Source organism: Pseudophryne corroboree, chromosome 2 (assembly GCF_028390025.1).
Source record: "Pseudophryne corroboree isolate aPseCor3 chromosome 2, aPseCor3.hap2, whole genome shotgun sequence".
Classification (NCBI taxonomy): Eukaryota; Metazoa; Chordata; class Amphibia; order Anura; family Myobatrachidae; genus Pseudophryne; species Pseudophryne corroboree.
This window is the reverse complement of record NC_086445.1, coordinates 232,360,245-232,432,333: the sequence shown is the minus strand read 5'-3', so window position 1 is coordinate 232,432,333 and position 72,089 is coordinate 232,360,245. Positions and strand designations below refer to the sequence as shown.

The following is a 72,089-nucleotide window of genomic DNA, read 5'->3' as shown; positions in this document are numbered from 1 at the left end:
GGCTTGATGAGGTGATACATTAATAGTACATTCTTTAAAAGTTATTGTTTGTGGATCCTGATCTATCTCCTGTTTCCCTGGTGTTCTGTGACTGAAACCCCTCTGCTCCTGCAGTGTGAATTTGGGGATCCTCTGTGCCAAGAGTCCTAACTTACTGGCTGGTGAAGTCTGTGACTGGATCCTGAGGCAGACTGCTGTCAGTGTGGCTGTTGCTCCTGCTGCAGCTCTGGCCTCACTCAGCTGCTGGGGCCAGTGTACTCTGCAGAGGTTTTGGTGACAGTATCCTGTGGATTTCTGTGCCCTGTCTCCAGCTTTGTCATAATGTGCGAAATCTACCACAACTCTGTAGCTGGTGAGCAGGGTGGCTTTGCTTCTATGTACTTTTATCCTGATTCAGTGCAGCAGCTCTCAGGGCCCCTTAGTGAGACTTTATCTGCACCACTTACTATTACACTACAGCAGGTGCTTACTGCTGTGGGTTCTTCCGAGCAATGAATTACTAATAGACTGGAGGAGCTGAGGGATGACCTTACGCATATTCACCGTGAACTACAGCTGGTGATGGCGCGTGTGGATCCTCCAGCGGTCTCTGTTTCTTTAGTGGTGATTCCATGGTCCCGCGTGAAGATTCAATCTGCAGTCACACAGAGTCACTTATCCAATGAAGAGGGAGAATGGCGACGTAACGTCCTCCAGTTTGCTGGCAGTCCGAGAGAGGGAATGGCTTTCCGCTCTAATATTTATTTGGAACAGTGGTTCGGTGTAACCCGCGGATGGAGGTTTTTGTCCCTAATCCGGTTTTCTTCAGCTGCCACTTGTCCCTATACATTTATTTTGACACAGCTGTGTGTGACGGCTGATGGCCCAGTTTATCCTTCTGCCCACTCTCGAGGGACTGTCATTTGGCTGGATTACTTTGTTCCAGGGTGGACTCATCCTCTGGACTGATTTTGCTCACCTTGGGACTGGGAACCATTTCACTGGCCGCTGAGACCCTTACTGTGCTCTGTTCTGTATACTGATTCTCGTTAGCTACTGCGTAAATTCATATTGTTTGCACATCCTTTCAAAGCTCCAGTTGTGTTATACTGCTATTCTTGTCTCATTCTAAATAATTATTTGCATACAACTAATTATTTTCCAGGACAATTCTGCTCTAATTATTAAGGCCATTTATTTAGTGCTATTGTCTCTTATATAGATATTCGTCTGTTTTCCAGCTCAGTGTATCTAAACCTACTGTATGTGCATTTTTCACTATTTTGCAGGAGCAACTTCCCATAGATAGGTTGTGGTCATTTATTTTAATGCTGCAGCCACTTCTATTTATATTATGTCTGTTCTTTACACTCAGTTATCTTGGTATTTGCATAATACTTTACTATTCTATGGGTATAACCTGCTCTATTTAGTTTATGGTCTTTTATTTAATTGCCCCTTTCATTTACAGTAAATCGTGTGCTTATCCTGTAGCTACAGTTTTGTTGTTCTGCCATCCTCGTGCTCATTATAGCTAAATATTTCCGTGCAACACTTACTTTCCGAGAGAATCCTGTTCTAATTGGTGTATGGCCCTTTATATAGTGTTACATCAGTATTATGTCTGTTTTCCAGCTCCTTGTATCTAAGAACTTGTGCACTTTTTACCATTTTGTCGGAGAAGCTTGACATAATTAGTCTGTGGTCGCTTGTTTTAGTTCCACAGCCATTTATATTTATATTCTGTCTTTAAGCTCAGCTTACTCAGTATTTGCATACTACTTTACTATTCTGCGGGTATAACCTGCTCCACTTAGTTTATGGCCATTTATTTTAGCTGCCCCTGTCAATTATACGATATACTTATCCTGTGTTATGGGGGTGGAGGGATGTTAGGCATTTAGGTGTAGTGTAGTTAGGGATAGGGTTCTTATGGGGATCCAGGTATGCCTAGGTTGAGGTTAGGTTATACAGGGTGGGGGGTTCTTGGGAGGTTTGCTTTGGGTGTCTATTTTATTTTGTGTATTTGTTTTGTTTGTAGGTTAGGGTATATGGGGTGGGGGGGGGGGAAATGTGAGGCTTTTTGTTTTGATATTCTGATGGATGTGAGTTATTTATATTTTCATTTATGGTATGTCACTTATGCCCCATTATAAATCTGGTTCTCTCATGTACACCCGAATGGCGCCTTCGGGTGGCGATTACGTTATCAGTGTTTGATGTGGGGTATTCTGTATGTCATTGTTTTTACTATATCCTGCTATTGTTCCATTTCTCATGTCCGATGGCTTGGTGGCTAATCTTTATTTTGTCATTTATACACTGTTTATGCCCTCCTGTATTATTCCTCATGTTTGCCTTACAATTCTTATGCCTCTTTAATGTCTGGGTGTAACTTTTTAAATTTCCAATAAAAATTACACAATTAAAAAAAAGTTAGTGGTTGTGCACTTTAGATGTAAAGTTTGAGATTACTCCTCAGCTTAATGAGGTACATACTGCTCACCACTGTATGATCACATTGCTTTAATCAGATTTTAAATCCTAAATACAGAATACTAAATCACACGGGGATTACCAATCTGGTGACTTTGGCAGGATAAGGAGGCTGCTTGAGACACTATTTCCTGTCTCGGATTTTTAGGATGACGGACTAAGCAACCTAGAAATTAAAAGAGAGTTGTAGGAATGGATGTCCTAAATACAGTTACATGGGCTGCACCAAAAAGCAGAGTGGGATACCGAACGGTGCTTTAACCCCCTTTTGTGCTTTGCAAAGTGCATAAAATACAAACAATGAAGCAGTATAAAGTGTGTCAATAAAAGAGGAATAACTGGAGACGCTGTAAAAATATTATATATACTTTTTTTGCAATTTTTTTTATTCTAAATTAAAACTCACATGGTGTTATACAAAAAGAAAAATCACAATCTAAAAATGTTTACAAATATACAAAACTTTACAGTGATCAATAAATGTTTATTAATATTATTATTATTATTAACAAGTCAATGTCTACAGTAACCATTAAAAAAAGTTAGAGGTAATCTAAATTCCCTAAAATGTCAGTTCACTGCATACAATCAGTTGGACACACACACAATTCTAATAATGTTATGTTAACATATTACTTTTAAATGATAAAAAAAAAAGTCAACAGAAATTATGAGGAATTGTGCATCTTAAAATCTGCAAGTTTTCGTAAAAATATCATCTATGACAATTGTGACCTCTAGTGGCCATAACAGATACAGGTTTTGTGTCACGTAAATTCAACAGATGTAGAAAACATCCAGTTCTGGCACTCTTTTTAGCTACAGTATAAATAACCTGCTTAGCCATGCTTTTTATTTTCACATTTGTCTGGATAATTCATGAAAATGCAATTGCAGCTCTGAGTAAAAAGTATTATTACAAGGGTGTCGGATTCTTCCCTACATGAGGGGCTCAATGGAAAAGTGGCACATGCCACGAAATTACTTTTTTTTAACTTTTCACCTACTGTAGCAAGTCTTGAAATTTAACACCAGGGATTTGTATTTTCCTGCTGGTGAGAAACAGGCACATGCCAACAAGGGGGTAATTCAGAGTTGATCGCAGAGGCAAATTTGTTAGCGGTTGGGCAAAACCATGTGCACTGCAGGGGGGGGGGGGGGGGGGGGGTGCAGATATAACATGTTCAGAGAGGTAGATTTGGGTGGGTTATATTGTTTCTGTGCAGGGTAAAATACTGGTTGTTTTATTTTTACACTGCAATTAAGATTTCAGTTTGAAGACACCCCACCCAAATCGAACGCTCTCTGCACATGTTATATCAGCCCCCCCCCCCCCCCTGCAGTACACATGGTTTTGCCCAACTACTAACAAATTTGCTGCTGCGATCAACTCTGAATTAGGCCCTAAGTTAGAAGCTAGTGGAATAGACGCTAGATGACAGAGGTTACTTGATGGCAGCAAAAATTCAAGAGTCCATGTACAGTAGATGTGGCATGTGCCTCTTTTCCACTGAGCCAATCATAAAACATGTGGATAGTATTTTGAGCAAATTAGCATTGGAAAATGACAGAACATTATTATTACGCACTCACGGGCATCTAATATAGTTTAAGGCACAGACCCTGCCAAGAGAGTTGCCCATGGGTTTAGCACTGTTGTGCAACTTCATCTAAATTACATTGTATCAAACCGCTTTGTTCACTCGTCACATTAAGCTAAGAGAACCACTAAAAAGGCATTTATTAAGCAAGTGATCTATCAATTTCAAATTCACTATACATTAACATGTAGAACTAGGTGGTCTCAAAAGTGTTCAACCAAGGAAGACAGTAGTAGGGACACTGGCAAATAGAGAACTATAGGTAACTTGCGGAAAATGTGCTAACTATGGTGAAAGCAGGAGGTAGTCCACAGAAACGATAGTACAGTATATTGTGATATTAACCATATGTAGAAATGTGTCAAATCACACAAATATTTCATAATTGTTGTTTAGAGCATCTTTTATCTACTTTAAATATGACAACCATTGGTAAAACATTTCACTGGTAAAGGAGATCCAGGGGTACATCTACTAAAGTTTCTAAAAATATAAAGTGGTGGTATCGCCCATCTATCATCTCTCTGTTGCATTTTGGAAAATAGACAGAATGGGGTTGGTTGCTATGGGCAACACCTCCACTTGTCTATTATAGAAGCTGTAGTAGATCTAACCCTCAGTCTGGCACTGTAGGGTAAATGTATGAAGCAGTGATAAGAATGGAGAAGTGAGCCTGTGGAGAAGTTGCCCATGGCAACCAATCAGCTGCTCCGTACAGTTGTATAGTATGCAAATTATAAATGTTACTTCAATGCTGATTGGTTGCCATGGGCAACTTCTCCACACTTATCACTGCTTCATACATTTATCCAGTAAGTTTTTTGTTTTGCCCAGAGGTAAAAGAAAAACACACTTTCAATCAATGTATTGCTAAGAGTACCACAGCACAAACAGGTAGTAACAGGGACAAGGTAACAAATGGAATAGTTGAAAGAGAGGCACAATGGCTTATGCTTGTAAGATGTACTGTGTCTGGGCTGAGAATAAAGGGCATTAGATCAAGTGTTTACCTGAAAGTTAGTCATAATATTAGATCATGGCCTGTTCATTTAGCAGTGAGTAACATTGGGGGTCATTCCTATCTGATCGCACGCTGCCGTTTTTCGCAGCTATCCGGTCACTACTGTGCAATCGTATGCACCACAATCCACAGGCGCGTTGTACGTGTACAAAGCGGATCATTGCTGGGCGATGGAAGTTAACGAAGAATCCATTCGCACAGCCGATCGCAAGAAGATTGACAGGAAGAAGGCGTTTATGGGTGTCAACTGACCGGTTTCAGGGAGTGGTTGGAAAAACACAGGCATGTCCAAGCGTTTGCAGGGCGGGTGTCTGACGTAAATTCCGGGACCGGACAGTCTGAAGTGATCGCAGCGCCTGAATAAGTTCAGACCTACTCAGAAACTGCACAAACTGTTTTTGTACTGCTTGGCTGCACAGGCGTTCACACACTTGCAAAGCTAAAATACACTCCCCTATGGGCGGCGACTATCTGATCGCAGCGCTGAAAAAAGTAGCTAGCGAATGATCAACTCGGAATGACCCCCATAATCTACAACCTACTGTGATCCTGCTTCCTAAACAGCTTAATTTTATGCTATCAATGTAGTGTGGAATGCAAGAGTACACTTCTAGGTTTTTTGATTTTTATTTAGTAGGAGTGGTGGGATACTTTATCACCACCAAAAATTATGCTAGTGTTAAAAAACTTAAATGAAGTATATGCAAGTTATAGTAACTGGAAAGCTAATTCAAATTGTACTATGGACCCTACTCAGTATGGATCAGAGATGCAATCGCATACTGACGATTTTCAGGCCAGTGCGCATGCGCAGTATTCGTTCTGCATGTGCGTGGCCCAGGAGATACATTTGCATTTCAGTGATGCAAATGCCACTGCATGATAGGGAGAGGCGTTCGTCGGGCAGAGACACGGCACTGCGGGGGCAGGTCTGGGCCATTTTCAGGGTGGTAGTGCGATATCACGCAGGGCCGCTGCTTTAGGAAACATGGAGGCTCTGCGTCAGCCCTAACTCAGCGCTGCGATTGCATCGCTGGCAGCCATTTGCATACTGGGCCGCCTTGCCCTTGGCAAGCAGTTGCAATTTTGCTAATTTAGCAAAACTGCAGCTGTTGCTGAATAAGGTCCTATATTTATATGTAGAAGATTGACAGCTGAATGAAGACATGTGCAAATAAGATGGATACTTCCAATAGTTGCTCATTAGAGGCAGTCTGTCAGAAATAAACTGATACGTAATGCAGTTATGGTGAAGCTACTGCAGCACTAATATTTTCAAACTTCATCTCAAACAACTTTAGCCCCCAGTATTAAGACCATTACACATACAATATTGTTTCGGGGGGTGGGGGGGGGGGGATCGCTGGGCGCAGTTGAATTATATTTTTTTACTGATTGCGCCCAGCCAGACCGGGTTTAGTGGCGTAAAATGGCTAAACCCAACCAAAGTGCTGGACGTGACATGTAAAGAAGTGGTGTTTGGGGGTACAAAGGGTCACTTTCCGCTCATTTCAGCTCGCTAGCACGGGTGGGGGAAGGCGTGGCTGCAAGCTGAAATATCGACACTGGCAGCTGTTTGTGCCCGAATGAAGCTACAATTGAATTGCTCCATTGGGTGCCATCTAGTGGCTGCCTGAGCATAAACAATTAAATTCCCATCTTGGAGTCAAAGCTACAGGCAGTAAACGTTCAAGTTAAACACAATACTTTATTCTCATGTAAAACATTAACCCATTTATTTATTTATTATTATGTAATCCACTTTCAAAAGATGGCCTACAGTATACTGTAGCATATAGAATGAGACTCCAGACTTTCTGCCCTGTGTGACCAGTAACTGTAGCATTAATTACACATCTCATGTTTACTCTGGAGGACTATAATATGGTTATTTAATGTGCAAGGCCAGATTTGTTACTTTTTTTTTTTTTTTTAACTACACTCCACAAGTCAGTTGCGTCTAGTCATACAGCAAAAAGCACCTACTAAAAAGGACTCATAATTGCCTATCATGTAAAATGCAGTCACTATGTAGCCTTTTTTTTAATTTATAAATAACACTTTTTGGGGCTAAATTAGAGGTGGACGCTAATGGCACAGCTGCTGCATCTTTGAACACATCAGCTGTGCAAAATTATGCAAACGCTGCAGGAGTTGCCTTAAGTAAAAAGAAGCCCAATGCAGGCTCCTGTGACCCACTGCTGTGTCCGAAGACACAGCATCAGATCAACTGCATGAACACCAGACATCTAAGTAACCCTCAGGTTACACTGTCACACTGCCAGGGCCATTGAAGCTGCAGCCAACGACTTTGACCGCCCTCCAAACACCAGCAGTATGTCAGTAATGCTGTGGCTTTTAGGGCACTGGTGACTTTGTAGGGACAGATTTGCTCATGCACAGTGCAGCTCTCAACTACAGTAGATCAAAAACATTGAAAATGTAAGTACATTTATGGATAAGCCCCCCTGTCCACTGCTTAAGGCAACATTCTTCATATCTGTCTGGATTTATCTAATGGAAATATTAACACAATTAGCAAGGACAGACTGATCGGACAATACAAACTACGCTGTATCATAGTATTAAAGGTGACCAACATCATAAAAGTAGTATTGATGGCCCAGTGGATGTGTAGGTTAAACTAAAAAAAAAAAAAAAGGGTTCTGTAATTGGTAAAATTAATCGAAAAGTGATGTTTCCACCTATTATTACAAGATAATTTCATGATTCCAAACAGTAATAACCCTGTTACACAGAGATTTTGACCCAGGCCTCCGTGAAAGGGTTCACCCGGGTCAAAAATGCCCAGGCTTCAAGCAGCCCTGGGTTGAGGACCCGGACTGACTCTTTCATACAAAGACCCAAGTTAATCTAGCTTGCCCCGAGAATTTCATCTCTTATGTGAAAGGGTGTACTGAGCTGGGACCAGGATCCAACCAGAGTTCCAAAAGCCGGGTTGAAGCTCTGGCTTCTGCATGAAGGCCATGTAAGTGGGTCTGAGAATGCACACATATCGCTATACCTAAAGAAAACTAATACTCTGTCTTAGAGTACTAGTTTTCTTTAGGTATAGCAATAGGTCTGCATATAATATAGCAGCTATTTTTATCTTCTCAATTGCATAAAATATTTGATAGATTCTAAATGGAACAATTGTCACATTTCATGTATTAAACAAATGAAGGTGCATTTTTGTATCTTATGAAGCCAAAAGGGGAGTTGTAAATTTCTGTTTTGTTTTAAATAACAAAGGAGGAATTCAATTTGGCACAATATACCACAAGGCAGTGCTGTATTGCCCCACTGCATGCATATTGGCCGATTAGGACAGTGCCAACATTGCAAAATTTGCTAGCGTAAACTTGCAATGCTGGCAGGATGTGATGTCGAGAATCCTCCAAAAGTGATGTACAGAAACTACACCAAATATTGACAAAAAAAAGAAAGGAGCCTGAATGCATGATTGGACATATGGACAAAACAATAACTGTGTAAAGACATTCAGATGATAAATACATGCTTGCTGTGGTTCATATTTGCCACGGGGCAATGAGTAATGAGTTGCTTTTTAATGAATAATGAGTTGGCCAAGTGAGAGTGTGTGAGGAATATAAATATAAAATTTTATTTATTTTTAAACTTGTGAGAAAAAAAAACAAATAAAACCCCAATCACGAGACTCAGTCTAGATCCCACTGTGGATATTCAATTGTTTTTTTGGTGGCCGCAACTCCCGTCTAAAGTGATGGTAGCTATTCAAATGTTTGTGCCACAGGCGTTCCTAACTTATACTGGATTGTGTGCCCAAATGTACCACAATTATCTACATAAAGTGGCTAAACCATGCAAACTACAGGGTGCGCTGCTGTTTGCGCGCCCAAAAGCCAAACTTTAGACAGATATCTGCTCGCACTCCAGAAGGCTGCAAGCAAAAATCTGCGACAGCAGGCACCCGCAAAAAAACACAACTGAAAATTGAATTCCATCCTATGAACGAATACAGCAAAGACCACAGTAAGGTTAAAGTAATCCATATAGAGCTCTACACTCTTTGCTAGTTGGTATTCATGAAATAATCTTTGGCTGAAGTTGGATACAAATACTCTGCAAGTTTCCAGCTTGCATTACAGACTTGTTAAACAGTTAATTATCCAATATATTCAGAACGACAATCCTTTCTCTCTCTTACACAGGGTTGGCTGGTTTAAACCAAATGGTTTTAAAAGGAAAAAAAAAAAACACACCACCTTGTTATATAGGGTGGGTGGAAGTTTAAACCAGAACAGAGGTATTAAATCTGCCTAGCATCAGCTAAGACTCCACAAACTTCTCCCCTACCAATCCTATAGGACAAGAGAAAACCAGAACTGACATTCTCAATCTTAAAGGGTAAACAACTCTCACACATTAAATAGGTAATACACAAAAAAACCTAATGGTTTTTATCTCCTTCATGTTTATTTAAACTCAAAATCCTCAGTCCCATGACTCTGAGTACTTTGTATGCTTTTAATATGTTGAGGATATCCACAGGGTGATTCAAAAGTCGCAGTACACCCTTCTGTTTCAAAAACTGTGCAGGAAATGGGAAAACTGAATACTCCAGTAAGGTATGGGAGAGGTGGGCTATCTTTGAGGGTATGTACCGAACATGGGCGCCATCTTGAATATAAGCAAGTTTTTTCAAATGGAAAGGGGGTCGTTTAACATGTCAAACATCTGAATTTGCTGAAAAGTTTATTGCTGCAAACAGATTTGAAATAGCAGTTATGGTTCAAATATTACAACGCTTTTTTTGTTGCAGGTAACTGAAGATGGCTTTCACAAAAGAGGAGAGAATTGAGGTCATTTTGATGTCTGGAGAACAAAGTTTCCGTGCCATAGCTGCAGATTTCAACAACCGGCACACAGAAAGACCAGTAGCACTTTTTGGATGTCCACTATGTGACTTGTCAGTGACAGTCCCAGTTTCTCAGAATTTGGAAATTAGGCACCTGACAGTGTTATGTAAAATTGGAGGTCTTTCTGGGTGCTGGTTGTTAAAATCTACAGCTATGACACATAAACTTTATTCTCCAGACATCAAAATGACCTCAAGTCTCTCCTCTTCTGTCAAAGCCATCTTCAGTTACCTGCAACAAAAGAAAAAGTGTTATAACTTTTGAACCATAACTGCTATTTCAAATCTGTTTGCAGCAATAAACTTTTCAGCAAATTCTGATGTTGTTTGACATGACCCCCTTTCCATTTGAAAAAACGTGACTTAGAGTCAAGATGGCTGATTTCAAGATGCCCATGTTCGGTACATACCCTAAAAGATAGCCCACCTCACCCATACCTTACTCCCATACCTTACTGGAGTATTCAGTTTTCCCATTTCCTGCACAGTTTTTGAAACAAAAGGGTGTACTGCGACTTTTGAATCACCTTGTACATATAATCAGATATAATAGGAATAATAAGCAGTAAAAAATTGGTTTTACTGAAAGATGTAATATATGAAAGCTTAATAACTTTGGATTGTTAATGTTAGAAAACATTAAAACATGGTTGATCAAGGTTTCTAATAAATAGTAAATGTTTCACAGTATTAATATAATAAGCAGGAGTAAAAAAAAAAATCTAATTCCTCCAACCCTTTCACATATATACAAATATGTGCATAAGATTATTATTATGCCATTATTACTTTTAGTAATGTCATTTACTCCTACACTAGCATGGACTACATAATTGTAACATTTGTAATTCAAAACACACGTGTACCTGGCAAATTGTGTTTGAAAAAAAATACTTCACATAAAATTTCAACATGAAAAAAAAACAAACTAACATGCTACATATCTCAAAAGCCAAGTGTTTGAGACTTGTCACAGTTGGCCAATGTAGTACGGTATTTCATACATGGAATCCGGAATATCAGACCTGTGGGCGGACCAGGTGGGCAGGGGTATCATCACTGGCACATGCCCCATCTTTTTTGCTGCCATTTGCAACATAACAGATCTATGCAGAGCCGCAATGGTGCTATTTATCACTGTCATCACTGCCTTGCCCATTTCATGGGGGAAATCACCCAAATTCAGGAGTCTCCCAGAAATGAGCAACTACGTTGTGCTTGCTGCCAATCTCCAAAATTCCCTATTCAGCCACTGTATGGTAGTAGTCAGCATCCACTATGAAAAAAAAAAAAAAGGTTTAGATGCTATCTACTGAAAAAGGTCACACATATTGACCTGAAACGCTCATTGAAGTGGCTGAAAGTGGTTACTATTTTTTATTTTTTTAAATCTGTTTTGCACATATTGCTATTAAATGACCTTTAGAAGGATATGCCCATCTGAACCTATAAAAACCCAGTTAGTGTACTTACCCATTGCCGTAAGATTTGTATGCCCAGCTTCAACAGCACATACTGGGATGTATAGTTCCACAGCATCTGGAGTGCCAAGAAACGGACTGGTTGGCACCTGACACCTAACCACAATGCCCAGCCACCACTAGACAACAGTGTCTAGTGGTGGCTGGGCACTGTAGAGATAAAAGACAGTAGTCACTCCAGTACGGAGAGTGTAAAACTAAACAATACACAGTGCATACGTTTACCAACAAAATAACAATGTTTTCAGTAGTTAGATAGTTTTAAGGCCCATACACACTGGGCGATTGAGCTGAAAGCAGCTCACTTTTGGTGTTTTGAGCTGCATTCAGCTCAAAACCGCCAGTGTATATGCCCCGGCGATGAGCGCTGATGTGCGCCCCCGGCCGCCGTTCATCTGCCGGTATTACCAGCAGATGAAAGGCGGGGTGGACATTAAAAAAAAAAAAAAATTATATTATATTTATATATATAATATATATATATATATATATATATATATATATATATATATATATATATATATATATATATATATAAATAACTGTATATATATATAATTTTAATTACCTATCGGTGAATAGTTTTCTCGTAGTCCATAGAGGATACGGTGGTTCCATTTAGTACCAGACGGGTCCACTAAGAGCCATGGGCACTTTCAGAATTTTACAGTGTGGGCTGGCTCCTCCCTCTATGCCCCTCCTACCAGACTCAGTCTAGGAAACTGTGCCCTGTGCCCGAGGAGACGGACATACTTTGAGAGTAGGATAGATAAAGATAGTGGTGAGATTCCGAAACAGCACACAAAAAACAGAGGAAAGCTAAGCTAACCCAACTTTAAACAAGAACAGCAACAGCTGAACCAACAATACTTAACCAAGTAACAGTGCAGGAAGAACGAAGCACCGGGCGGGTGCCCAGTATCCTCTACGGACTACGAGAAAAGGGTTTACCGGTAGGTAATTAAAATCCTATTTTCTCTTACGTCCTAGAAGATACTGGGGTTCCATTTAGTACCATGGGGATGTACCAACGCTCCCAAACCGGGTGGGAGAGTGCTGAGGTTCCTGCAGAACTGATTGACCAAACTGAAGGTCCTCAGAGGCCAAAGTCTCGAAATTGTAGAACTTAGCAAACGTGTTCGAACCTGACCAAGTAGCTGTTCGGCAGAGCTGTAAAGCCGGGACAACCCTGGGCAGCTGCCCAGGAAGAACCCACCAACCTAGTAGATTAGGCCTGTGCAGATTTTGGAACCAGCAAGCCTGTCACAGAATAAGCATGCTGGATAGTGAGCCTGATCCAGGGTGCAATTGTCTGCTTTGAAGCAAGACACCCAACTTTATTGGGATCATATTGGACGAACAGCGAGTCGGACTTTCTGTGACGAGCTGTCCTCTTTACGTATACCTTCAAAGCCCTCACAACATCCTAAGACTTTGAAGTAGCGGAAGTGTCGGTGATAACCGGAACCACAATAGGTTGGTTGATGTGAAACGCAGACACCACTTTAGGAAGAAATTGCTGACGAGCTCAGAGTTCCGCTCTGTCCTCATGGAAAATTAAATAGGGGTTCGCGAGACAAAGCCCCCAGCTCCGACACACATCTTGCTGAAGCCAAGGCCAAAAGTGTGACGGTCTTCCACGTAAGATATTTGACGTCCACCTCCTGTAATGGTTCAGACCAGTCCGATTGCAGGAACTGCAGCACCAAATTGAGATCCCAAGGTGCCGTGGGAGGCACAAAAGGGAGATTGGATGCGCAGAACACCTTTCAAAAACGTCTGGACCTCAGGGAGAGAAGCCAATTGTTTTTGAAAGAAAATGCACAAGGCCGAAATCTGGACTTTTATGGAGCCCAGGCGTAGGTCCACATCCACACCTGTCTGCAGATAAAGCAGGAAACGCCCCAGGTGGAATTCCACCGCAGAACAAGATCTGCTCTCACACCAGAGACGTATTTCTTCCAAATACGGTGGGAATGTTTAGATGTTACCCCTTCCTGCCTTAACTTTATTAGGGATCACTCTTCTGGCTAGAATCAGCCATTCAACTTCCATGTCGTCAAATGTAGCCGCAGTAAAGTCCTGATAGACGAACGGGCCCTGTTGCAGAAGATCCTTGCAAAGAGGTAGAGGCCACAGATCCTCGAGGAGCATCTCCAGGAGGTCCGCATACCAGGCCCTTCTTGGCCAGTCCGGAGCAATGAGTATTGCTTGAACCTTTTCCCTTTTTATTCTTTTGAGAATTCTTTGGATCAGAGGAAGTGGAGGAAACACGTACACCATCTGATAGACCCATGGAGACGTCAGAGCGTCTTTCGCCAGCGCTGTGGGTCTCTCGATCTGGAACAATACCGCTTGAGCTTCTTGTTGAGAAGAGAGGCCAACATGTCGAATTGTGGATATCCACACCGACGTGTCAAGCACCTGAACACTTCCGCGTGAAGGCCCCACTCCCACGGGTTCAGGTTGTGTCTGCTGAGGAAGTCTGCTTCCCAGTTGTCTACTCCCGGAATGAAGACCGCTGACAACGCCACTGCGTTTTTTTTTTCTGCCCAGAGGAGAATTCTTGACACCTCTGACATTGCTGCTCTGCTTTTCATTTCGCCCTGTCGGTTTATGTACGTGACAGTCAACACATTGTCTGACTGGACTTGAATGGCTCAATCCTGAAGATGGTAAGAGGCCTGCAGATGGGCGTTGTATATGGCCACGAGTTCCAGAATGTTGATTGAAAGGATGACTTCCTGACTTGACCATTGCACCTCCTGGATGACCTCTCCCCAACCTCGGAGGCTTGCGTCCGTGAACAGGATCCAGTCCTGAATGCCAAATCTTCGACCCTCGACAAGGTGTGAGGTCTGTAGCCACAACATAAGGGAGATCCTTGCTTTTGGCGACAGACGAATCCTCTGGTGCATGTGAGGATGCGATCCGGACCATTTGTCCAACAGATCGAGCTGGAAGGGTCTTGCGTAAAACCTTCCGTATTGAAGCGCCTCGTAAGAGGCCACCATTTTCCCCAGAAGGCGAATGCATAGATGCACCGATATCCGGGTTGGCTTCAGGACATCCCGAACCATTGACTGGATTACCAATGCCTTTTCCAACGGAAGGAACACTTTCTGCGACTCCGTGTTCAGTACCATTCCCAGGAATGGGAGCCTCCATGTTGGCTCTAGGTGAGATTTCGGAAGGTTCAGAATCCACCCGTGTCCCTGGAGAAGTTTGGTTGAGAGGCCAATGCTGTCCAGCAACCTCTCCCTGGACAGTGCCTTTATCAGAAGATCGTCCAGGTACGGAATTATGTTCACTCCCTGCTTGCAGAGTATAAACATCATCTCTGCCATCACTTTGGTGAACACCCTCGGTGCCGTGGAGAGACCAAATGGCAGGGCCTGGAACTGGTAGTGACAGTCCTGTAGTACAAACCGTAGATAAGCCTGATGAGGCGGCCAGGTCGGAATGTGAAGGTACGCATCCTTGATATCCAGATATCCACTAGGAATTCCCCTTCCTCCAGACATGAGATTACCGCTCTCAGAGACTCCATCTTGAACTTGAACACTCTTAAGAACGAACGGGTTCATGGACTTGAGGTTCAGAATTGGTCGTACCGAACCGTCCGGTTTCGGTACTACAAACAAGTTGGAATAGTACCCCTTGTTGTGTAGATGAGGTGGAACTGGAACAATGACTTGAGTCTGTACCAGTTTTTGGATGGTCTGCTGTAAAGTTTTACTTGCCTCTTGTGAAGCTGGTAAGCCTGATTTGAAGTATCTGTGAGGTGGTCTGTAGCCCTGGGACATGAGATCTATTACCCAGGTATCCCGGCACGAACTTAACCAGATGTGACTTAAGAACTGAAGTCCGGCTCCCACCTGATAGACCTCCAGGCCTCGCGGTCCACCGTCACGCTGAAGGCTTTGAGGAAGCAGAGCTTGATCTCTGTTCCTGAACACCTGCAGTTGCTGGTTTGCGTGGTTTACCTCTTGCGCCTCTGGAGGCCGTAGAAGCACCACTGGATTTTCCCTCAAACTTGGCTGTCCGAAAGGACTGTTGAAGCTGAATAAGCTTTCTTGGCTGGGGCAGCTGCGGAAGGAAGATATGTAGACTTACCTGCAGTAGCTTTGGAGAACCATTTGTCTAGTTCGTCTCCAAACAAGGCCTCTCCTGTGAATGGTAGGCCTTGCACTCCTTTCCTGGAGTCCGCATCAGCAGCCCACTGGCGTAGCCACAAGCCCCAGCATGCTGACACAGCCATAGCGGTGGTGCGTGCATTAAGCATACCAATCTCTTTTACGGCTTCCACCATAAAGTTCGCAGAGTCCTGTATATGCTGCAGGAGTAAAACAACATCACCCCTAGACAAGGAATCTAACCCCTCAATTAGGTTACCTGACTATTTAGCAATGGCTTTTGTGATCCACGCACATGCAATAGTGGGTCTCTGGACCACCCCAGCAGCTGTGTACAATGATTTGAGTGTAGTCTCAATTTTACGATCAGCTGTATCTTTTAGGGAGGCTGCACCAGGAACAGGCAATACAATTTTTCTTGACAGCCTAGAAACTGATGCATCCACTATCGGTGGATTTTCCCATTTTTTCCCATCATCCAGAGCAGAGATTTTCAACCTTTTAAAACTCGTGGCACACTGAACAAGATTCAAATATTGCCAAGACACACTAAAATATAATGGTGATGCATGGTGCAGTTGCGTGTCCTAGGATGTCATGTCGCATCTTCTCCATATGTAACGCCTGAGCCATATCTGAGAAAGCCAGAAGAGCCCAACACTGTCCACTAAACCCACCAGTATTGATCGTTCCAGGGACTCAGCAGCGGCAAAACACTGACGGGCCTGGCTCTGCTTCTATGGCGGCACACCTGGAGACTGCTCAGGGCACACTAGTGTGCCACGACACATTGGTTGAAAAACACTGCTCCAGAGGAAAAAAGATGAGAGCAACCTTTTAGGGATTTGAAATTTCTTATCAGGATTAACCCACGGTTCTTCAAACAGGGTATTCAATTCCTTTGACGCAGGAAAAGTGACTGAGGATTTCTTTTTCACATTAAAACAAGATTCCTCACACTCCTCTGACACCTTATCAGAAATATGCAGAACATCTCTGATAGCCTCTGTAAGAGCCTCTATTCCCTGTGACAGAGTAGCATCCCCACCACTCCAAATCCATCTCACCCTCCTCCATGTCTGACCCGTCAGAGTCAGACTGCAGGATATGGTCCAGAGATCGTTTTTACGGACAAATTGGAGGGGATTGAGACGCTGGTTTGTAGACCGAGTCTCTATTCATAAACTCCTCCACAGTCTGTCTTAAGTATTGCGTCTCTTTCTCATTGCGGGATAGTTTTGTAGAAATATTTGAGATCATTCCCTTAATGGAATTAACCCATTCTGGTTCAGCTTCGCTATTCTGGGAAGGTGCACTGCCCTGAGTACCCAGTAGTGAGCCCCCCCTGGTTAAGAGGAACACTCTGCTGTACAAGAAACACACTCTTTGCCTGACATAATGTAAATGTGACAACACACACACACACACACACACACACACAGGAAAAGGTTAAGCACAATTAACCCACAAAGAGCCCTTCAGTGAGACAGAGACAGCCCCCACCGCGCCCTTATCGCTAATGCCATAATGCCGGGTCGCAGACTTAGTACCCTGATAGGGGACTTGGTACACTAATAATCGCTCCCCCCCTGCTATGATCCCCTTGTACCGCTGAGGTAATCTGGAGTCACAGCGGAGGAGCTGCGCGTCCCTGTCAGCCACCGTCTGTGTCCACTGCAGAGGGAAAATGGTGCTGGTGAGCTGCTGTATCCTCTCATAGTGAAGCCCCGCCCCTTCAATGGCATGCAGTGTTCCCGCTTTTTTTATACTAGCTGAGGTAATCTGTTGCTTAAAATGAGAGAAAACCGTTTTAAGACCGTTTTTGCCAGTGTGGGTACTGGGTACTGTGTACAGTGTACCGAGATGCAGCTGTGTACTGTGTCTGGAGATGCATTCTGTCCCGGTTAAAAGCCGTGCGTCTCCGTACCCCTAATGGCCGGCGACCCGCTAGTTGGGACGTCGGCTTAGTACTCCCCACTCTTCATTCTTCTGGCTCTGTTAGGGGTGGCGGCGCACTGCGGGAATGTACGTTTGCGGTGGTGGGGCTTGAGAATAGTTCCCTCAGGAGTTCAGTGACCTATCAATGGGGAACGGGACCATTACCCCCCCCACCACCACCCCCCAAGTCCCACGAAGCAGACAGGCTGGTGCCAACCAGCCCTGCCTGAAAATATCAAACATAAAATAAATGCAGAAAACTCTTCAGGGGTTTCCACAAGCGCGACCGGCTCCTCCGGGCGCATTTTCTAAACGGAGTCTGGTAGGAGGGGCATAGAGGGAGGAGCCAGCCCACACTATCCAATTCTTAAAAGTGCCCATGGCTCCTAGTGGACCCGTCTATACCCTACGGTACTAAATGGAACCCCAGTATCCTCTAGGACGCAAGAGAAAAAACAAACAAAAACAAACGCCCGGTGTGTATTACCTTTAGTTCTAGGTGGACATTATTTTTCAGGGGTCATCAGTCTATAAGAAAAGATCCTAAAGTGGTAACATCAGCGACAGACCCAAAAGGAGAAAAACCTTTATACATCCTTTGTGAGGACGTACAGCAAACATTTGTAGCAAACTAAAGAGTACTGTACATATAGATATGTTAAGGTTTTATACCGCAGACAACAATCAAACCATGAGATATTATAATGGAAATGCAGAGAACAGCACTCCTTTATATTAACTTTTAGAAGCTACAACCAACAAGAATGAAGACCACCACTGTATCCACAAGAAATGCAAATTTTACACTATTAGTAAATGGGCAATTCAATTATGGCATTTAATTCAGAGAAACCTACGTCCATTGCAATGTGAAATCAGGCAGGTCTGTTAACTACATATGTTTAAAATAAATAAAAGTGTCAATAATTTCAACAATTTGAGGGGGCGTCATAAAGCACTTTATACTAACACTTTTCCAGCTAGAAACAGACTAGCTTTCTAAATGCTTAAATAGTTGGTGCAGCTACATCCAAAAGAATGGGAAATGCTCAACTCATTAAAATAGAGCAAAATTTAAGAAAAACGTCATGCATGGCCCGATTCAGAGTTGCATGCAAATCTGTTAGCAAATGTGCATGCGTGCGAGACAGAAGTCGGCATCTCAGTTGTGGCTGGATGGCCAATCACATGTACGTAACATTAATCGGCAAAGTTGCAGACTACACAAAGATGTACATACGAAGAGATAGGTTTGATTCCAAATGGATCTCTAGCGCCAGGTATAGCATGGTGAAAATGCACTACTTCCTTAAGTGGATTGATTAGGGCATTGAAGTCGCATAGATAATTTCCAGCTCTAATTATAACAGAAAATACATTTATTTCCAAAACCGCTATGTGAAACACTGGAGTCCAAGAATGATACAGACCCAGTGTCTTCAAAGCTCAATTACTCCCCAATCAACTAAAACTTCCAGCATGAACTACATGCTGGCACTTTTCTGAAAAGCACCAGATTTCATGAGACCTTAACATTTGATGCAACAGGGACTTCTAAAAACAGGAGCATTTTTAGTGTGCACTTTGGACACTTCCCAAAACATTACTACCAGTATTTTAAAACCCTTCCAGTGATTACAGCTCTCATAAGACTTCCTTTCTATTTTAGTCACAATAATGAAAGATCTCAATTTGGAGCAAATATGTTGATAAATACTATGCAAATTGAATGGCAAAGCACCTGATCATTGGAAAATTGGTCCAATAATTGTATAGTGTCTACCTCGCTTTAATGACTGAATCAGACCATACAGTATCAAGCAATAAGTTTAACCCAGACAGGAGCTGGCTTTTCACCAGGGTTCCTAGATCCACCATTATGCTACTTGAACGTGTTCTCCAAAAAAAACAACTGAACCATTGCAAAAGATGATGTTTGAAGTTATCATTGGTTAACGAAATCAAGACCATAAAATAACTACTGTTAGGGCTTCTCTAAATTCCTATTAATATGCCTACCATGAACAAGACATCATATCCTTTATTCTGAAAAATAAAGATGTAAAGATAAACAGAAGGCATGGAAAATTATTTTTAGTTCTATGCAAGCAAAATTCCCCTCAAAACTGACATTACACCATTTGTTCTATTTAAAACAAAAGCATATAATTATATCCGAGTTTGTACATGGAACACGCCCTATGTATTCTCTGGTGTAAGATACTAAGGGCCTAATTCAGACCTGATCGCTCGCTAGCTATTTTTTGCAGCGCTGCGATCAGATAGTCGCCGCCTATAAGGGAGTGTATTTTTGCATTGCAAGTGTGCGATCACATGTGCAGACGAGCACTACAAAAAAGTTTTGTGCAGTTTTTGAGTTGCCCAGAACTTACTCAGCCGCTCCGATCACTTCAGCCTGTCAGGTCCCGGAATTGACGTCAGACACCCGCCCTGCAAACGCGTGGACACGCCTACATTTTTCCAAACACACCCATAAAATGGTCAGTTGACACCCACAAACGCCCTCTTCCTGTCAATCTCCTTGCGATTGGCTGTGCAAATTTATTCTTCGTAAAACCCATCGCACAGCAACGATCCGCTTTGCAACCGTACGACGCGCCTGCGCATTGCGGTGCATATGCAGTTCTGACCTTATCGCAGCAAAAAAAATCTAGCGTGCGATCAGGTCTGAATGACCCCCTCAATACAAAACCTGGCTTACGCTATATGGAAACACACAGATAGGTATCATGTTGATGGTGGACTTAAATGGTCAGTAAAGTAGAACTCCTAGGATAGTCTTCATGCTAGGCCCAATTTGATGCAGACAGCTGGGCACACCACCCCCATTTGTGACACTGATGGGGCCGCCCCAACCCCATTAGGGATGCATGAGGGGCCACAACCACCTTCCCGGCCGGCCGCGCTCCCCTTTTGACCATACTGTCCCCGCACCTCTGCCCGCATCCTAGCGGGGACAGTCTTCTAGTTTCTGGCACACAAAGTAAGGCTCGTGGTACAGGGACAAAAAACATAACATAAAATGTATGACTAAAGAGAGGAGTCTTGATTTAAAATGTACACTTAAATGACAGTGATCTAAATATTTGTTATTGTAACATTAAGTGGCACCTACATTAGACTGTAGTACATGGAGCTCATGAATTAGTGAGTGCTTATTACAGTATAAACTGGTAAAAATTTCTAAAAACAGCGCTCAGCTGTTGTGGACAATATAGTAAAAACAAGAAAACCATTTCTTAAAATCAGTAGTGCATTTGGCCATTGTAAAGGGAAAAAAAAAACCCCCACCATAAAATGGTACGGGATGTAGTCAGGATCCCGGAGATCGGGATCCCTGCAGCCAGAATACAGACACTGGGATCCCAACCCCCAGAGTGCCTGCAGCGCCGCCACAGCTATTACCAATCCTGGGTATCCACGACACCTATGGAGTGGGAATAGAACCAGTGGCGAGCACAGTATTCTGACCGCCGGGATCCCGTACCCAACCCAATGGTTCACCGCTCTCCAGGAAAGCTTCCCAGACAACAAGTATTACGCAGCCATTGTGTTTCTATCTCAAATATCTATACAGGGAGTAAAAGGTGAAACTTTCAACTAACATGTTGAGTTTTTAAAACCACCCTATTCATTTAGTTTGTAATTATTCTGTTACAGTAACCCAAGTGGTGCAGTGTTACAAGGTGCAGTGGTTACAAGGTTATTCATTCTAAGGACTATATTTACCAAGCAACTCACTGCCATAACTGGTAAATTTGAGGTTCTTATTCTTAACAATGTGATATTGTCGTCCAGCATTACCAAGCCAATACAGTTTCCCAGCTTACCTTGGTAAGCATAGAAAGGCAATTTATGTTGTACAGGTAATCATCATACATTATGAATAAATGACATCTACACCTAAAATACATAACGATAACAAAGGAGATTGAAAGACTACTCATAATAGTGGACAATCACCTTGTAGAAATATTTTAAGGGGTATTATTCAGCACCATAACATTGGGCTGCTAACCTTACCATAAAATCTGTGTGAGTTCTCATTTCCTTGGACCTTGTAGTATAGTGCGATGCTATTCTTCATATTGGCATTGGCTCAGATACTAAACTTCGTCAGGGAGATTAGCAGTTCCGATCCTTCATTTTGACAGCCCGCCCAAATGTTCATTAATGGACTAATGTTGGCCATATATACACGATACAATTATCTGGCTTATCTGCCCGATATCAGCTGATTGCCTAGATAATTGTAGAGCATATGCGGATGACCACTCCTATAATTTCGATCGGTCATGCTGGATTATACAGCATGTCCATCCAATGCAATGTATGCACTGCAGCAGCTTCACATGGGAAGGAAAGGGGAAATATCTCTTCCCCAGGGGGGTTACACAGATATTGTGTGGCCATAAGCTACAAGAGACCTCACAGTGCATGTCCTTACTATCTTCATGATCTGAGGCGGTCATATAAAATGCTTGTCGGTATGACAGGCAATTTATCTGCACATGTATGCCCAGCATAAGACAACTTTGGATACTGTAATCACAGAATATGGCCTATTCCCTGCAAGTATAGACTTGCTTAATCGAACTAAACGATCAGCTCCACGTATATTTTATTTAACTAATAATAATTATTAGTTATGCTGCAAGTAACTCCAAATATTTTAAAAGGCCAAATTGGTACACTTAAACATAGTGATCCAACATTTACAATTACTGTAAAAGAAACCAAAACTTGACACAACAGAACACATTTGAGGACTCCACCTACTATGCATCGGACTGCAATAAATTTTCCCATTTCAATTTCAGAATCCGAAAAGCACCCTTCATGAGGTTTAAAGAAGTACATTACCCTTGCATTAAATGCCAATCACATCTTTTAACAGTGAATGGGTGAGAGAAATTGGGAGGACGGAGCCATAAAGGGGGTAATTAACCATATGCCGCTCTCTCCATCACTGACCACTTCACTTTTTTTAAACTGTATTCTTTAATGAAAGGGGAACCTGCAAGTCTAGGGAGTTTGGATAATGACTGATGTCTGCAAAGTATTTTTTTTTAATAAACATTACGCCACAAAAATACAAAGAAGAAATACAGATGCCCCCGTTCAATCATTTCCTGCAAAATATACCCACCTCACGTCAGAGAGAATTCTAACATCAATAGGCATATTTATGTTTGCTATAAGCAGGAAATAAATCTTACATTGTATGCGAGAAGAGACAAACTAGGAACATGGCAGGTAATAAATAATGTTCTCCTTATCCAGTGAAAAGTCTTGAAACCATTTACTCACTGTATAACACATTACATTGTAACCTGTATACAGTTCCGACCTGCTTATACTTTGAGGCATGAGGAAGTTTATAGTGTCCAGACTGAAATTCTGAATTCATTGCAGTGACAAATTCAACAGGATAAAAGTTGTAGTCTGATAATATACCAAAATTAATTTAAAATCATGTGAAACTGAAGAGAACACAAACACACATTAAAAAAATAAAATCAAAACAAACCAAAAGAACAACATTTTAGTAGCAACCATTTAAACAAATGCAACACCTTAGTGAAGCTTATCTGTAAAAATGATTTAATACAAACAACCTTCTGCCCTGACCGGCTTTAAAACACATTAGCTATCAGCACTCTTGTCTGTTTCTTTGGAGTGAATTGTATACATAAATGTTTGGTCAATGGTGAAGTCTGAGGGCAGGTTGCCTCGGTGCACTGCAATGTGCTCACCCATGAGGTTTAGGGTGGAGCTGTAGTGTCCGCATACGGTGCACCTGTACATAAGAGCTCCTGCATGCGTTTTTAGGTGGCACTTGATGGTAGAACGGCCTCGGAAGAACTTGTGACACACTTTGCACTGATACGGCTTTTCACCTGTATGAATGCGTCGATGGTAGTTAAACTCACTAGTGTGGGAGAAGCATTTTCCACAAACCTTACAAGTGTATTTGCTGTGGGCTGTTTGTCCAGCAATTGACTGATCATCTATTGTAAAATCCTCAGGAATCTTTCTCTTCGATGCTGGAATCTGCAATTGGGAGAATTCAGAAAACCCAGGTCTATCTGTAGGAATACTACCACACCGATGCTGGTTCAGGTGCTGTCGGTATGCTACTTCAGATTTGAAGCCTTGGGAACAAAGGTGGCACCGGAACAATGCTTCATCTAAATTCTGGTGTACTGCCATATGCTTCTCCAGCAAGTGTCGGTCAAGGAAGCTACTAGCACAGAGGGAACAAGAAAACACAGATATGGACATGTGTGATAAGACGTGCCACATAAGACCACAAAGTGTTAAGTGCCGCTGCTCACACAGCCCACAGGACAGGTTCTTGGTGTTAAGGTGCTCTAAAGCATGAGATCTCACAGAATGGAAATCACGTTGCATGGTCCTATGGCAAGCTCCACATGGAAGTTCAGTACCCAAAGCTCCCACGAAAGTATTAACTTCTCCTGGGAGAGGCTGGCCTGGGTGGATGATTATGTTATGCTCCGATGTAACACCTTCTTGTCCTCGGTGAAGGGTGAGTTGCCACTGGCTGAAAAACTTATCCTCACACATATCACAGGAAAAGAGAAAGATGCCAACATGTGATAAAACATGAGTAATCATAGCACCCCGGTCATGGAAGCAAGCCTGACAGACTTTGCAACTGCTGTTACGTAGATCTACATGTTCCCGAGCATGTTGGCGAATATGCTGTAAGTTAGGTTCTAGAACTTTTTTGCAAACTTGGCAAGGCATAGCTTTACCACTTCGACTTTCTCCCTGTCCAAACAATAGTAGCTCATCTTCACTGCCATCACTCAATTCAATAATTTCCCCAGATGGTCCAGAGTCCTCATCTCCTCCTTCATCAAACTGCAATTCTTCCTCTTCTAGCTCATCCAAGTGAAGATCTCCCATGACTTCAAACCCGCCAGCAGATTCCTTCGAGTTCCCACCAACAGAAGAATCCCCAGGGAAATATCCAGTTTTGTTGTAATCACCATTATGTTGCGTTTTAAAAGGAGGGCACGTACTTGTTGGACCAAATCCAGTATTCACAGAACAATTAGAGGACTGGTATCTTACGGAGGTGCTTTGTTCTTCAGTTTTTGCTGGTACTGAAAAAATATTTGCTTGATTTATACTAGCGTCTTCGTCTTCTCCTTTAAATGAACTAGGTCCATCTGACTGACTACTAAACTGTTTCTCTGCTGAAGGGATGTGGTTTTCCATCCCATTGCCCCTTGTCTCTACTTGATTTTGCTCGGCTGACGTGCTTGAACGCCCTTCACTAGAAGACACCGAACACTGGTATTTTTGTCCTGAGGAGCCCTCTAGATCAGGAAATGTTGCATGGCAAGCCTTTATCAAGTCCTCCATGCCAAGTTTCTCCGCTACTTCATAAATAACGCCGACATTGATGAGATCAGTGAAGAGCTCAGAAGTATAGATGAAGCTCAGGACTTTCTCAAAATTAGCTGCATTGATAAAGTCCACCACATAGGTTCGAGCTGAATCCAAGTCAGTGCTTGAGAACAATTTTTGAAAATAAGAAGCTGCAGAGCCAAGTACTGCTTTATGAGCTGCAAAAGTCCGATTTCCCACAACAATATTAACATCACAAAGTATACCTGACAAACGGGACTTGTTCAGCTCACGCAGCAGATTGCTGGGGTGGTCACTGCTGTTTAGTTTGATTCGCATACCCATCTTTATATCCTAGTGGCAAGGAATATGCCCTGTGCAATGCCTTCAAACCTGGCACTTTAATCTGGTTACTGCTTCCAGTTAAACAGAGGCACCTCATCCCCAGTGAGGAAGGACCTAGAAAACAAAATATTAGTTAGAACCTATGAATATCAATTTTAAACATTTTTAAATACTGAATTTAAATGGGTTCAGTCATACTTTTAACAATTCTAAAACTCCTACATAAAATATGATGCTAGAGTATGGGCACTCACTTTACGGTACAGTAACCAATGTGTTTTTTCACTTCAGTCAATGGTGTCATCTCAAAGGATAGAGTCCAATTGTCTACTCCTTTAGATCTCAAACTATCCAGGGATACAGCTAATTTACCTTGTGCAGAACAATTCAAAACGACAAAGCCAGTCAGGGTGCTCTACAATACGTTTCTTTTGTGTTTGTATCTCCAAGAAATCTCTACATGTGAACACTTGTAACAAACAGTAGCTTTCAAAGTTCTGTTAAAAATAAATAAGAATTTACTTACCGATAATTCTATTTCTCGTAGTCCGTAGTGGATGCTGGGGACTCCGTAAGGACCATGGGGATTAGCGGCTCCGCAGGAGACTGGGCACATCTAAAGAAAGCTTTAGGACTAGCTGGTGTGCACTGGCTCCTCCCCCTATGACCCTCCTCCAAGCATCAGTTAGGATACTGTGCCCGGACGAGCGTACACAATAAGGAAGGATCTTGAATCCCGGGTAAGACTCATACCAGCCACACCAATCACACCGTATAACTTGTGATCTGAACCCAGTTAACAGCATGATAACAGAGGAGCCTCTAGAAAAGATGGCTCACTACAGCAATAACCCGATCTTTTTGGTAACAATAACTATGTACCAGTATTGCAGACAATCCGCACTTGGGATGGGCGCCCAGCATCCACTACGGACTACGAGAAATAGAATTATCGGTAAGTAAATTCTTATTTTCTCTAACGTCCTAAGTGGATGCTGGGGACTCCGTAGGGACCATGGGGATTATACCAAAGCTCCCAAACGGGCGGGAGAGTGCGGATGACTCTGCAGCACCAATTGAGAGAAACTCCAGGTCCTCCTCAGCCAGGGTATCAATTTTGTAGAATTTTACAAACGTATTTGCTCCTGACCAAGTAGCTGCTCGGCAAAGTTGTAAAGCCGAGACCCCTCGGGCAACCGCCCAAGATGAGCCCACCTTCCTTGTGGAGTGGGCATTTACAGATTTTTTGGCTGTGGCAGGCCTGCCACAGAATGTGCAAGCTGAATTGTACTACAAATCCAACGAGCAATAGTCTGCTTAGAAGCAGGAGCACCCAGCTTGTTGGGTGCATACAGGATAAACAGCGAGTCAGTTTTCCTGACTCCAGCCGTCCTGGATATTTTCAGGGCCCTGACAACATCTAGCAACTTGGAGTCCTCCAAGTCCCTAGTAGCCGCAGGCACCACAATAGGTTGGTTCAGGTGAAACGCTGAAACCACCTTAGGGAGAAACTGAGGACGAGTCCTCAATTCCCCCTGTCCGAATGGAAAATCAGATAAGGGCTTTTACAGGATAAAGCCGCCAATTCTGACACGCACCTGGCCCCGGCCAGGGCCAACAGCATGACCACTTTCCATGTGAGATATTTTAACTCCACAGATTTAAGTGGTTCAACCCAATTGGACTTTTGGAAACCAAAACCTACATTGAGATCCCAAAGTGCCACTGGAGGCACAAAAGGAGGCTGTATATGCAGTACCCCTTTTACAAACGTCTGAACTTCAGGGACTGAAGCTAGTTCTTTTTGGAAGAAAATTGACAGGGCCGAAATTTGAACCTTAATGGACCCCAATTTCAGGCCCATAGACACTCCTGTTTGCAGGAAATGTAGGAATCGACCCAGTTGAATTTCCTCCGTCGGGCCTTACTGGCCTCGCACCACGCAACATATTTTCGCCAAATGCGGTGATAATGTTTTGCGGTTACATCCTTCCTGGCTTTGATCAGGATAGGGATGACTTCATCCGGAATGCCTTTTTTCCTTCAGGATCCGGAGTTCAACCTCCATGCCGTCAAACGCAGCCGCGGTAAGTCTTGGAACAGACAGGGTCCATGCTGGAGCAGGTCCCTTCTTAGAGGTAGAGGCCACGGATCCTCCGTGAGCATCTCTTGAAGTTCCGGTTACCAATTCCTTCTTGGCCAATCCGGAGCCACGAATATAGTGCTTACTCCTCTCCATCTTATCAATCTCAGTACCTTGGGTATGAGAGGCAGAGGAGGAAACACATACACTGACTGGTACACCCACGGTGTTACCAGAGCGTCTACAGCTATTGCCTGAGGGTCCCTTGACCTGGCGCAATACCTGTCGAGTTTTTCCCAACGGTTTATAATCATGTGGAAGACTTCTGGGTGAAGTCCCCACTCTCCCGGGTGGAGGTCGTGTTGAGGAAGTCTGCTTCCCAGTTGTCCACTCCCGGAATGAATACTGCTGACAGTGCTATCACATGGTTTTCCGCCCAGCGAAAAATCCTTGCAGCTTCTACCATTGCCCTCCTGCTTCTTGTGCCACCCTTGTTTGTTTACGTGGGTGACTGCCGTGATGTTGTCCGACTGGATCAACACCGGCTGACCTTGAAGCAGAGGTCTTGCTAAGCTTAGAGCATTGTAAATGGCCCTTAGCTTTAGGATATTTATGTGAAGTGACGTCTCCAGGCTAGACTACAAGCCCTGGATATTCCTTCCCTGTGTGACTGCTCCCCAGCCTCGCAGGCTGGCATCCGTGGTCACCAGGACCCAGTCCTGAATGCCGAATCTGCGGCCCTCTAGAAGATGAGCACTCTGCAACCACCACAGGAGGGACACCCTTGTCCTTGGTGACAGGGTTATCCGCTGATGCATCTGAAGATGCGACCCGGACCATTTGTCCAGCAGGTCCCACTGGAAAGTTCTTGCGTGGAATCTGCCGAATGGGATTGCTTCGTAGGAACCCACCATTATACCCAGAACCCTTGTGCATTGATGCACTGAGATTTGGCTCGGTTTTAGGAGGTTCCTGACTATCTCGGATAACTCCCTGGCTTTCTCCTCCGGGAGAAACACCTTTTTCTGGACTGTGTCCAGGATCATCCCTAGGAACAGAAGACAAGTCATCGGAACCAGCTGCGATTTTGGAATATTGAGAATCCAATCGTGCTGCCGCAACACTACCTGAGATAGTGCTACACCGACCTCCAACTGTTCCCTGGATCTTACCATTATCAGGGAATCGTCCAAGTAAGGGATAACTAATATTCCCTTCCTTCGAAAGAATATCATCATTTCGGCCATTACCTTGGTAAAGAACCGGGGTGCCGTGGACCATCCATACGGCAGCATCTGAACTGATAGTGACAGTTCTGTACCATAAACCTGAGGTACCCTTGATGAGAAGGGTACATTTTTTACATGAAGGTAAGCATCCTTGATGTCCCGAGACATCATGTAGTCCCCTTCTTCCAGGTTCGCAATCACTGCTCTGAGTGACTCAATCTTGAATTTGAACCTCTGTATGTTAGTGTTCAAAGATTTTAGATTTATAATCGGTCTCACCAAGCCGTCCGGCTTTGGTACCACAACAGTGTGGAATAATACCCCGTTCCCTGTTGCAGGAGGGGTACCTTGATTATCACCTGCTGGGAATACAGCTTGTGAATGGCTTCCAAAACTATCTCCCTGTCAGAAGGAGACATCGGTAAAGCCGACTTTAGGAAACGGCGAGGGGGAGACGTCTCGAATTCTAATTTGTACCCCTGAGTATCACTTGAAGGATCCAGGGGTCTACTTGCGAGTGAGCCCACTGCGCGCTGAAATTCATTGAGACGGGCCCCCCACCGTGCCTGATTCTGCTTGTAAAGCCCCAGCGTCATACTGAGGGCTTGGCAGAGGCGGGAGAGGGTTTCTGTTCATGGGAACTGGCTGATTTCTGCAGCCTTTTTCCTCTCCCTCTGTCACGGGGCAGAAAAGAGGAACCTTTTGCCCGCTTGTCCACGAAAAGACTGCGCCTGATAATACGGCGTCTTCTCATGATGAGAGGCGACCTGGGGTACAAACGTGGATTTCCCAGCTGTTGCCGTGGCCACCAGGTCTGAAAGACCGACCCCAAATAACTCCTCCCCTTAATAAGGCAATACTTCCAAATGCCGTTTGGAATACGCATCACCTGACCACTGACGTGTCCATAACCCTCTACTGGTAGAAATGGACAACGCACTTAGACTTGATGCCAGTCGGCAAATATTCCGCTGTGCATCACGCATATATAGAAATGCATCTTTAAAATGCTCTATAGGCAATAATATACTGTCCCTATCTAAGGTAACAATATTTTCAGTCAGGGAATCCGACCACGTCAACCCAGCACTGCACATCCAGGCTGAGGCGATTGCTGGTCGCAGTATAACACCAGTATGTGTGTAATACATTTTAGGATATCCTCCTGCTTTCTATCAGCAGGATCCTTAAGGGCGGCCATCTCAGGAGAGGGTAGAGCCCTTGTTCTTACCAGCGTGTGAGCGCTTTATCCACCCTAGGGGGTGTTTCCCAACGCACCCTAACCTCTGGCGGGAAAGGATATAATGCCAATAACATTTTTATCAGTTGTTATCGGGGGAAACCCACGCATCATCACACACTTCATTTAATTTCTCAGATTCAGGAAAACTACAGGTAGCTTTTCCTCACCGAACATAATACCCCTTTTTGGTGGTACTCGTATTATCAGAAATGTGTAAAACATTTTTCATTGCCTCAATCATGTAACGTGTGGCCCTACTGGAAGTCACATTTGTCTCTTCACCGTCGACACTGGAGTCAGTATCCGTGTCGGCGTCTATATCTGCCATCTGAGGTAACGGGCGCTTTAGAGCCCCTGACGGCCTATGAGACTTCTGGACAGGCACAAGCTGAGTAGCCGGCTGTCTCATGTCAACCACTGTCTTTTATACAGAGCTGACACTGTCACGTAATTCTTCCAACAGTTCATCCACTCAGGTGTCGACCCCCTAGGGGGTGACATCACTATTACAGGCAATCTGCTCCGTCTCCACATCATTTTTCTCCTCATACATGTCGACACCAACGTACCGACATACAGCACACACACAGGGAATGCTCTGATAGAGGACAGGACCCCACTAGCCCTTTGGGGAGACAGAGGGAGAGTTTGCCAGCACACACCAGAGCGCTATATATATATATATATATATATACACAGGGATAACCTTATATAAGTGTTTTTCCCCTTATAGCTGCTGTATTGTTTATACTGCGCCTAATTAGTGCCCCCCTCTCTTTATTTAACCCTTTCTGTAGTGTAGTGACTGCAGGGGAGAGACAGGGAGCTTCCCTCCAACGAAGCTGTGAGGGAAAATGGCGCCAGTGTGCTGAGGAGATAGGCTCCGCCCCCTTATCGGCGGCCTTATCTCCCGTTTTTTGTGTATTTTTGGCATGGGTTAAATGCATCCATATAGCCCAGGGGCTATATGTGATGCATCTTTTGCCATTTAAGGTATTTTTATTGCGTCTCAGGGCGCCCCCACCCAGCGCCCTGCACCCTCAGTGACCGGAGTGTGAAGTGTGCTGAGAGCAATGGCGCACAGCTGCGGTGCTGTGCGCTACCTTTTTGAAGACAGGACGTCTTCTGCCGCCGATTTTCCGGATCTCTTCAGGCTTCTGGCTCTGTAAGGGGGCCGGCGGCGCGGCTCTGGGACCCATCCAGGCTGGGCCTGTGATCGTCCCTCTGGAGCTAATGTCCAGTAGCCTAAGAAGCCCAATCCACTCTGCACGCAGGTGAGTTCGCTTCTTCTCCCCTTAGTCCCTCGATGCAGTGAGCCTGTTGCCAGCAGGACTCACTGAAAATAAAAAACCTAAAACTAACTTTTCACTAAGCAGCTCAGGAGAGCCACCTAGTGTGTACCCTTCTCGTTCGGGCACAGAAATCTAACTGAGGCTTGGAGGAGGGTCATAGGGGGAGGAGCCAGTGCACACCAGCTAGTCCTAAAGCTTTCTTTAGATGTGCCCAGTCTCCTGCGGAGCCGCTAATCCCCATGGTCCTTACGGAGTCCCCAGCATCCACTTAGGACGTTAGAGAAATAGGATTTTGGTTACCTACCGGTAAATCCTTTTCTTGTAGTCCGTAGAGGATGCTGGGGTCCACATTAGTACCATGGGGTATAGACGGGTCCACCAGGAGCCATTGGCACTTTAAGAGTTTGAGTGTGGGGGTTGGCTCCTCCCTCTATGCCCCTCCTACCAGACTCAGTCTAGAAACTGTGCCTGAGGAGACGGGCATCTTCGAGAGACAGAATGTAAAATAAGACAGTGCTTCTTACTTTGCAAAAAAACTTTTTTAATATATATATATATATATATATATATATATATATATATATACACACACACACACATACACACACCTTAAAATAATACACATGTATCACAATTAGATACCGGCCACTATCAATTATCTAAAAATTACAAATAACCTTAAAAATCTGCACATTAAGAATATATATAGCACATTTCTGCCAGAAATATGGATCAAATTTCCACACTTGGTTGGCACATGCATGCAGTTAAGCTTAATCACAGTCTCAATGAGGCTCTTAGATTTCTAACTTTCAATGTCCCATGGTAACATGCATAGTTAGATTGGTAAATGGTTAGTAAGTCTGCATGCAAAGTTGTTGCAGAGTGTTAATCAAACAAGCAGTATTGAAGCAAGCTAGTGATCTGTTTTATAATGGATACGTCCATATATTATGGCACCAAAACTAGTTGTTAGTGCAATTGCATGTAATTAATTCTCCAGCTGTTAGTCAAATACTTAGTAGATCATCAGAGTAGCTCCTATGAATGGCAGCACCAGACACCAGGATCCAAAAGTACACCTAGAGTACAACTTAGCTCTGTACCCAATTTGTATACCTCTCCTTAGATTGCTGTACGCACCTCAGCTTCTTATAGATGGTACTTGGTGACTTGATTCCTGTGCATAGCTCTTTTGCACATCTGCTATAAGCTTAAAATAAGCAATCCTTCTACTTTTATCACTCAATATTTATTCAACCCTTTAACTATGTGCACAAATCGCTAATTTGTTTTACTTCACTTATAGTTATACTATCAATACACTGTACCTATGCCATCTAGTGGCTAAAAATGAATATGACACCCTTGACCTGCATTTATCAATTAAAAATATATATATTTGATCAGAATACATATGAGGACCTACTTATCCACCTTCTCTGAACCCATATTTCATATAACTTAAACATACATATATATATATATATATATATATATATATATATATATATATATATATGTACATACACACATACATACACACATATATATATATATATATACACACATATACATACGCACATTAAAAACACATTTTTTAAAAAATATTTTTTATTATTTATTTGATTTTTTTACCAAGATTTACCCCATGATCATTACCCAATATTCACCAGTAGTATATGTTTCATATTCCAATTATTTATATGGTATTAAAACCATTTTCTGACAGTATCTTTCACATTTATCCTATACATCCACACATTCATCAATTCGATTAATATACAGAGGACCATCATGAATTATTTTAAATTTATTTTTTGCTTATAACATATGACTATCGATCCAATGTTCCAGTTATATCACTCATACTTCTAAATTCCATTGAGTTCAACGGTATCGTTTAAACCACTAGGCATCAAAGTATCCATTTTATGTATCCAGTAAGCTTCTCGTCTACATAATCGGTTATACTGATCACCCCCCCTTGTTGCATTCTTAATTTGTTCTACTGCTATCATGATACAGTTGTCAAAAGTAGAATTCTGACAATGTGTTATATGACTGGACAATGGATGTTTTGCCTCTTTTAGTACATTCCTTCTATGTTCCATGTATCCGATATGCAGGGTACGTGTAGTCCTCCCAATATCCCAATATATTGTTTGCCACATTTACATGTAATTAAATATACAATATACATTAAACTGCAGTTAAGAAAATCTTTTATCTGAAATTCTTCCCTAGTATTTCTTACCATTGGGTTTTAGCAATGTAGCCCTATCTATCTGTTCTACTTCTTGCAATGCCCCCTCAAGTAATGCTGGTGGATATCCTTGTTCTAAAAATGATAACATGAGGGTCCTTGCTGGTGTCCTATATGTGGACACAGATGTACAAATTCATCGGATACGGACAAACTGACCCTGGGGATATTTTCTTTCCACTTTCTTTTATGTGAGCTAGTATACTGTAAATAATTATTTTGGTCAAAATTACTCAGCATTACTTGAGGGGGCATTGCAAGAAGTAGAACAGATAGATAGGGCCACATTGCTAAAACCCAATGGTTAGAAAAAGAATGATATGGGGACAGATGAAAAAAGAAATACAATGTTTGTAACACAATATAACAGCTGCACTCACCAGATTCAACAAACCATAAAAATAAATATATGTCGCTTTTGATGCTTGATGAGGTTTTGAAAGCGTAATTAGATCATAGGTGAGATATGATTTTTCGTAAGGCTGATAACCTACGTTCTATATTGGTGCCGAGTCATTTTGAAAGGGGGAAAAAATAAAAATAATAAGAATTTACTTACCGATAATTCTATTTCTCGTAGTCCGTAGTGGATGCTGGGAACTCCGTAAGGACCATGGGGAATAGCGGCTCCGCAGGAGTCTGGGCACAAAAGTAAAGCTTTAGGACTACCTGGTGTGCACTGGCTCCGCCCCCTATGACCCTCCTCCAAGCCTCAGTTAGGATACTGTGCCCGGACGAGCGTACACAATAAGGAAGGATTTTGAATCCCGGGTAAGACTCATACCAGCCACACCAATCACACCGTACAACTTGTGATCTGAACCCAGTTAACAGCATGATAACAGAGGAGCCTCTGGAAAGATGGCTCACAACAACAATAACCCGATTTAGTTAACAATAACTATGTACAAGTATTGCAGACAATCCGCACTTGGGATGGGCGCCCAGCATCCACTACGGACTACGAGAAATAGAATTATCGGTAAGTAAATTCTTATTTTCTCTGACGTCCTAGTGGATGCTGGGAACTCCGTAAGGACCATGGGGATTATACCAAAGCTCCCAAACGGGCGGGAGAGTGCGGATGACTCTGCAGCACCGAATGAGAGAACTCCAGGTCCTCCTCAGCCAGGGTATCAAATTTGTAGAATTTAGCAAATGTGTTTGCCCCTGACCAAGTAGCTGCTCGGCAAAGTTGTAAGGCCGAGACCCCTCGGGCATCCGCCCAAGATGAGCCCACCTTCCTTGTGGGATGGGCTTTTACAGATTTTGGCTGTGGCAGGCCTGCCACAGAATGTGCAAGCTGAATTGTACTACAAATCCAACGAGCAATAGTCTGCTTAGAAGCAGGAGCACCCAGCTTGTTGGGTGCATACAGGATAAACAGCGAGTCAGATTTTCTGACTCGAGCCGTCCTGGAAATATATATTTTCAGGGCCCTGACAACGTCCAGCAACTTGGAGTCCTCCAAGTCCCTAGTAGCCGCAGGCACCACAATAGGCTGGTTCAGGTGAAACGCTGAAACCACCTTAGGGAGAAACTGAGGATGAGTCCTCAATTCCGCCCTGTCCTAATGGAAAATCAGATAAGGGCTTTTACAGGATAAAGCTGCCAATTCTGACACGCGCCTGGCCGAAGCCAGGGCCAACAGCATGACCACTTTCCATGTGAGATATTTTAAATCCACAGATTTAAGTGGTTCAAACCAATGTGATTTGAGGAACCCCAAAACTACATTGAGATCCCAAAGGTGCCACTGGAGGCACAAAAGGAGGCTGTATATGCAGCACCCCCTTGACAAACGTCTGAACTTCAGGAACTGAAGCCAGTTCTTTCTGGAAGAAAATCGACAGGGCCGAAATTTGAACCTTAATGGACCCCAATTTTAGGCCCATAGACACTCCTGTTTGCAGGAAATGCAGGAATCGCCCCAGTTGAAATTCCTCCGTTGGGGCCTTCCTGGCCTCGCACCACGCAACATATTTCCACCAAATACGGTGATAATGCTTTGCGGTCACATCCTTCCTGGCCTTGATCAGGGTAGGGATGACTTCTTCCAGAATGCCTTTTTCCTTCAGGATCCGGCGTTCAACCGCCATGCCGTCAAACGCAGTCGCGGTAAGTCTTGGAACAGACAGGGTCCTTGCTGGAGCAGGTCCCTTCTTAGAGGTAGAGGCCACGGGTCCTCTGTGAGCATCTCTTGAAGTTCCGGGTACCAAGTCCTTCTTGGCCAATCCGGAGCCACGAGTATAGTTCTTACTCCTCTCCGTCTTATAATTCTCAGTACCTTGGGTATGAGAGGCAGAGGAGGGAACACATACACTGACTGGTACACCCACGGTGTTACCAGAGCGTCCACAGCTATTGCCTGAGGGTCCCTTGACCTGGCGCAATACCTGTCCAATTTTTTGTTGAGGCGGGACGCCATCATGTCCACCTTTGGTTTTTCCCAACGGATTACAATCATGTGGAAGACTTCTGGGTGAAGTCCCCACTCTCCCGGGTGGAGGTCGTCCACCCCCGGAATGAACACTGCTGACAGTGCTATCACATGATTTTCCGCCCAGCGAAGAATCCTTGCAGCTTCTGCCATTGCCCTCCTGCTTCTTGTGCCGCCCTGTCTGTTTACGTGGGCGACTGTCGTGATGTTGTCTGACTGGATCAGCACCGGCTGACCTTGAAGCAGAGGTCTTGCTAGGCTTAGAGCATTGTAAATGGCCCTTAACTCCAGGATATTTATGTGAAGTGATGTCTCCAGGCTTGACCACAAGCCCTGGAAATTTCTTCCTTGTGTGACTGCTCCCCAGCCTCGCAGGCTGGCATCCGTGGTCACCAGGACCCAGTCCTGAAAGCCGAATCTGCGGCCCTCTAGAAGATGAGCACTCTGCAACCACCACAGGAGAGACACCCTTGTCTTTGGTGACAGGGTTATCCGCTGATGCATCTGAAGATGCGATCCGGACCATTTGTCCAGCAGGTCCCACTGGAAAGTTCTTGCGTGGAATCTGCCGAATGGGATTGCTTCGTAGGAAGCCACCATTTTTCCCAGGACCCTTGTGCATTGATGCACTGACACTTGGCCTGGTTTTTGGAGGTTTCTGACTAGCTCGGATAACTCCCTGGCTTTCTCCTCCGGGAGAAACACCTTTTTCTGGACTGTGTCCAGGATCATCCCTAGGAATAGAAGACGTGTCGTCGGGATCAGCTGCGATTTTGGAATATTGAGAATCCAACCGTGCTGCCGCAACACTACTTGAGATAGTGCTTCCCCGACTACCAACTGTTCCCTGGATCTTGCCCTTATCAGGAGATCGTCCAAGTAAGGGATAATTAAAACTCCCTTCCTTCGAAGGAGTATCATCATTTCGGCCATTACTTTGGTAAAGACCCGGGGTGCCGTGGACAATCCAAACGGCAGCGTCTGAAACTGATAGTGACAGTTCTGAGTGACTCCATCTTGAATCTGAACCTCTGTATGTAAGTGTTCAAGGATTTCAGATTTAAAATAGGTCTCACCGAGCCGTCCGGCTTCGGTACCACAAACAGCGTGGAATACCCCTTTCCCTGTTGCAGGAGGGGTACCTTGATTATCACCTGCTGGGAATACAGCTTGTGAATGGCTTCCAATACCGCCTCCCTGTCGGAGGGAGACGTCGGTAAAGCAGACTTTAGGAAACGGCGAGGGGGAAACGTCTCGAATTCCAAATTTGTACCCCTGAGATACCACCTGAAGGATCCAGGGGTCCACTTGTGAGTGAGCCCACTGCGCGCTGAAATTCTTGAGACGGGCCCCCACCGTGCCCGAGTCCGCTTGTAAAGCCCCAGTGTCATGCTGAGGACTTGGCAGAAGCGGGAGAGGGCTTCTGTTCCTGGGAACTGGCTGTTTGCTGCAGCCTTTTTCCTCTCCCTCTGCCACGGGGCAGAAATGAGGAGCCTTTTGCCCTTCTGGGGCCGAAAGGACTGCGCCTGATAATACGGCGTCTTCTTATGTTGAGAGGCTACCTGGGGTAAAAATGTGAATTTCCCAGCAGTTGCCGTGGCCACCAGGTCTGATAGACCTACCCCAAATAACTCCTCCCCTTTATAAGGCAATACTTCCATATGCCTTTTGGAATCCGCATCACCTGACCACTGCCGCGTCCATAACCCTCTTCTGGCAGAGATGGACAGCGCACTTACTCTTGATGCCAGTCGGCAAATATCCCTCTGTGCATCACGCATATATAAAAATGCATCTTTTAAATGCTCTATAGTCAGTAATATACTGTCCCTATCTAGGGTATCAATATTCTCAGTCAGGAAATCCGACCAAGCCACCCCAGCACTGCACATCCAGACTGAGGCGATTGCTGGTCGCAGTATAACACCCGTGTGAGTGTATATACATTTTAGGATATTCTCCTGCTTTCTGTCAGCAGGTTCCTTAAGGGCGGCCGTATCAGGAGACGGCAGTGCCACCTGTTTAGACAAGCGTGTGAGCGCTTTATCCACCTTAGGGGGTGTTTCCCAACGTGCCCTATCCTCTGGCGGGAAGGGGTATGATGCCAATAACCTTTTAGGAATTATCAGTTTTTTTATCGGGGGAAACCCACGCTTCATCACACACTTCATTTAATTCCTCAGATGCAGGAAAAACTACAGGCAGTTTTTTCTCACCAATCATAATACCCTTTTTCGTGGTACTTGTATTATCAGAAATATGTAAAACATTTTTCATTGCCTCAATCATGTAACGTGTGGCCCTACTGGAAGTCACATTCGTCTCTTCATCGTCGACACTGAAGTCAGTATCCGTGTCGGCGTCTGTATCTGCCATCTGAGGTAACGGGCGTTTTAGAGCCCCTGATGGCCTTTGAGACGCCTGGACAGGCACAAGCTGAGTAGCCGGCCGTCTCATGTCATCAACCGTTATTTGTAAAGAGCTGACACTGTCACGTAATTCCTTCCATAAGCCCATCCACTCAGGTGTCGACTCCCTAGGGGGTGACATCTCTATTACAGGTAATTGCTCCACATCATTTTCCTCCTCATACATGTCGACACAATCGCACCGACACACTGCACACACACAGGGAATGCTCTGATAGAGGACAGGACCCCACTAGCCCTTTGGGGAGACAGAGGGAGAGTATGCCAGCACACACCAGAGCGCTATATATATACTGGGATAACCCTATAAAAAGTGTTTTTCCCTTATAGCTGCTGTTTTTATTATTACTGCGCCAAATTAGTGCCCCCCCCCCCCCCCCCCCCTCTTGTTTCTGTAGTGCAGGACTGCAGGGGAGAGTCAGGGAGACGTCCTTCCAGCGGAGCTGTGAGGGAAAATGGCGCCTGTGTGCTGAGGAGATAGGCTCCGCCCCCTTCTCGGCGGACTTTTCTCCCGCGTTTTGCTGTATTCTGGCAGGGGTTAAAATACATCCATATAGCCCTGGGGGTTATATGTGGTGTATTTTCGCAAGCCAAGGTGTTTTTATTGCTGCTCAGGGCGCCCCCCCCTAGCGCCCTGCACCCTCAGTGACCGGAGTGTGAAGTGTGCCTGAGGAGCAATGGCGCACAGCTGCAGTGCTGTGCGCTACCTTGTTGAAGACTGATGTCTTCTGCCGCCGATTTTCCGGACCTCTTCTTGCTTCTGGCTCTGTAAGGGGGCCGGCGGCGCGGCTCTGGGACCGGACTCCGAGGCTGGGCCTGTGTTCGGTCCCTCTGGAGCTAATGGTGTCCAGTAGCCTAAGAAGCCCAAGCTGGCTGCAAGCAGGCAGGTTCGCTTCTTCTCCCCTTAGTCCCTCGATGCAGTGAGCCTGTTGCCAGCAGGTCTCACTGAAAATAAGAAACCTAAAACTAACTTTTTCTAAGAAGCTCAGGAGAGCCCCCTAGATTGCACCCTGCTCGGTCGGGCACAAAAATCTAACTGAGGCTTGGAGGAGGGTCATAGGGGGAGGAGCCAGTGCACACCAGGTAGTCCTAAAGCTTTACTTTTGTGCCCAGACTCCTGCGGAGCCGCTATTCCCCATGGTCCTTACGGAGTTCCCAGCATCCACTAGGACGTCAGAGAAAAATCTATAACTGAGGGCATGTGGTTACCTGTGAAACCACCGGGTTTTCACAAATTTGGGAAATCAAACTGTTTGTCATATAAAAATACACCAAGAAAAAGTTTGACATATGTTTCATCCAATACTGAGGAAGAATTTCAGATAAAAGATTTTCTTAACTGCAGTTCAATGTATAATGTATAATATATATATATATATATATATATATATATATTTATTTTGAATAAAATAAAATATAATGGTTCAAGTTATATGGAATATGGGTTCTGAGAAGGTGGATAAGTAGGTCCACATATGTATTCTGAACAAATATACAGGTATATATTTTTTAATAATTGATAAATGCAGGTCAAGGGTGTCATTCACTTTTAACCACTAGATGGCATAGGTTCAATGTATTGATAGTATAAATATAAGTGAAGTAAAACAAATTAGCGATTTGTGCACATAAAGGGTTGAATAAATATTGAGTGATAAAAGTAGAAGGATCGCTTATTTATAAGCTTTATAGCAGATGTTAAATATATAAAATGAAAATGAGGCTTGGAATAGGAAGAACGCAACCTGTTTGTGGAGATAGCATTACTGAAAATGAGGCTTGAACCGCGGGCGCTACGGCGCATGCGCGAACCGGGAACTCCTGTATTTAAAATCTGGACTATGGAGGAAAGTTATATACACACACTGAGGATGCCGCTGAAACGCGTTTGTGAGACTCACCTGTTGGAGATTGTAGCTTCCTGCTACATTTTGGAGTGCTGGAGAACCGGCTGCTGCAATACTGAGGAGAAGCACCTTTAAAGTGCAAAAGAGCGCTGCACAGGAATCAAGTCACCAAGTACCATCTATAAGAAGCTGACGCGCATACAGCAATCTAAGGAGAGGTATACAAATTGGGTTAGTTGTACTCTAGGTGTACTTTTGGATTCTGGTATCTGGTGCTGCCATTCATAGGAGCTACTCAGATGATCTACTGAGTATTTGACTAACAGCTGGAGAATTAATTACATGCAATTGCACTAACAACTAGTTTGGGTGCCATAATATATGGACGTATCCATTATAAAACAGATCACTAGCTTGCTTCAATACTGCTTGTTTGATTAACACTCTGCAACGACTTTGCATGCGGACTTACTAACCACTTACCAATCTAACTATGCATGTTACCATGGGACATTGAAAGTTAGAAATCTAAGAGCCTCATTGAGACTGTGATTAAGCTTAACTGCATGCATGTGCTAATTAAGTGTGGAAATTTGATTAAACCATATTTCTGGTAGAAATGCGCTATATATATTCTTAATGTGCAGATTTTTAAGGTTATTTGTAATATTTAGAAAAATTGATACTGGCCGGTATCTAATTGTGATACATGTGTATTATTTTATGGTATATATAAAAGTAAAAAAGTTTTTTTGCAAAGCAAGAAGCGCTGTCTTATTTCACATTCTTTTTGTGGTCAGTTTGCTGTAATTGGGATCAGTTCCCCGAGATCAGCTGCTCTTACTTTGAGGGTGACAGCGCCGGGTATATATATTTCTATACATCTTCGAGAGAAAGCCCACACATACAAGGCACATCAAGCTAACTTAGCTTGAGAACTCAGCAACCGCTGAAACAGTACTTACCAATTAACAGTGCCGTACTTAATTAAAACAAAGTTGTACTGAACCATATAACAATTGCAGGAAAATGAAGCGCTGGGCGGGCGCCCAGCATCCTCTACGGACTACGAGAAAAGGATTTACCAGTAGGTAACCAAAATCCAATTTTCTCTTACATCCTAGAGGATGCTGGGGTCCACATTAGTACCATGGGGATGTAACAAAGCTCCCAGAAGGGAGGGAGAGCGCGGCAGGCTCCTGCAGAACTCTTTGACTGAAGTTCAGATCATCAGAGGCCAAAGTATCGAACTTGCAGATCTTTGCAAACGTGTTCGACCCAGACCAGGTTGCAGCTCGGCAAAGTTGTAACGTCGAGACTCCCCGGGCAGCTGCCCAGGAAGACCCCACCTAACGAGTAGAGTGGGCCTTGACAGACGTAGGACACGACAAGCCTGCCATAGAATACGCATGCTGGATAGGGAACCTAATCCAGCGAGAGATCGTCTGCTTAGAAGCAGGACACCCAAATTTCTTGGGATCATACAGGACAAACAGAATCCGATTTCCTGTGACGAGCAGTCCTCTTCATGTATATTTTCAGAGCCCTTACAACATCCAAGGACTTTGATGTGATTGAGGAGTCAGTAGCCACTGGCACCACAATAAATTGGTTGATATGAAATGCCGACACAACCTTCGGAAGAAACTGCTGACGTGTTCGGAGCTCAGCTCTATCTTCGTGAAAGATCAAGTATGGGCTTTTACAGGACAAAGCCCCCAGCTCCGACACACGTCTAGCAGAAGCTAAAGCCAACAAAGTGACAGCCTTCCACGTAAGAAATTTGACCTCGACCTCCTGTAAAGGCTCAAACCAGTCAGATTGGAGAAACTGCAACACCATGTTAAGATCCCATGGCGCTGTAGGCGGTACAAAGGGAGGATGGATGTGCAGAACTCACTTCAAAAAGGTCTGAACCTCAGGGGGGGCATCCAATTTTTTTCTGGAAGAAAATGGATAGGGACAAAATCTGGACCTTCACAGATCCCAACTTCAGGCCCATATCCACACCAGCTTGTAGGAAGAGGAGAAACCGTCCCAGTTGAAACTCCACGGCAGTAAATTTCTTGGACTCACACCAAGATACATATTTTTTCCAAATTCGATGGTAATGTTTAGACGTTACTCCTTTCTTAGCCTGTATCAGGATAGGAATAACCTTGTTCGGAATGCCCTTCTGAGCTAGTATCAGGCGTTAAACCTCCATGCCGTCAAAAGTAGCCACGGTAAGTCTTGATAGGCGAACGGCCCCTGCTGCAGCAGGTCCTCCCGAAGAGGAAGAGGCCTCGGCTCTTCTTGCAGTACATCCAGAAGATCCGCGTACCAAGCCCTTCTTGGCCAGTCTGGAGCAATGAGGATCTCTTGAACCCTTGTTCTCCTTATGAGCTTTAGAACTCTTGGGATGAGTGGAAGTGGAGGAAAACACATACACTAACTGGAACACACACGGAGTCACTAGGGCGTCCACCGCCAGTGTTTACGGGTCCCTCGACCTGGAACAATACCGAGACGAGAGGCCATCACGTCGATCTGGGGCACACACCAAAAATCTGTTACCTCCTTGAACACCTCCGGATGGAGACCCCACCCCCCTGGAAGGAGATCGTGTCTACTGAGGAAGTCTGCTTCCCAGTTGTCTACTCCCGGAATGAAGATTACTGACAGCGCCAATGCGTGCTTTTCTGCCCAGAGGATGATTCTTGTTACCTCTGACATTGCAGTTCTGCTCTTCATTCCGCCATGTAAGCCACTGTGGTCACATTGTCCGACTGCACTTGAATGGCCCGATTTCTCAGAAGATAGTACACTTGGAAAATACAGTTGTAGACAGCTCTTAGTTCCAGAATGTTTATCGGCAGGCCGGCTTCCAGACTTGACCACCTTCCTTGGAAGGTTATCCCTTGAGTGACTGCGCCCCAGCCCCGGAAATTGCATCCGTGGTTAGAAAGATCCAGTCCTGAATCCCGAACCTGCGGCCCTCCAGAAGGTGGGATAATTGTAGCCACCAAAGAAGTGAAATCCTGGCCTTTGGCGACAGACGAATTCTCTGGTGCATGTATAGATGGGATCCCGACCACTTGTCCTGGAGATCTAGTTGGAAGGACCGAACGTGAAACCTCCAGTATTGTAGAGCCTCGTAAGAGGCCACCATCTTCCCCAGAAGGCGAATGCACTGATGAACTGACACCCGGGCTGGCTTCAGAACACCCCAGACCATCGTTTGAATCACTAACGCCTTTTCCTCTGGGAGAAACACCCACTGCACCTCCGTGTCGAGGATCATTTCCAGAAAGGCCAACCTCCTGGTTGGTTCCAAATGTGATTTTGGAAGATTCAGGATCCAACCATGTTCCCTGAGAAGCTGGGTCGTAAGTGCTATGGACCGTAACAGCTTCTCCTTGGACGATGCCTTTATCAGCAGATCGTTCAGATATGGAATTATGTTCACCCCCTGTCTGCGGAGGAGAATAATCATTTCCGCCATCACCTTGGTGAATACCCTCGGCGCTGTGGAGAAGCCGAATGGGAGGGCCTGGAACTGAAAATGACAGTCCAGCAGTGCGAATAGAAGATAAGCTTGATGCGGCAGCCAAATCGGAATGTGGAGGTACGCATCCTTGATATCCAGGGATACTAGGAATTCCCGGGTGGTCTTCAGTATGCCGAATGTCGGGATCCCGGCGCACAGTATACCGGCGCCGGGATCCCGACACCCGGCATACAGACAGCTACTCTCCCTCGTGGGGGTCCACGACCTCCCTGGAGGGAGAATAAAATAGCGTGGCGCGCTACGAGAGCCCGCGAGGGGCTACTTTGCGCTTGTCACACTGTCGGTATGCCGGTGGTCGGGCTCCCGGCGCCGGTATGCTGGTCGCCGGGAGCAAGGCCGCCGGCATACCATACTACACCCGGAATTCCCCCTCCTCCAGACCTGATATCACTGCCCTTGGACTCCATTTTGAACTTGAACTCCCTCAGAGAGGGGTTTAGTGATCTTAAGTTCAGAATGGGCCTGACCGAACCATCCGGCTTCGGTACCATGAAAAGGTTTGAATGGTAACCTTTGCTTTGCATATGAGGTGGTACTGGCACAATGACCTGTGCCTCCACCAACTTCTGGACGGCTTCTTGCAGGCCAGTCCTGTCTGTCAGCAGAGCTGCCAAATCTGATCTGAAAATTGGTGAGGAGGGAGATTTTTAAATTCCAGCCTGTACCCCTGGGACACAATATCTTGCACCCAGGGGTCCAGGCCGGAGGACATCCAGACATGACTGAAATGACTGAGTCTCGATCCCACCGGCCCCACCTCCGGGGCGTGCAGTCCACCATCATGCAGTGTACCTGAAGCAGGTTTCTGTTCCTGGGAACCTGCAGCCGCAGATTTCTTGAACTTGGGCCGACCTCCCCGAAAGAAGGTGTTGGATGGCTTGGTCTTTCTGGGCTTGGAAGACTGAAAGGGTTGTGATGTAACTGAAGAAAAGGGTTTCTTCTGAGCAGGTGTAGCTGAGGGAAGAAAGGGTGACTTACCAGCCGTAGCCGTGGAGATCCACACATCTAACGCTTCCCCAAAGAGAGCCTGACCTGTGTAGGGTAAGGTCTCCACACTTCTTCTGGATTCCGTGTCGGCAGACCACTGGCGCAACCATAGTCCTCGACGAGCTGATACTGACATGGAGAAAATTCCAGCAGCCATGGAAACCAGGTCTTTCATGGATTCTACCAGAAATCCTGCCAAATCCTGAATGTTACGTAAAAACAATTCAACATCACATTTCTACATAGTATCCAAGTCCTCAAGTAACGTGCCTGACCACTTTACTATAGCTTTGGCAATCAAAGCACTGGCAATAGTGGGACGTAGGATCGCCCAGAAGACGTGTACATGGATTTGAGCGTATTATCAATTTTACGATCAGCCGGCTCTATCAAGGCGGTAGATCCTGGAACAGGTAAAACCACCTTTTTTGAGAGTCTGGATACTGACGCGTCAACAATAGGCGGGTTTTCCCATTTTTCCTATCCTCTACCAGAACCCATTTAGGTATCTGGAATTTTTTATCCGGGTTTTCCCAAGCCTTTTCAAATATAGCTTTTAATTCCTTTGACGCAGGGAAGGTTAGCGAGGCTTTCTTATTTTCAGTGAAGTAAGCCTCCTCAACCTGCTCGGGTGTTGTATCAGCAATATTCAACACATCCCTAATAGCCTCTATCATCAACTGCACCCCTTTTGCAAAAGATGCTGCCCCCCGCAACACATTCCCGTCTGCAGTATCAGAATCGGTATCATCCTGCATGATCTGTGCCAGAGCACGTTTATGTGAATATACAGCGGGGAGCCCTGATGTACCAGAACTGGGCCAGACTGCCAGGGGAGTACAGACAGAGCCCCCCCCCCCCCCCCCCCCCCAAGAATGGCAAGAGAGACACAGACATTGGAGCCAACCCACACACAGCACTTTTAATATAAAGGGAGAGCCCCTATCAGCGCCGATTGTGCACCTTAATAGGTTACACAGTCATTTTGTAGCCTCCTCCCCCCATTCTACAACCCCCTGGTACCGTGAGAGATAGCTGGAGTTGCTGTGGAGAGACTTGCTCTTCACTGACAGCATTGTGCAGGCAGGAAATGGCGCTGAACGCTGCTGGGTCTGCTGAGAAGCTCCGCCCCAAAAAATGGCGCTGTCTTCCCGCTCTTCATAGGATTATACTGGCCTGAGGATTTATGCTGGCTGAGATCCCGGGACCCCGACAGGTTGTGTGACCAGTGTAGGCGCTGGCTCAGGGCACCCCTCACAGCGCCACACTATGTACCGCTGAGCCTCCGGAGCGCAGTTAATACTGCGCTCCTACCCTGATGCCGTCATCTTCACACCGGCCCCCGCTTTCTAGGGGGGTCGGTGACTCACTCGCCACCGATCTTCAGCTCTGTAATGGGATGGCGGCATGCTGCTGGGGTGAGCGAACCCCTGTGGCGGGGAACGATCTATCCCCTCTGGAGCTCAGTGTCCAGAGCCCACAGGGTAGACACTACTCCCCTCCTTAGTCCCATGAAGCAGGGAGGCTGTTGCCAGCAGCCTCCCTGTAAAATAATAAACTCTAAAAATAAACTTTACTAGAGAAACTCTGGAGAGCTCCCCTAGCAGTGACCGGCTCCTCCAGGCACATTTTCTAAACTGAGTCTGGTAGGAGGGGCAGAGGGAGGAGCCAGCCCACACACTCAAACTGTGCCAATGGCTCCTGGTGTGCCTATTTATAGCCCATGGTACTAATGTGGACCCCAGCATCCTCTAGGAAGTAAGAGAACATTTATTGGGAATGGTAGGCAATACTGAAGCCTTCTACAGAATAACTTAACATACTGGCTGACCGAATCATCATGGGTCTCAAAGAAGGATCTGGAGGGGGAAACCTGGCTGAGTGGGAATTTTGCTGTTTGGGTGATAAGCTGGGATGAAAGTGTCTGGTATTTTGTACAACAGTTTTTGGTTGAGTAATATGATATCAGGTGTAAGTGATATTTGGCTGAGGTATAGGACATAAGGATAAGAAGAAAACAGTGCAAAATTCTACAACATAACTTATTGTACTTTACATTCCAAACAGGAAGAACAACCTTCATGAATATTTTAAAATGGCAGATGTTACGCAAACTTTCTGTACATTTTTTTTTTTGTTTTTTTTACTTTTAGGAAGTAAAATAAGTGTTTTGAGCAATGAATATGTTTAAATTTAAATAAAGTGTAGCCTAATGAAAAGCCTTAATTTAAAATGCATAGATTGCAGCCTTTAAAGAGTTATGACTTAAATACAAACTGTATTTTGAAATGAAAAACAGATGTTACTCACCAGTGTATCTAAAACATGCATTGTATAGGTAAATAACTTCTCAGTATTTTTCCCTTTGGCACATTAAAAATAAGATTTTACTTACCGATAAATCTATTTCTCGTAGTCCGTAGTGGATGCTGGGACTCCGTCAGGACCATGGGGATTAGCGGCTCCGCAGGAGACAGGGCACAAAAATAAAAGCTTTAGGACTAGGTGGTGTGCACTGGCTCCTCCCCCTATGACCCTCCTCCAAGCCTCAGTTAGGATACTGTGCCCGGACGAGCGTACACAATAAGGAAGGATTTTGAATCCCGGGTAAGACTCATACCAGCCACACCAATCACACCGTACAACCTGTGATCTGAACCCAGTTAACAGTATGACAAACGTAGGAGCCTCTGAACAGACGGCTCACAACAATAACAACCCGATTTTTTTGTAACAATAACTATGTACAAGTATTGCAGACAATCCGCACTTGGGATGGGCGCCCAGCATCCACTACGGACTACGAGAAATAGATTTATCGGTAAGTAAAATCTTATTTTCTCTGACGTCCTAGTGGATGCTGGGACTCCGTCAGGACCATGGGGATTATACCAAAGCTCCCAAACGGGCGGGAGAGTGCGGATGACTCTGCAGCACCGAATGAGAGAACTCCAGGTCCTCTTTAGCCAGGGTATCAAATTTGTAGAATTTTACAAACGTGTTCTCCCCCGACCACGTAGCAGCTCGGCAGAGTTGTAATGCCGAGACCCCTCGGGCAGCCGCCCAAGATGAGCCCACCTTCCTTGTGGAAAGGGCCTTGATAGATTTAGGCTGTGGCAGGCCTGCCACAGAATGTGCAAGTTGAATTGTGCTACAAATCCAACGAGCAATCGTCTGCTTAGAAGCAGGAGCACCCAGCTTGTTGGGTGCATACAGTATAAACAGCGAGTCAGATTTTCTGACTCCAGCCGTCCTTGAAATATATATTTTCAATGCCCTGACAACGTCCAGCAACTTGGAATCCTCCAAATCGCTAGTAGCCGCAGGCACCACAATAGGCTGGTTAAGGTGAAACGCTGAAACCACCTTAGGCAGAAACTGAGGACGCGTCCGCAGTTCTGCCCTGTCCGAATGGAAAATCAGATATGGGCTTTTATACGATAAAGCCGCCAATTCTGACACTCTCCTGGCTGAAGCCAGTGCCAGTAGCATGGTTACTTTCCATGTAAGATATTTCAAATCCACCGATTTGAGTGGCTCAAACCAATGGGATTTGAGAAAATCCAAAACTACATTAAGATCCCACGGAGCCACTGGGGCCACAACCGGGGGCTGTATATGTAGTACTCCTTTTACAAAAGTCTGGACTTCAGGAACTGAAGCCAATTCATTCTGGAAGAAAATCGACAGGGCCGAAATTTGAACCTTAATGGACCCTAATTTGAGGCCCATAGACAATCCTGTTTGCAGGAAATGTAGGAATCGACCCAGTTGAAATTCCTCCGTCGGGGCCTTCCTGGTCTCACACCACGCAACATATTTTCTCCAAATGCGGTGATAATGTTGTGCAGTCACCTCCTTCCTGGCTTTTACCAGGGTAGGGATGACCTCTTCCGGAATGCCTTTTTCCCTTAGAATTCGGCGTTCAACCGCCATGCCGTCAAACGCAGCCGCGGTAAGTCTTGGAATAGACACGGTCCCTGCTGAAGCAGGTCCCGTCTTAGAGGTAGAGGCCACGGATCTTCCGTGAGCATCTCCTGAAGTTCCGGGTACCAAGTTCTTCTTGGCCAATCCGGAGCCACGAGTATCGTTCTTACTCCCCTTTGCCGTATAATTCTCAGTACTTTTGGTATGAGAGGCAGAGGAGGAAACACATACACTGACTGGAACACCCACGGTGTTACCAGAGCGTCCACAGCTATTGCCTGAGGGTCTCTTGACCTGGCGCAATACCTGTCCAGTTTTTTGTTGAGGCGGGACGCCATCATATCCACCTTTGGTTTTTTCCAACGGTTCACAATCATGTGGAAGACTTCTGGATGAAGTCCCCACTCTCCCGGGTGTAGATCGTGTCTGCTGAGGAAGTCCACTTCCCAGTTGTCCACTCCCGGAATGAACACTGCTGACAGTGCTATCACATGATCTTCCGCCCAGCGAAGAATCCTTGCAGCTTCTGCCATTGCCCTCCTGCTTCTTGTGCCGCCCTGTCTGTTTACGTGGGCGACTGCCGTGATGTTGTCCGACTGGATCAACACCGGCTGACCCTGAAGCAGGGGTTTTGCCAGGCTTAGAGCATTGTAAATCGCTCTTAGCTCCAGTATATTTATGTGAAGAGACATCTCCAGGCTTGACCACACTCCCTGGAAGTTTCTTCCCTGTGTGACCGCTCCCCAGCCTCTCAGACTGGCATCCGTGGTCACCAGGACCCAGTCCTGTATGCCGAATCTGCGGCCCTCTAACAGATGAGCACTCTGCAACCACTACTTGGGTTAGTGCTACTACGTCCTCCAGCTGTTCTCTGGACCTTGCCCTTATCAGGAGATCGTCCAAGTAAGGGATAATTAATACGCCTTTTCCTTGCAGAAGAAACATCATTTCGGCCATTACCTTGGTAAAGACCCGAGGTGCCGTGGACAATCCAAACGGCAGCGTCTGAAACTGATAATGACAGTTTTGCACCACGAACCTGAGGTACCCTTGATGTGAAGGGCAAATTGGGACATGCAGGTAAGCATCCTTGATGTCCAGGGACACCATAAAGTCCCCTTCTTCCAGATTCGCTATCACTGCTCTGAGTGACTCCATCTTGAACTTGAATTTTTGTATGTACAGGTTCAAAGATTTCAGATTTAGAATAGGTCTTACCGAGCCGTCCGGCTTCGGTACCACAAATAGTGTGGAATAATACCCCTTTCCCTGTTGTAGGAGGGGTACCTTGACTATCACCTGCTGAGAATACAGCTTGTGAATGGCTTCCAATACCGTCGCCCTGTCTGAGGGAGACGTTGGCAGAGCAGACTTTAGGAACCGGCGAGGGGGAGACTTCTCGAATTCCAACCTGTAACCCTGAGATACTACCTGGAGGATCCAGGGGTCCACCTGTGAGTGAGCCCACTGTGCGCTGAAATTCTTGAGTCGACCCCCCACCGCCCCTGAGTCCGCTTGTAAAGCCCCAACGTCATGCTGAGGGCTTTGCAGAAGCCGGGGAGGGCTTCTGCTCCTGGGAGGGAGCTGCTTGGTGCACTCTCTTACCCTTTCCTTTGCCTCGGGGCAGATATGACTGTCCTTTTGCCCGCTTGTTCTTATAGGAACGAAAGGACTGCGGCTGAAAAGACGGTGTCTTTTTCTGTTGGGAGGGGACCTGAGGTAAAAAGGTGGATTTCCCGGCTGTTGCCGTGGCCACCAAATCCGATAGACCGACCCCAAATAATTCCTCCCCTTTATACGGCAATACTTCCATATGCCGTTTGGAATCCGTATCACCTGACCACTGTCGCGTCCATAAACTTCTTCTGGCAGATATGGACATCGCACTTACTCTCGATGCCAGAGTGCAAATATCCCTCTGAGCATCTCGCATATAAAGAAAAGCATCCTTTAATTGCTCTATAGTCAATAAAATACTGTCCCTATCCAGGGTATCAATATTTTCAGTCAGGGAATCCGACCAAACCACCCCAGCACTGCACATCCATGCTGAGGCGATGGCTGGTCGCAGTATAACACCAGTATGAGTGTATATACTTTTCAGGGTAGTTTCCAGCCTCCTATCAGCTGGATCCTTGAGGGCGGCCGTTTCAGGAGACGGTAACGCCACTTGTTTTGATAAGCGTGTGAGTGCCTTATCCACCCTAGGGGGTGTTTCCCAGCGCGCCCTAACCTCTGGCGGGAAAGGATATAATGCCAATAACTTCTTTGAAATTAGCAGTTTTCTATCGGGGTTAACCCACGCTTCATCACACACTTCATTCAATTCCTCTGATTCAGGAAAAACTACAGGTAGTTTTTTCAGACCCCACATAATACCCCTTTTTGTGGTACTTGCAGTATCAGAGATATGCAAAGCCTCCTTCATTGCCGTGATCATATAACGTGTGGCCCTACTGGAAAATACGTTTGTTTCTTCACCGTCGACACTAGATTCGGTGTCCGTGTCTGGGTCTGTGTCGACCGACTGAGGTAAAGGGCGTTTTACAGCCCCTGACGGTGTCTGAGACGCCTGGACAGGTACTAACTGGTTTGCCGGCCGTCTCATGTCGTCAACTGATTTTTGTAACGTGCTGACAGTATCACGTAATTCCATAAACAAAGCCATCCATTCCGGTGTCGACTCCCTAGGGGGTGACATCACCATTACCGGCAATTGCTCCGCCTCCACACCAACATCGTCCTCATACATGTCGACACACACGTACCGACACACAGCAGACACACAGGGAATGCTCTTATCGAAGACAGGACCCCACTAGCCCTTTGGGGAGACAGAGGGAGAGTTTGCCAGCACACACCCAAGCGCTATAAATATATAGGAACAACCCTACAGAAGTGTTGTTTCCTTTATAGCAGCTTAATATATCAATATCGCCAAAAAAGTGCCCCCCCTCTCTCTGTTTTTTTACCCTGTTTCTGTAGTGCAGTGCAGGGGAGAGTCCTGGGAGCCTTCCTCGCAGCGGAGCTGTGCAGGAAAATGGCGCTGTGTGCTGAGGAGATAGGCCCCGCCCCCTATTTCGGCGGGCTCTTCTCCCGGTGTTTGTGAGACCTGGCAGGGGTTAAATACATCCATATAGCCCCAGGGGCTTTATGTGATGTATTTTTAGCCAGAACAAGGTATTATCATTGCTGCCCAGGGCGCCCCCCCCCCAGCGCCCTGCACCCTCAGTGACCGCTGGTGTGAAGTGTGCTGACAACAATGGCGCACAGCTGCAGTGCTGTGCGCTACCTCATGAAGACTGAAAAGTCTTCTGCCGCCGGTTTCTGGACCTCTTCACTTTTCGGCATCTGCAAGGGGGTCGGCGGCGCGGCTCCGGGACCGGACTCCATGGCTGGGCCTGTGTTCGATCCCTCTGGAGCTAATGGTGTCCAGTAGCCTAAGAAGCCAATCCATCCTGCACGCAGGTGAGTTCACTTCTTCTCCCCTCAGTCCCTCGTTGCAGTGAGCCTGTTGCCAGCAGGACTCACTGAAAATAAAAAACCTAATAACTTTTTCTAAGCAGCTCTTTAGGAGAGCCACCTAGATTGCACCCTGCTCGGACGGGCACAAAAACCTAACTGAGGCTTGGAGGAGGGTCATAGGGGGAGGAGCCAGCGCACACCACCTAGTCCTAAAGCTTTTATTTTTGTGCCCTGTCTCCTGCGGAGCCGCTAATCCCCATGGTCCTGACGGAGTCCCAGCATCCACTAGGACGTCAGAGAAAATGTATACCTTACAAAGTAATAGAACAATACAAGATATTTTCAGGTTTTGCATATTTGTGATGCTTTTGGCCAACGTTATGTGATTAATGCATGTTTAAAATCGTATTAAATGTGATCTGACGTGGGCAATTTCAACCTTACATGCAAGGCTCAGAAGTATCAAATGAGTGCTAAAAAAAAATAAGAATTTACTCACCGGTAATTCTATTTCTCGTAGTCCGTAGTGGATTCTGGGAACTCCGTAAGGACCATGGGGAATAGCGGGCTCCGAAGGAGGCTGGGCACTCTAGAAAGATTTATGACTACCTGGTGTGCACTGGCTCCTCCCACTATGACCCTCCTCCAAGCCTCAGTTAGGACACTGTGCCCGGACGAGCTGACATAATAAGGAAGGATTTAGAATCCCGGGTAAGACTCTTACTAGCCACACCAATCACACCGTACAACTCGTGATACTATATCCAGTTTGACAGTATGAAAACAACTGAGCCTCTCAACAGATGGCTCAACAATAACCCTTTAGTTAACAATAACTATTTACAAGTATTGCAGACAATCCGCACTTGGGATGGGCGCCCAGCATCCACTACGGACTACGAGAAATAGAATTACCGGTGAGTAAATTCTTATTTTCTCTGACGTCCTAGTGGATGCTGGGAACTCCGTAAGGACCATGGGGATTATACCAAAGCTCCCAAACGGGCGGGAGAGTGCGGATGACTCTGCAGCACCGAATGAGAGAACTCCAGGTCCTCCTCAGCCAGGGTATCAAATTTGTAGAATTTTGCAAACGTGTTTGCCCCTGACCAAGTAACTGCTCGGCAAAGTTGTAAAGCCGAGACCCCTCGGGCAGCCGCCCAAGATGAGCCCACCTTCCTTGTGGAATGGGCATTTACAGATTTTGGCTGTGGCAGGCCTGCCACAGAATGTGCAAGCTGAATTGTACTACAAATCCAGCGAGCAATAGACTGCTTAGAAGCAGGAGCACCCAGCTTGTTGGGTGCATACAGGATAAACAGCGAGTCAGATTTTCTGACTCCAGCCGTCCTGGAAACATATATTTTCAGGACCCTGACAACGTCTAGCAACTTGGAGTCCTCCAAATCCTTAGTAGCCGCAGGCACCACAATAGGCTGGTTCAGGTGAAACGCTGACACCACCTTAGGGAGAAATTGGGGACGAGTCCTCAATTCTGCCCTATCCATATGGAAAATCAGATAAGGGCTTTTACATGATAAAGCCGCCAATTCTGACACTCGCCTGGCTGAAGCCAAGGCCAATAACATGACCACTTTCCACATGAGATATTTCAGATCCACGGTTTTCAGTGGCTCAAACCAATGTGATTTTAAGAAACTCAACACCACGTTGAGATCCCAAGGTGCCACAGTAGGCACAAACGGGGGCTGAATATGCAGCACTCCTTTCACAAATGTCTGAACTTCAGGTACTGAAGCTAGTTCTTTTTGAAAGAAAATCGACAGAGCCGAGATCTGTACTTTAATGGAGCCTAGTTTTAGGCCCATATTCACTCCTGCTTGCAGGAAATGCAGAAATCGACCTAGTTGAAATTCCTCTGTTGGGGCCTTTTTGGCCTCGCACCATGCAACATATTTCCGCCATATGCGGTGATAATGCTTTGCCGTAACATCTTTCCTGGCCTTAATAAGCGTAGGAATGACTTCTTCCGGAATACCCTTTTCCTTTAGGATCCGGTGTTCAACCGCCATGCCGTCAAACGCAGCCGCGGTAAGTCTTGGAACAGACAGGGCCCCTGCTGTAGCAGGTCCTGTCTGAGCGGTAGAGGCCACGGGTCCTCTGAGAGCATCTCTTGAAGTTCCGGGTACCACGCTCGTCTTGGCCAATCCGGAACCACGAGAATTGTGTTTACTCCTCGCTTTCTTATTATTCTCAATACCTTTGGTTTGAGAGGCAGAGGAGGGAACACATAAACCGACTGGTACACCCACGGTGTCACTAGAGCGTCCACAGCTACCGCCTGAGGGTCCCTTGACCTGGCGCAATATCTTTTTAACTTTTTGTTGAGGCGGGACGCCATCATGTCCACCTGTGGTTTTTCCCAACGGTTTACCAGCATCTGGAAGACTTCTGGATGAAGTCCCCACTCTCCCGGGTGGAGGTCGTGTCTGCTGAGGAAGTCTGCTTCCCAGTTGTCCACTCCCGGAATGAACACTGCTGACAGTGCTAGTACATGATTCTCCGCCCATCGGAGGATTCTTGTGGCTTCTGCCATCGCCATCCTGCTTCTTGTGCCGCCCTGTCGATTTACATGGGCGACTGCCGTGATGTTGTCTGACTGGATCAGCACCGGCTGGTGTAGGAGCAGGGATTTTGCTTGACTTAGGGCATTGTAGATGGCCCTTAGTTCCAGAATATTTATGTGAAGGGAAGTCTCCTGACTCGACCATAGTCCTTGGAAGTTTCTTCCCTGTGTGACTGCCCCCCAGCCTAGAAGGCTGGCATCCGTGGTCACCAGGACCCAGTCCTGTATGCCGAACCTGCGGCCCTCTAGAAGATGGGCACTCTGCAGCCACCACAGTAGAGACACCCTGGTTCTTGGAGACAGGGTTATCAAGCGATGCATCTGAAGATGCGATCCGGACCACTGGTCCAACAGGTCCCACTGAAAGATTCTGGCATGGAACCTGCCGAAGGGAATTGCTTCGTAAGAAGCCACCATCTTTCCCAGGACCCGCGTGCAGCGATGCACTGATACCTGTTTTGGTTTCAGGAGGTCTCTGACTAGAGATGACAACTCCCTGGCTTTCTCATCCGGGAGAAACACTTTTTTCTGGACTGTATCCAGAATCATACCCAGGAACAGTAGCCGTGTCGTCGGAACCAGCTGTGACTTCGGGATATTCAGAATCCAGCCGTGCTGGTGCAGCACCTCCTGAGATAGTGCTACTCCCACCAACAACTGTTCCTTGGACCTCGCTTTTATTAGGAGATCGTCCAAGTACGGGATAATTAAAACTCCCTTTTTTCGAAGGAGTATCATCATTTCCGCCATCACCTTGGTAAATACCCTCGGTGCCGTGGACAGTCCAAACGGCAGCATCTGGAATTGGTAATGGCAATCCTGTACCACAAATCTGAGGTACTCCTGGTGAGGATGGAAAATGGGGACATGCAAGTAAGCATCCTTGATGTCCAGGGATACCATGTAATCCCCCTCTTCCAGGCTCGCAATAACCGCCCTGAGCGATTCCATCTTGAACTTGAATTTTTTTATGTATGTGTTCAAGGATTTCAAATTTAAAATGGGTCTCACCGAACCGTCCGGTTTCGGTACCACAAATAGTGTGGAATAGTAACCCCGGCCTTGTTGAAGTAGGGGTACCTTGATTATCACCTGCTGGGAATACAGCTTGTGAATTGCCGCTAGCACCGCCTCCCTGTCTGAGGGAGCAATCGGCAAGGCAGATTTTAGGAACCGGTGGGGTGGAGACGCCTCGAATTCCAGTTTGTACCCCTGAGAAACTATTTGAAGGATCCAGGGATCCACCTGTGAGCGAGCCCACTGATCGCTGAAATTCTTGAGGCGGCCCCCCCACCATACCAGGCTCCGCCTGTGGAGCCCCACCGTCATGCGGCAGACTTGGCAGAAGAAGCGGGGGAGGACTTTTGCTCCTGGGAACCTGCTGTTTGTTGCAGCCTTTTTCCCCTACCTCTGCCTCTGGATAGAAAAGACCCGCCTTTTCCACGCCTGTTTTTCTGGGTCCGAAAGGACTGAACCTGATAAAACGGCGCCTTCTTAGGCTGTGAGGGGACATGGGGTAAAAATGCTGACTTCCCAGACGTTGCTGTGGAAACTAGGTCCGAGAGACCATCCCCAAATAATTCCTCACCCTTATATGGCAACACTTCCATGTGCCTTTTAGAATCTGCATCTCCTGTCCACTGGCGAGTCCATAAGCCTCTCCTAGCAGAAATGGACAATGCACTAACTTTAGATGCCAGTCGGCAGATTTCCCTCTGTGCATCTCTCATATATAAGACTGAGTCTTTTATATGGTCTATGGTTAACAGGATCGTGTCTCTGTCTAATGTGTCAATATTTTCTGACAGTTTATCTGACCACGCAGCGGCAGCACTGCACATCCAAGCTGACGCAATAGCTGGCCTAAGTATAATGCCTGAGTGTGTATATACAGACTTCAGGATCGCCTCCTGCTTTCTATCAGCAGGTTCCTTGAGGGCGGCCGTATCCGGAGACGGTAGTGCCACCTTTTTAGACAAACGTGTGAGCGCTTTATCCACCCTAGGAGGTGTTTCCCAACGTGACCTATCCTCTGGCGGGAAAGGGAACGCCATTAGTACCTTCTTAGGAATTACCAATTTTTTATCAGGGAAAGCCCACGCTTCTTCACACACTTCATTTAATTCATCTGATGGGGGAAAAACTACGGGTAGTTTTTTCTCCCCAAACATAATACCCTTTTTAGTGGTACCTGTATTTATATCAGAAATGTGCAACACCTCTTTCATTGCCTCAATCATGCAGTGAATGGCCCTAGTGGGCATCAGATTAGACTCATCGTCGTCGACACTGGTGTCAGTATCAGTGTTGACATCTGGGTCTGCGGTCTGAGGTAGCGGGCGTTTTAGAGCCCCTGATGACCTGTGCGACGCCTGGACAGGCACGAGCTGAGAAGTCGGCTGTCCCACAATTGGCATGTCGTCAAATTTCTTATGTAAGGAGTCTATACGTGCACTCATTTCTCTCCATAAGCTCAACCACTCAGGTGTCTGCCCCGCAGGGGGTGACATCCCTTCTAAAGGCATCTGCTCCGTCTCCACATCATTATCCTCATCAAACATGTCGACACAGCCGTACCGACACACCGCACACATACAAGGAATGCTCCAACAGAGGACAGGACCCCCAAAAGCCCTTTGGGGGGACAGAGTGAGAGTATGCCAGCACACACCAGAGCGCTATATAATGCAGGGACTAACTGAGTTATGTCCCCTATAGCTGCTTTTTCTATATAATTTATACAGCGCCTAAATTTAGTGCCCCCCCTCTCTTTTTCTGTAGTGTAGACTGCAGGGGAGAGCCAGGGAGCTTCCTTCCAGCGGATCTGTGAAGGAGAAATGGCGCCAGTGTGCTGCAGGAGATAGCTCCGCCCCTTTTCCGCGGCCTATTCTCCCGCTTTTTTCTGGATTCTGGCAGTGGTATTTTCCACATATATAGCCTCTGGGGCTATATATTGTGGTATTTTTGCCAGCCAAGGTGTTATAATTGCTGCTCAGGGCGCCCCCCCCCCCAGCGCCCTGCACCCTCAGTGACCGGAGTGTGAAGTGTGTGTGAGGAGCAATGGCGCACAGCTGCAGTGCTGTGCGCTACCTTGGTGAAGACTGATGTCTTCTGCCGCCGATTTTCCGGACCTCTTCTTGCTTCTGGCTCTGTAAGGGGGACGGCGGCGCGGCTCCGGGACCGAACACCAAGGACTGGGCCTGCGGTCGATCCCTCTGGAGCTAATGGTGTCCAGTAGCCTAAGAAGCCCAATCCGGCTGCAAGCAGGCGAGTTCGCTTCTTCTCCCCTTAGTCCCTCGCTGCAGTGAGCCTGTTGCCAGCAGGTCTCACTGAAAATAAAAAACCTAAATCTATACTTTCTTTCTAAGGGCTCAGGAGAGCCCCTAGTGTGCATCCAACCTCGGCCGGGCACAAAATCTAACTGAGGCTTGGAGGAGGGTCATAGTGGGAGGAGCCAGTGCACACCAGGTAGTCATAAATCTTTCTAGAGTGCCCAGCGTCCTTCGGAGCCCGCTATTCCCCATGGTCCTTACGGAGTTCCCAGCATCCACTAGGACGTCAGAGAAATAAGATTTTTGTAGGTACTTAGCAATTAAATTTTCTCTCTGACTTTATCTGGGGGACACTTACAGTAACCATGGGGTTAGTGAGGGATACAGGCATCAGCACTTAACAAGCTAACTTTTAGCAGTATATAAACTCCTCTATTCCAACCCCTCAAGTTTGAACTTAAGGGCCCCATACACTAGAACGATTATGCCCGATTTCAGCCCAATCTGGGCATTCGGCCCGATATATTGGGTGAAATCGGGCATTTTGGCTGTGTATCCGATCCGATGCGCGACCCCGTGGGCGTTGGTTCGACTACTCTAGGTCGTTAGTGCTGCACTCGTGATATGTCGGTTCCCGCAGGTATGGCTGGGATCGCATACGATATATTGCATGCAAAATGTACCAAATCATATGGAACCACTCTCGGGAAACTCCCGGGAGAGTTCAAGGGAAATCGTCTCCGACTTCAGCCTCAGACATATCGTTGTAGTGTATGGGGCCCTTTAAAGAGCATCAAGGACAGGTTGAAGAAGAAACTAATAAGTCTGTATTAAACTATGTCTGTATTTCTCATACAGATGCAACCTTTTGTCCATGTTGACCTAAGTGGTGTCGACCTAATTGCTGTCGACCTTGAGTCCCAGACCCCATTGTGGCTGCTCGCACCAGCAACTGTTTTCCCTCACGGAGCATGCGCCCATACGTATAATTGTGGCCCATAGTCTTTACACCGCGCGATAACAGGTGCAAATAGCCGCAGCCAGGCACACATAGTCGTTGCCAACGATGATGCTAGCTAAATGTGTATGCTCAACAAATTAAGGAGGGATCGAAGTGTCCCCCAGATGAAGTCAGATTTAAATGGTAAGTGCCAAGAAATGTTGTTTTCACTTTCCTTCACCTGGGGGACACTTCATAACCATGGGATATACAAAAGCTGCCCCTAGGGGAAGTTGCATCCAGACTTTTTGGAATGTAATACTTTACATCCAAAGTCAGATTCACTGAACTCACGAAAACTGTAAAGTTTGGTGAATGCATAAACAAAGGACCATGCAGCTGCTCTACATAACTGCTCCATGGCGTGCTGCCCCTGATGTATCCGCTGAGCAAGTGGAATGAGCTGAAATCTTAACTGGCTGTAAACCATCAATTCTACATAGACAAAAGTGACTGGACTCTAGGTAATGAAAACTAAGAATGTGCACAAAATACATCTTTTCCAGACTCTATGGGCTCAACTCAATTCAGCGCGATGTTATGCCGGAGTTGAGGATTTCATCTCGCACCCCTCCTAGGGTGTGAGCAGAAATCCAATAAAACTACTGACGTAATGTTCTTTTCTGCTCTTAGCGTGCCCGGCACTATGTCGGTGAATACCAGTTCTCACGACTAAACACCATGTTTAAAGGAGCTAGAACCAGCATTCTCCGACATAACAGCACGTTGAATTGAATAGCTCTGGGGAGATCGTTCTTGGCGCTGTTCAATTTGCGCTGAATTGTATCAAGTCCTATGATAATTATCTGCAGAAACCTTTTTCCTGGCTTCAATCATAGTATGAATTACTGAATCTGAAAAAAATAAAAATAAAAAAATAAAAAGCCTCTTCTTTAAAATTTAGGCTTCAAGAGCCATGCCATTAAATTTAGTCTCTAAGGGGTCCATTCAATTCGGCAACTTATGAATAGCGCCAGGAATTAGCTCCCGGCGCTATTCAATTCAGCTGCTAGTTACCCCCAATTGTCGGGAATTCATCTCTCATCCCCGGGGGGTGAGAGAAGAAAACCGACAAAAGTGATGCCGCACGGCGCCGATTCTGTCGGGAATCAGCATCGCCGCGGGTAGTTAAGTCGGAAAATGCCTGTTCTTCCGACAAAACTACCTGTTAAGTCAGCGAGAACGGGCATTCGCCGACTTAACTTTAGCTGAATTGAATAGTGTGGGGAGCTAATTCCCGGTGCTATTCATAAGTTGCCGAATTGAATCGACCCCTAAATGTCCTGAGCCTTATTACAGCAGAACCGGAAACTCCCAAACCCACGGCCATTTTCACTATGTCTCTTTGGTCAGTATGGTGCTACCAGTATTACCTAAATCCTTTCCAGTTTTATTTTCCTTAGAATTCACAGAAGCATTGGAATTGGGGAAAATAAGAATTTACTTACCGATAATTCTATTTCTCGGAGTCCGTAGTGGATGCTGGGGTTCCTGAAAGGACCATGGGGAATAGCGGCTCCGCAGGAGACAGGGCACAAAAAGTAAAGCTTTACGATCAGGTGGTGTGTACTGGCTCCTCCCCCTATGACCCTCCTCCAAGCCTCAGTTAGGTACTGTGCCCGGACGAGCGTACACAATAAGGAAGGATTTATGAATCCCGGGTAAGACTCATACCAGCCACACCAATCACACCGTACAACCTGTGATCTAAACCCAGTTAACAGTATGATAACAGCGGAGCCTCTGAAAAGATGGCTCACAACAATAATAACCCGATTTTTGTAACTATGTACAAGTAATGCAGATAATCCGCACTTGGGATGGGCGCCCAGCATCCACTACGGACTCCGAGAAATAGAATTATCGGTAAGTAAATTCTTATTTTCTCTATCGTCCTAGTGGATGCTGGGGTTCCTGAAAGGACCATGGGGATTATACCAAAGCTCCCAAACGGGCGGGAGAGTGCGGATGACTCTGCAGCACCGAATGAGAGAACTCCAGGTCCTCCTTAGCCAGGGTATCAAATTTGTAGAATTTTACAAACGTGTTCTCCCCCGACCACGTAGCCGCTCGGCAGAGTTGTAATGCCGAGACCCCTCGGGCAGCCGCCCAAGAAGAACCCACCTTCCTTGTGGAGTGGGCTTTTACCGATTTTGGCTGTGGCAGGCCTGCCACAGAATGTGCAAGCTGAATCGTACTACAAATCCAGCGAGCAATAGTCTGCTTAGACGCAAGAGCGCTCAACTTGTTGGGAGCATATAGTATAAACAGCGAGTCAGATTTCCTGACTCCAGCTGTCCTTGAAATGTATATTTTTAAAGCTCTGACAACGTCCAACAACTTGGAGTCCTCCAAGTCGCTTGTAGCCGCAGGCACTACAATAGGTTGGTTCAGATGAAATGCTGACACCACCTTAGGGAGAAAATGCGGACGAGTCCGCAGTTCTGCCCTGTCCGAATGGAAAATCAGATATGGGCTTTTGTAAGATAAAGCTGCCAGTTCTGACACTCTCCTGGCCGAAGCCAGGGCTAGTAGCATGGTCACTTTCCATGTGAGATATTTCAAATCCACAGTTTTTAGTGGTTCAAACCAATGAGATTTGAGAAAGTCCAAAACAACATTGAGATCCCACGGTGCCACTGGAGGCACCACAGGGGGCTGTATATGCAGCACTCCCTTAACAAAAGTCTGGACTTCAGGAACTGAAGCCAATTCTTTTTAGAAGAAAATCGACAGGGCCGAAATTTGAACCTTAATAGATCCCAATTTGAGACCCATAGACAATCCTGATTGCAGGAAATGTAGGAATCGACCCAGTTGAAATTCCTCCGTCGGAGCACTCCGATCCTCGCACCACGCAACATATTTTCGCCAAATGCGGTGATAATGTTGCGCGGTTACTTCCTTCCTTGCTTTAATCAAAGTAGGAATGACTTCTTCCGGCATGCCTTTTTCCTTTAGGATCCGGCGTTCAACCGCCATGCCGTCAAACGCAGCCGCGGTAAGTCTTGAAACAGACAGGGACCCTGCTGAAGCAAGTCCCTTCTCAGAGGTAGAGGCCACGGATCTTCCGTGACCATCTCTTGAAGTTCCGGGTACCAAGTCCTTCTTGGCCAATCCGGAACCACTAGTATCGTTCTTACGCCTCTTTGCCGTATAATTCTCAATACTTTTGGTATGAGAGGCAGAGGAGGAAACACATACACCGACTGGTACACCCAAGGCGTTACCAGCGCGTCCACAGCTATTGCCTGCGGATCTCTTGACCTGGCGCAATACCTGTCCAGTTTTTTGTTGAGGCGAGACGCCATCATGTCCACCATTGGTCTTTCCCAACGGGTTACCAGCATGTGGAAAACTTCTGGATGAAGTCCCCACTCTCCCGGGTGAAGGTCGTGTCTGCTGAGGAAGTCTGCTTCCCAGTTGTCCACTCCCGGGATGAACACTGCTGACAGTGCTATCACATGATTCTCTGCCCAGCGAAGAATCCTTGCAGCTTCTGCCATTGCACTCCTGCTTCTTGTGCCGCCCTGTCTGTTCACATGGGCGACTGCCGTGATGTTGTCCGACTGGATCAACACCGGTTTTCCTTGAAGCAGAGGTTCTGCCTGGCTTAGAGCATTGTAGATTGCTCTTAGTTCCAGAATGTTTATGTGAAGAGACGTTTCCAGGCTCGACCACACGCCCTGGAAGTTTCTTCCTTGTGTGACTGCTCCCCAGCCTCTCAGGCTGGCGTCCGTGGTCACCAGGATCCAATCCTGTATGCCGAATCTGCGGCCCTCCAATAGATGAGCACTCTGCAACCACCACAGAAGAGATACCCTTGTCCTTGGAGACAGGGTTATCCGCTGGTGCATCTGAAGATGCGACCCTGACCATTTGTCCAACAGATCCCTCTGGAAAATTCTTGCGTGGAATCTGCCGAATGGAATTGCTTCGTAAGAAGCCACCATTTTTCCCAGGACTCTTGTGCATTGATCGGAATTAACTGGGATTTTGGAATATTCAGAATCCACCCGTGCTGTTTTAGCACTTCTTGAGACAGTGCTAATCCCATCTCTAGCTGTTCTCTGGACCTTGCCCTTATTAGGAGATCGTCCAAGTATGGGATAATTAATACGCCTTTTCTTCGAAGAAGAATCATCATCTCGGCCATTACCTTGGTAAAGACCCGAGGTGCCGTGGACAATCCGAACGGCAGCGTCTGAAACTGATAGTGACAGTTCTGTACGACGAACCTGAGGTACCCCTGGTGTGAGGGGTAAATTTGGAACGTGGAGATACGCATCCTTGATGTCCAAGGATACCATAAAGTCCCCTTCTTCCAGGTTCGCTATCACTGCTCTGAGTGACTCCATCTTGAACTTGAACTTCTTTATGTACAGGTTCAAGGATTTCAGATTTAGAATAGGTCTTACCGAGCCATCCGGCTTCGGTACCACAAATAGAGTGGAATAATACCCCTTTCCTTGTTGTAAAAGGGGTACCTTGACTATCACCTGCTGAGAGTACAGCTTGTGAATGGCTTCCAAGACCGTCACCCTGTCGGAGGGGGACGTTGGTAAAGCAGACTTCAGGAAACGGCGAGGTGGATCCGTCTCTAGTTCCAACCTGTACCCCTGAGATATTATCTGCAGGATCCAGGGATCTACCTGCGAGTGAGCCCACTGCGCGCTGAAATTCTTGAGACGACCGCCCCCGAGTCCGCTTGAGAAGCCCCAGCGTCATGCTGAGGCTTTTGTAGAAGCGGGGGAGGGCTTCTGTTCCTGGGAAGGAGCTGCCTGTTGCTGTCTCTTCCCCCTTCCTCTGCCTCGTGGCAGATATGAATATCCCTTTGCTCTCTTGTTTTTAAAGGAACGAAAGGGCTGCTGAAAAGTCGGTGTCTTTTTCTGTTGGGGAGTGACTTGAGGTAAAAAGGTGGATTTCCCGGCTGTAGCCGTGGCCACCAAATCCGATAGACCGACACCAAATAACTCCTCCCCTTTATACGGCAAAACTTCCATATGCCGTTTTGAGTCCGCATCGCCTGACCACTGTCGCGTCCATAAACTTCTTCTGGCCGAAATGGACATAGCACTTACCCGTGATGCCAGTGTGCAGATATCCCTCTGTGCATCACGCATATAAAGAAATGCATCCTTTATTTGCTCTAAAGACAGTAAAACATTGTCCCTATCCAGGGTATCAATATTTTCAATCAGGGACTCTGACCAAGCTACCCCAGCACTGCACATCCAGGCTGTCGCTATAGCTGGTCGTAGTATAACACCTGTATGTGTGTATATACTTTTTTGGATATTTTCCATCCTCCTATCTGCTGGATCTTTAAGTGCGGCCGTCTCAGGAGAGGGTAACGCCACTTGTTTTGATAAGCGTGTGAGCGCCTTGTCCACCCTAGGAGGTGTTTCCCAGCGCGCCCTAACCTCTGGCGGGAAAGGGTATAAAGCCAATAACTTCTTTGAAATTAGCATTTTTTTATCGGGGGCAACCCACGCTTCATCACACACCTCATTTAATTCATCTGATTCAGGAAAAACTATAGGTAGTTTTTTCACACCCCACATGATACCCTGTTTTGTGGTACCTGTAATATCAGCAATATGTAACGCCTCCTTCATTGCCAAAATCATATAACGTGTGGCCCTACTAGAAAATACGGTTGATTCGTCACCGTCGCCACTGGAATCAGTGCCTGTGTCTGGGTCTGTGTCGACCGACTGAGGCAAAGGGCGTTTTACAGCCCCTGACGGTGTTTGAGGCGCCTGGACAGGCACTAATTGATTGTCCGGCCGTCTCATGTCGTCAAACGACTGCTTTAGCGTGTTGACACTATCCCGTAATTCCATAAATAAAGGCATCCATTCTGGTGTCGACCCCCTAGGAGGTGACATCCCCATATTTGGCAATTGCTCCGCCTCCACACCAATATCGTCCTCATACATGTCGACACACACGTACCGACACACAGCAGACACACAGGGAATGCTCTTAACGAAGACAGGACCCCCCTAGCCCTTTGGGGAGACAGCGGGAGAGTTTGCCAGCACACACCAAAAGCGCTATATATGACAGGGATAGCCTTATAATAAGTGCTCCCTGTATAGCTGCTTTAATAATATAGTTTTGCCACAATTTTGCCCCCCCTCTCTTGTTTTACCCTGTTTCTGTAGTGCAGTGCAGGGGAGAGCCTGGGAGCCTTCCTGACCAGCGGAGCTGTGTGAGGAAAATGGCGCTGTGTGCTGAGGAGATAGGCCCCGCCCCTTTTTCGGCGGGCTCGTCTCCCGCTCTTTAGTGGATTCTGGCAGGGGTTAAATATCTCCATATAGCCCCCGGAGGCTATATGTGAGGTATTTTTAGCCAAAAAAGGTTTTCATTTGCCTCCCAGGGCGCCCCCCTCCCAGCGCCCTGCACCCTCAGTGACTGCCGTGTGAAGTGTGCTGAGAGGAAAATGGCGCACAGCTGCAGTGCTGTGCGCTACCTTAAGAAGACTGAGGAGTCTTCTGCCGCCGATTCTGGACCTCTTCTCGTTTCAGCATCTGCAAGGGGGCCGGCGGCGAGGCTCCGGTGACCATCCAGGCTGTACCTGTGATCGTCCCTCTGGAGCTAATGTCCAGTAGCCAAGAAGCCAATCCATCCTGCACGCAGGTGAGTTCACTTCTTCTCCCCTAAGTCCCTCGTTGCAGTGATCCTGTTGCCAGCAGGACTCACTGTAAAATAAAAAACCTAAGCTAAACTTTTCTAAGCAGCTCTTTAGGAGAGCCACCTAGATTGCACCCTTCTCGGCCGGGCACAAAAATCTAACTGAGGCTTGGAGGAGGGTCATAGGGGGAGGAGCCAGTACACACCACCTGATCGTAAAGCTTTACTTTTTGTGCCCTGTCTCCTGCGGAGCCGCTATTCCCCATGGTCCTTTCAGGAACCCCAGCATCCACTAGGACGATAGAGAAAATATGTATGCCAGTTGAAATTTACACGGCACTACCACTGCATCTATTAGGGACGCCAACGGATCCCTGTTTCTGCAACAATATCTTCCCGTCTTGTTGATTAATTGAAAGGCCATGAAATCTATTTCTGGCTGTACCCACTTCACTACCTCTGGAAAATTGCCGTTTGCAGAGGACATTCTCCTGGAAAAATAGTCTGGAGACTTAAAAAGTCTGTCTTACAATTTTCTATATCCGGAATAAAAATTGCGGATATAGCCAGGACCCAGCTCTCTGCTAAAGACAGAATACGAAAAGTTTCCTTCATTGCTAAGGAGCTCCTTATCCCTCCCTGGTGATTTATATATGCCACGGTTGTAGTATTGTCTGTCTATACTCTTTTTGGTTTCCCCAGAAGATCTTCTGCCATCTTTAATGTGTTCAGAACCACTCTTAGCTCAAACACATTTATGAAAAGCCTGGTTTCCTTTCTGGACAATCGCTGGGATCCCGACAGCCAGCATTTTAAGTGCATCCCGTTTTGATAACTGATGGTTGTATCCTGACTACTGTTTAGGATGTTTAATTTGTACATTTTGGAATGGAACATCACATATTGGGGGAAATTCAAATGTTTGAAAAGTCATCCGGGTGTCTTTTTTCCTGTCTATTAGATGGGTGTCTGTTTTTTCCTATCTAATAGACAGGAAAAAACAGACACCCAGATGACTTTTCAAACATTTGAATTCTCCCCATTAAATAGTTTTGAATGAAAATACCATGGGGGTCATTCAGCGTTGATCGTAGCTGTGCTAAATTTAGCACAGCTACGATCATCTTTCCTGACATGCGGGGGGACGCCCAGCACAGGGCTAGTCCACCCCGCATGTCAGTCTGGCCTTCCGCCGCACAAATACAAAAGCATTGCATAGCGGCGATGCTTTTGTATTTGTGGAGTAACTGCCGGCCAGCGCAGCTCCTGCAGCTGGCCGGGAGTTGATTGTCGCTGCCACTGTCCGCAGCGGCTACAAGAGACGTCACGCAGCCGCCGCGGCCCGCCCCCCCCAACGGTCCGGCCACGCTAGCGTTGGCCGGACCGCGCCCCCTAAACGCCACCCTCCAGCCCCCTCCCGCCTCTGCCTGTCAATCAGGCAGAGGCGATCGCTACTGAACGACTGCCTTTGGCCGTCCGACATGCGTCGGAGCACTGCGGCGCCGGCGCATGCGCAATTCCGACCCGATCACTGCGATAAACTGCAGCGAGCAATTGGGTCGGAATGACCCCCCATGTTCCTTAACAGTTTCTTGCAACAAAGAACTGATGGGCTTCTAAGACCTAAAATTCCTTTGACTAGCTATTAAATATAACTGATATTTTCTTCTTTGGGTGGCCAAACAACACTTTCCACGTTGCAGTCATTACTTTATGCGGCTAAACCCAGTCTGTTTGGGCTCAACAAAAAGAAATTCAAATCGGGAGATCAGTCGCGCATAAACAATTGAGCTGCCCCCTGTGTGTGTACCATGGGATGTGTGTGTTTGTATATCATGCCAGAGGAGAAAGATGAAGAGCCAGCATGAAGAGGTGAGATCAAGGGGGGGGGGGAATATTATATTATATTATAATATATATATATATATATATATATATATATATATATATATAAAACCCCAGGCAGCACTAGGGAGAATAATTAATAAAATCAGATATTGTAATATATTGAAAAGTTAGGGGGGGGGGGGGGGGGGGGGGAAGTAATTGTTAGCATATAGGAATGGTATACGTTCTATATGTTGTATATTTATGTCCAGGATGGTCTGGGTGGTGTAATTTTTGGATGTCTACCATAGTGTGCACGATATGGGTGTAATGTGTTCTGGGTGATGTATTTACACAACAAGGATGGGTGGTACTGTGTTGCCATGTCCTGGATTGTTGAATGAGTGGTCTTGTACAATGTAGGAGAGCTCACGGAAGCTGTATTTTGATTCCTTGGGTGAACAACCTGGAAGGCAGTGGAATAGTGGATACATTATACTGGAAATACTGAGGTCGTACTCCAGGAGCCCCAATAAACTTGTTGTGACTGATGGAAACCAATGCAATGGTCTCCTTGTCAACAGCCAGCAGACTCCATGCTTCTCATCTCCTGGTTTTAGTGGTAGTCAGTAAGGGCTGTCTAGCACTGATGAATTGAAGGAAACTGAAGGTGGCTTTGCTGCCCGTGTTTATCTAGTGTACCAAGCATATCCCATTTATTTCAATGACATGTCTACAATTTGTGCACATACTGGAATCCACATTAAAATTAATGTGAAAAGCTTGCTCCCACAGGCATTATGGAATTATTTGCAAATGCAAAAAAAAAGAAAAGAATAAAAAACCGATACGAAAACCATAACAAATGTGCATATCTAAAGTGCTGTCAAAAACATGCACAAAAAAATTATTTCACAAAATATAAATGTACCTATGCCAACTCTTTTCATAAACGTAACCTCAAAACAAATAGCATCATGACAATTAAAAAGATGCTGACTTTCACCAATGATTGTCTTTATAGGTATTAACCGTCTACTTAGAATGAGAGGATGTAGTTAGCATCCAAACGATCAAGGTTCCGGCACCAAAATCATGACAGAGGATGAGAGTGTTAGGCTTAGACTGTGTAAGGGGGGGATGGCAAGGAGAAGGGTTAGCAAACTTACTAAAATGCGTTGGAATGCCGACCGCCAGGATGCTGCTATCGCCATTCTGACCACTGGCATCCTAACTGTCGGGATCCTATACCCAACCCAGAATGAGGGCTGGTTATGTGTGGTCACAATAGGAGGAAAAAAGAAAAATCTATAGTATGGAGCGTAAAGCTGGGTACACAGCTGTTCAATCACACTTTCAATGCGGTTTTACTTTCGATTTCACTTACGGTCGGAAGTCTCAATCACAGTGCTGACACGTGCTAACTTGCAAACGTCATCTGACCAAAATATTGGGTGAAAATATTGTACAGCTGTACCCTTTATAGATTTCAGGCCAATGTAAACTCCTCTAGCCGCTGCTCTGCTGTAGGCTTTGCTATGTGTACAAATATACAATATTAGGTGTATATGCACCAACCCTGGACCTCTTGGTATGGGCTGGCATTGGAAAATCGTGAGAAAAACTGCGTGGGGTCGACCCTTTTTTCCAATAACCGTCACTGGGCTGAAGCTACAACCATAACAGCAACCCAGGGTTTGGGGCTGTTTGCAGTTATGGCAAGGAGACCTGTTTGTATCTCTGCTATAGCATCAGTGCCCTGGCTTTTTCAGCCCAGTGCTATTTAATGGAAAAATAGGGGGAACACCACGCCATCTTTCCCCCCTATTTTCTAATACCATCCCAGGCTGAGAGGTCTGGGGCTGATAACTGATTGAATGGGGGATAAGCGGGGAAAATCCTACGGAAAGTTAAGTGCCCCACACACTAGATCGATAATGCCCGATTTTAGGCATTCGCCCTGATATAGCAAGTCAAAACTGGCATTTTGGAGGGGTTTCTGATCCGATGCGCGTTCCCGTAAGCATCGGATCGGATCCTCCAGATTGAACGTGCTGGACTCGTGATATGTCGGACCCCGCAGGCATGGCTGGGATCGCACAAGAGATATCATATGCAAAAGGACAGCATACGATGTATCTTGGGCGATCCTGCCGCCCGGGAAGCTGCCGGGGTGATCGCCTGCGACATGACGGTCGGACATATCGCAGTAGTGTATGGGGCCCTTCAGTGCACATCTCAACATGTTAGGCAGCTTGCGATACTGATTTGATCCCAATGTGCACTCCAGCGGGGTCGGTATCACAAGGCTAGATAGATTGTGCCGGCAAGTCAGTCTTGACTATCTAGTGTACCGTCTAGTACAAAGTATAGTCAAAACTGACACGTAATCAAAATCTGTGCTATCTGGGCTCTGGGGAGTTCTAGGGAAATCGCATAGTCAAAATCAGGCATAGCAAGGATCTCACTGTGAGTACAGACTCACACAAGATGAGATCTTTCAGTGCAATCTATATTCATCCAATAAAACATGACCAAAGAGTGCGTACACACTCATATGATATTGCATAAAGAGGTGAGGAAACAAAAGATCAGCCCAGCGATCATACAGGTGTGTGTCCAGGTCAGATGCTACTATCTGGAAGGCTGTTTATGGGGACCAGTGATTAAATGACACTGATAATAATGCTGGGCATGTCAGGTACAGTTATTACACAGCGTGCAATAATATAGAGTGGACTTAAAGGAACATAAACTTATATAAGCAACATGCAACCTGTGCCTCTGCAAGCAACTGTTGTGGAACTTAAGGTCCCACCAGGGCCTACCAGTTAGAGATGGTGAGACTTGTAGTTCAACAATTGCTGTAAAGCCATATGATACAGATCAGTGGATCAGCAAAAAAGAGGAGGAGGAGACGTGTTTAATGAGGGTTCCGGCCTATTTGTAGAACTCTATATACAGTGGGTGTCTGTACACACAAGCTCAGGGTAGGGAGCCTTCCCCCCTCATACAGGCAGCGCGGGCGCCGCCGGACGTCATCACACCAGTTTCCCCTGTGTACAGACACCACGGTGCAAGCACAACCCGATAACCTTACCGGAGACTCCTCGGTGCCTCACCGGCCGGGCACACAAAGGCAACTCGGAAGATCCGGCCTCCGTAGACGATGACAAGAGCACTGCAGAATAAGAGTAACATTATCTCGCCTCACATGGAGCAGGGAATATAACAGCGCCATCTTGAGGTCGGAGGCTGAAGTGCATGCAGTATAGGCCTGTTTAATCGGAACCATCGGTCGAATGGGGTCGACGGCCGATGTTTAACCCTGCGATGGTGATGATTTCTTTCCATCGCTAGATTTTTCTTACGATGATTTCCGATGCATATAGGAGAGTGAGAGAGAGGGAGGGAGGGAGAGAGAGAGAGAGAGAGAGAGAGGGTGAGATGTACTAAGCCTGATAAATGATAAATATCACTGTGATAAAGCACCAGCCAATCGGCTCCTAATTGTCATGTTACAGGCTGTGTTTGAAAAATGACAGTTAGGAGCCGATTGGATGGTACTTTATCACTGTGATATTTATCACTTTTCAAGCTTAGTACATCTGGCCCAGAGAGTGAGATATGCAGCCTCTGTGTGGTGAGTGGGTGTATTGCGTTCTCTCCGACTCCTTCTTGCCCTCTTTGCGCTGCTCTGCTTGTCAGTCAGGTCAGTGTCAGTGCTCGGCTTGCTGATATGTCGGGAGTCGGGTGGCTTGGCTGGAATCGTCACCTCACGCTGCTTACTTGCTGAGTGCTGACTGCTGGGGGTGGTGGCTGATCAGTAGCTGCAGGCTGGCTACTATGGAGAACGGTTAATGGGTGCCCATAATTTACATGAGCGTACCCTCTAGCTGTACCTTTTTGGCAGGTACAGTACTTTTTTTTTTCTTTTTATGGTCTGTATCGTTTTTTGGTTCTCCAAACTTCCATTGAAAGTACGGGAAAAGGGGCGGCCCCCTTTTCGAATTTGTACCGATTTTTATGTGTAAATTGTTGGAGGGTATGCAGGAGGCAATATGCAATTGTTTGGCAGCCATTGTTGATCACTCCCAGAAGTAGCAGGTAAGGTCAGCTAAAGTACTGGGCGCGGGAAGTGCAGTTTGTGCACCAAACCGGGACAGTAGTTTTTGCACATATCTGCTGGCCACCTCAGGAGGCTGCGAGCAGAAGAAAAGTTAGTGCGCCCAGAGGCAGAAACAATAAATAGCTACCGGTGTGTGTGCAATGAGCGTGGCTATAAAGATTGAAGCATACCCTCCAACTGTACCTTTTTGGCCGGTATAATACTTTTTTTTTTTTTATGGTCCGTACGGTCCATAAAGGGCTTTGTTCTGGGTTTCTGCATCTCCCATTTGTATTGATTCCTGTGGGAGTGCTGTGAGGCCACATCCCCTTTACCTGTGGTCACGCCCCTTTTTTAATTTGTACCAATTTTTGGCACAGGTGTGTTAGAGGTTATATTGAATCAGTCCCTTTATTAGTGAGTAAGTGTTCAGGACTAAAAATGTCTTGTGACCAATGTTCAAAACATCGGTACTTCCAGTGTTTTCTTTACATAGAAGCATAGAATTTGACGGCAGATAAGAACCACTTGGCCCTTTTTTTTTTATCCTTTAGGTCAGGGGTGGCCAACCAGTCAGAGACAAAGAGCCAAAAAATC

At 45.9% G+C, this 72,089-nt stretch overlaps 1 protein-coding gene across 1 annotated transcript; it reads right to left on the bottom strand.

Moving 5' to 3' along the window:
- Nucleotides 1-22,629: 22,629 nt before the first annotated feature.
- ZBTB39 (zinc finger and BTB domain containing 39) lies at nucleotides 22,630-70,624 on the bottom strand. Its single transcript, XM_063952447.1, has 2 exons — nucleotides 70,485-70,624; nucleotides 22,630-25,415 (listed from the first exon to the last, which is right to left on the bottom strand). The coding sequence occupies exon 2, from the start codon at nucleotides 25,299-25,301 to the stop codon at nucleotides 23,223-23,225; it is 2,079 nt and encodes a 692-aa protein (XP_063808517.1). The 5' UTR covers nucleotides 25,302-25,415; nucleotides 70,485-70,624; the 3' UTR covers nucleotides 22,630-23,222.
- Between the last annotated feature and the right edge of the window lie 1,465 nt (nucleotides 70,625-72,089).

Excerpts from the sequence above, each read along its gene's own strand:
- ZBTB39 (XM_063952447.1), bottom strand. The coding sequence starts at position 25,301 with ATGGGTATGCGAATCAAACTAAACAGCAGTGACCACCCCAGCAATCTG.